This window comes from Chenopodium album, chromosome 4 (assembly GCF_948465745.1).
Source record: "Chenopodium album chromosome 4, dcCheAlbu1.1, whole genome shotgun sequence".
Classification (NCBI taxonomy): domain Eukaryota; kingdom Viridiplantae; phylum Streptophyta; class Magnoliopsida; order Caryophyllales; family Amaranthaceae; genus Chenopodium; species Chenopodium album.
The window spans coordinates 27,015,789-27,087,877 of NC_137837.1; the positions used below are offsets into that span (position 1 = coordinate 27,015,789).

At 34.6% G+C, this 72,089-nt stretch overlaps 1 protein-coding gene and 1 non-coding gene across 5 annotated transcripts; one reads left to right on the plus strand and one right to left on the minus strand.

Annotated features, from left to right (window-relative positions):
• The first annotated feature begins 11,057 nt into the window (after positions 1–11,057).
• Positions 11,058–11,164, plus strand: LOC145629808 (small nucleolar RNA R71). Its single transcript, XR_014111947.1, has one exon. It is a non-coding gene; the product is annotated as a small nucleolar RNA R71 (small nucleolar RNA).
• Positions 11,165–27,750: 16,586 nt separating this feature from the next.
• On the minus strand, positions 27,751–53,703 carry LOC145626885 (putative sodium/metabolite cotransporter BASS4, chloroplastic). 4 transcript variants are annotated; one of them, XM_081679349.1, is made up of 14 exons: positions 53,375–53,703; positions 53,169–53,259; positions 51,603–51,710; positions 51,456–51,523; positions 50,856–50,934; positions 48,919–48,977; positions 48,760–48,828; positions 46,209–46,322; positions 43,742–43,763; positions 42,115–42,182; positions 29,694–29,779; positions 28,524–28,653; positions 28,222–28,323; positions 27,751–28,111 (listed from the first exon to the last, which is right to left on the minus strand). In XM_081679349.1, the coding sequence occupies exons 1-14, from the start codon at positions 53,603–53,605 to the stop codon at positions 28,040–28,042; spliced, it is 1,299 nt and encodes a 432-aa protein (XP_081535475.1). In that variant the 5' UTR covers positions 53,606–53,703; the 3' UTR covers positions 27,751–28,039. The 4 variants fall into 4 exon arrangements, with proteins under 4 accessions (XP_081535475.1, XP_081535476.1, XP_081535478.1 ...); XM_081679350.1 differs by lacking the exons at positions 42,115–42,182; positions 43,742–43,763; XM_081679352.1 differs by lacking the exons at positions 27,751–28,111; positions 28,222–28,323; positions 28,524–28,653 and adding an exon at positions 28,679–28,866.
• Between the last annotated feature and the right edge of the window lie 18,386 nt (positions 53,704–72,089).

Genomic DNA, 72,089 nt, shown 5'->3' on the forward strand with positions numbered 1-72,089 from the left:
ACTCAATTTATTTGCAAACATGCTTTAAAACCAGTTTCAATAATTGACAGGGTAAAGTCGTATCCCCTAATCAAAAGTATTACCTAAGTCCTCTAACTAATGCAGATAGGGAAGAAGGGTCGAATCCACAGGAAAACAAGTCTTTCTACTCCTAATTAATTATTATAATCTAAATTATCAAGGTAACCAATGTTGTTGTAATTAAAGACTATACTACGAAGAATATGATTAGAGAAAATAAAGTAGGGAGAAATTAAATATTAAAAGGCCTAGGGCATAGGTTAACAAATAAGCAATATGTCAGGGAAAATCATAATAAACAATCATCAAGCATTGATTAATCAGATTACAAAGGGCTTTCGCTACGTATTATAATCACAGAGTTAATTTACCGGTATTAAATCTTATCTATCGAATCTCGACTTAACCATTTATAAATTAGTCTGCCTATTGAAACTAAGCCTAAACATCAATTCTCATCTGTCGAATCTCGAATTAATATTGCTAAACTCATACAATTAAATCTGGCCAAACCTAATTGCATAGCATTAAATCAATCAATAGGAAATTAACCAAGCATTGATAATCAACGATCACAAATTTACCCCTTCATATTATTTTAGATCCCCATAAACCCTAGAAATAAAACTACTCAAGCATAATTAAATCTAAACTAATCAAATAAATAAAGCAATACATAATGAAAGAATTAAATAAAAAACTGGAATTAAAAGAGGAGAAATTGTTACCAAAAGAAATTTGGATTAATGAATGTAATTAAGAACAATGTTGAGAGAGAGTTTAAGAGAGAGAAAATATCCTAAGTAGAGAAAGAAAATCTAAAAGATAAGGTAATCAAAAATTACGTACAAAATTTGTACTTAAACATCCCTAAAACAAATCCTTAAATAAAACTAATCAGGTCCTTAGAAAAACACGCGCCCGATCAGGCGAAGGGCTGCCCGATCGGGCCCGCCTTTTTCACTACGCCCTTGCTGTGTGCTGCGCCCGATCAAGCCTACGCTCACCCGATCGGGCGCGACTTCTTCCTCGAGGCTGCTTTGCGCACGCCCGCCCGATCGGGCGTATGCTTTCCGGATCGGGTCCGGCTTCTTCTTCGAGGCTTGGATTTCGATTGGGCTCGATTCCTCAGCCCAATCCGGATTTCCTCATCGGGTCTTGATTACTTGATCCAATTGCCCCGGTATCACATACCGAGCCCTTAATCACCAGCTCTTACCGGTCCTGGGCTTCAAGGATGGTCGTGTCCTCCTAATGCTAGTAGTTGCTTCATGAAAAACCCGGAAAACGCTCCAAGTGTAAAATTTCCTACAAAACTCAAGCAAAACTACAAAAACACTAGAAAACACAAATTAGTAATAAAAGTGGCCCTAAAGTGCCAAAATCACTACTAATTATGACCATGGGACGGGGGTAAAACACTATATAAATTGGACATATCAAACTCCCCCAAGCCAAACCTTTGCTTGTCCCTAAGCAAAGAGCTCATCAATGAACTTATAAAACATGCCTCATCCCAATAAACAAAATCAAGCACAAAATGATTCAAGATAAATCTAATGAACATGCTTCAATGTCAATCAATCTCATTCATTTAATCATCCTTCATCTCCAACAATTGTCAAGTAGAGCAAACTACATCAGCATATAGAACTCAAGACTAGTGCTCACACACTCAACTCTCATTTATATGGCGAGTAAAAGATGTACTCGATCTCTCTCCAACCAACCCCTTTAATGTGAACAATGCCCTCCCAAACTCACAACACTCGTGTGTTTAAAACAATGAACGCTCAACCTACTAGTAGACTCGAAATATGTCAAATCATAACTTGCATTGAGAAACAACACTTTCACATTCATACAACTCTATGCACAAAGGTCGGAAGGTCTTTAAAGCTTGTAATGTAAGGCTAGGGTAAAGGGTAGGATAAGTCTAGGAAAATGTGAGAGTAAAGCCATGCTTAAGGGAGCCATATCCTAATAAAACCCAAGGTCACAACAAGTGATGACCAAAACATCTCCACTCACAACTCAACTCCACAAAAGTTCACCAAACAATCATATACACAACACAATCCAAACACTTACATATTCACTCACAAAATATGATAATATGAAATAGAGCGAATTAAAACAAACTTTGAACTACTTATTCTTTTTTTTTTCTTTTTTTCTTCAAACTTGAACTTTTTTTTTTCTTTTGAATATTTTTTTTTCAAACTTCTTTAGCAACCTTCAAATAGAACATTTGAACATATGAAACAACTTTTTCTTTGCTTTTTTTTTTCTTTTTTTACCTCATATTGGAAATTTTCAACTTTGAAACAAAAAACATCAATATTTTCCAATCATAATATCAAAGAACAATCATTCTTCTTTTATTCCCACATTGTGCAAATGATATGCACACCACAACTCCCTCACCTCACCAACTAATAGCTCCCCCAAGCCAAGTTTGGGACTAGTAACCAATGGGGCTCATATAGGCTTGTAATGTGGCTAAATAAACAATAAAAGGGCACAAGCAACAACATGGGTAACAAGAAGGGAACAAATGTATCTAATATCGTCTGAAGGGTTCCTAAGAGAATAAATGCCTTCGTCCTCTTCAATGTGCATAATATTTAGCTATATAAACATTACTAATAGTTGCAAACCAATACTCAAATTCATTGACATACCAGGAACTATCACACATTCCTTACCAAATAAACTAGTCAGGCACTATATTCACAAATAGTTGGCAAAATTGACGCATGTTTAGGAATCCAAACAATTAAACTTCAAATCATGATCAACAAATTCACAAAGCTCATTATAAAAACAATATTTTCTAAGTATGGGACACAGGGAAGCATGATTTACAATTCATTGGAATGTATATTTGAATTTTTTTGTTTTTTCAAATTTTTTTGTATTTTTTTCATAAAGGAAAGCAATAACAACCACACTAGGAAAGCAATAAATAGAGAAAAGAGAAAGAGAGTTACCATATATACAAGAAAGCTCCCCCCAAGCCAAATCAAGCAATGCCCTCATTGACTTGGGAAGGTAGCTAAGAGAAGCTACTCCTCATCATCATCCATCCTCTCATACCCTCCTCCATAGCTCGAGCTGGCACCACCCTGGCTCGTTCCAGCACCACCATAACCCGAACCTCCTGCAAAGTAGTTAGGGTTCACATTTCCCCCCATACCCCCAAAAGGAGCATCACCCCCATATCCGTGAACTGAAGAGTAGTCCACATAAGTACCAAAAGCTCCGGGGGTGGAATACCCACCTTGGGGGTATTGGAACCAATCGGGAACTAAGGCCTCGGGGGGAATAGCCCCTCGACGTGCATAGTCATCGTACATCGGGTATAAACGCCTCTCGAGGTTCCTATCTATATGACCCACCCGACTATCCAAAGTTCCTAACCTAGAATCTAGGTTTTACACCATGCCCTCTACTCTCCCTTGCCCCATCTCTATACGGTCTAGTTGGCTCCAAAAAGCCGAAAAGTCATAAGGGGCATTAGGTTCGATGTTATAATCGACGGAGGAGGTGGGCATGCTATAAGTAAAGGGGTTGGGGTGGTGGTTGGGGGTAGTGTGGTGAATGGTCTTGGGGTGATTGGTGGGGTTGTGGTGAAAGGTGACCGTTGGTTGTTGTTTCCTCGAACTTTCGCCCCTTTGTTGTCTAGAACGTTTGGAAGCCATTTGTAGATAGAAATTTGGGTATTGAAGCTTTCTCTCTCTAAGGGTTTTAAGAAATTATGAGAGAAAGTGGGAGAAAGTGGGTGGAAAATGTAGAGGAAGGTGTGAGGATTGAGAATCACTACTACAAAAACTAGAATAAGAAACGCAAGATATAGAACGGTTAACTTAGATATGCGATCTCTAGGATTATATAGAACGCCTATCTTAGTTAACCGTTCTATTTGATTTATTTTTTTTATTTTATTAAATTGTGATTTTATTACATAGAACGCATTTCTAAGTTAACCGTTCTATTTGATATATCCAAATTTTACACTTACAATATAGATCGCTCCTCTTAGCTAACCGTTCTATACGTTTTACTTTATTTTTTTTAAAATAAAAATAAAAATAAAAATCTAACATACCATGAGGCCCAAAATTCTATCCCTAATTTTCCTTAAAGAAAACAAAAATCTAACCCTAACTCCTCTAAGAGCCGTCATTCTCAAATAACTTCCCCTCTTCATTTCCTCATCCTCTCACGCACTTCTTGCTTCTTCCCTCCTTTGAAACCCTTACTCCTTTCTCTTCTACCTTCATCCCTCAAAGTCCGATCATCATAAAAACTCCGGCTGACATCCGATTAACCCCTTCTCCGTCGTCTTCTTCCTATATTTACAACTATCCTATTCGTCGCATCGTTTTGTTTTCCAACCCCAACTCCGATGCAGTACGGTGCGCGAAAGCTCAAACCATTGAAACCTCGATTTTTCTCTGTTTATGGTCGCAAGTTGTTGCGGGTTGAATGGGGTTTTACATTATCAAGGATAGGTGGTGGCTAACATTGAATTGATTGGTGGGTCGTGTAAGGTGGTTGGAGGTGTGTAAATTTGGAAGTGCATTTTAATTCTTAATTATTAATTTTATATCTATAACTTTTATCAACTAATTTTTATGTTATAATTTGGATTATAATTTTTTATTTTTCATCTGTGATTTGTGGGTGTTTAGTGCGGCTTCACTATTGTGTGAACTATTGGTGAAGGCGTTGCGGTGGTTGAGGTTGGTGGAGACGTTGCGGTGATCGACGTTGGTGGAGATGCGCAATGGTTGAGGTTGGTCAGGCACTGCTAGGGAGTGGTTCAAGTTGGTGGAAGCACTGTTGTTAGTTCAGGTTGTTGAAGCTCCGCTGTGGTTGAACTGTATCAAAATTAATTCTGTTGGTGGAAGTGGTTTCGAATTTCATGGGCAGTTCAAGTTACACTTCTGAAGTTATTCTTCTGAAGTTATTAGCAGTTTAGCACATTGATAATTATTAAGTTAGGGGTATAGAATTGTATCAAAATGTACTGTAAATGTAATTATTTGAATATAAAGAATACTTAGTAATAAATTAAAGGTTCTTTATAATTTGATATTTGACTTTTACAATTTCAATTCTATTTGATTTGATTTATTAATTGATTTGATAATTATAATTGATTTGATATGAAACCTCTGTGATGCAAAATTAATAATTTTTTTATAAAAAAAAAAATTGACAAAGAGAACGGTTATCTTAGATAACCGTTCTCTTTTATTCATTTTATATAAACATATAAAATAGGAAAGAGAACGGTTATCTCTTGGATATAGAACGCCTCTTGTAACCGTTCTCTTTTCCCTTGAATATAGAACGCCTCTTGCACCCGTTCTGTAAACTTTACACATCGCTTAGCCGAAAAACGCCTCTAAGGCGTTCTATAAGGCCTATTATAACAGTTCTTTAAGGCCTTTTTTATAGTAGTGAATATGTAAAAATTTTAAGGTTTTGACGGATGAATTTGAGAAGATCTTGGAAAGAATGTGAGGTTGAAGGTTTAAAAATGGAGGTTTTAGAGAGAGAAAGTGTGAATAAAGAAGAAGAAGTAAGAAAGAAAGGAAAAAAAGGGGGAAAAGGAGGAATTAATCCTCCGGATTTTAGGCGCGCCCGATCGGGCGAATATAAGTGCCTCTGGAATGTGAAGTGCGTGCCCGATCGGGCGAACTCCGCCCGATCGGGCGCGAACACGAACCTCAAAATCGCCTGATTGCTCGCCTGATATTTCTTTTCGTGGCACTCGATTTCTCCAAATTTCCGCCTGATCGGGCGAAGATTCCCTTGATTTTCTTCCTCACTTGCACGCCCGATCGGGTGTGCTTCGCCCGATTGGGCGATTATATGCTCCGATAAAATCCATATTTCGCGCCCGATCGGGACTCCTTGCCCAATCGGGCAAAATTATGCTCAATTCTGACCCTTAGGTGCGCGCCTGATCGGGCGAGCCTCGCCCGATCGGGCCCGTACCCAATCTGGAGCTTCTCTTTTCTTCGCCTTTTTCTCTTGAAATCTTCGTACTTTGTGATCTAAAACCTGTACAAAACACTCATGAAAGGTAAAATTTCACTCTCCTCACCACTCTAAAAAAATAAAAAATAAAAATAACGAAAAAAATTAGTCTAGAAAGCAAGAAATACGGGTTGCCTCCCGCAAAGCGCTGGTTTATCTAGGTCCCGCACGACCCTCTTACCACATTGAAGCTCAAAGTGAATCGAAACCGCTTAGGTGAAGTAATTCAACTGCACCAATCGTAGCCCCCTCATGATATATCTTGAGTCTTTGGCCATTAACCTTGAACTCATTACCATGTTCATCGTAAACCTCCACAGAACCGAATTTATTGGCCCTTTTTACAATAAAAGGGCCCGACCACCTTGACCTCAACTTTCCTGGGAATAGTTTAAGTCGAGAGTTGAACAACAACACTTTATCACCCTCTTTGAATTCTCTCGGAAGGATCATCTTGTCGTGCCACCTCTTTGTCTTCTTAATGTAGACACGAGCACTATCATAGGCCGTCAACCTAAACTCATCGAGTTGGTTAAGTTGAAGTAACCTCTTTTCTCCCGCTAGTTTGGCATCCAAATTGAGCTCCTTAATAGCCCAATATGCCTTATATTCTAATTTGGCCAGGAGATGACATGCTTTACCGTACATGAGTCTATATGGAGTAGTACCTATAGGGGTCTTGAATGCAGTTCTGTACGCCCAAAGGGTGTCATCCAATTTATCGCTCCAATATTTCCTTGACTTTGCTACCACCTTCTCTAGGATGACCTTGATCTCACGGTTAGAAAATTCAACTTGGCCACTAGTTTAGGGGTGATAGGCTAAACCTGTCCTATGGTAGACACCATACTTTTTGAGGAGGGTGTCCAACTTCCGCTCATGAAAATGAGATCCTCCATCACTGATTATCGCTCTAGGCACGCCAAATCTTGGAAAGATGGTCTTCTTGAAAAGTCTATGGACCACCTTGGCATCATTATTAGGAGTAGCGATGGCCTCAACCCACTTGGATACATAGTCGACGGCGACAAGTATATAGCGGTTCCCTTTTGAAGAAGGGAACGGTCCCATGTAATCAACACCCCAAACATCAAAAATTTCAACTTCTAGAATTCCGGTTTGAGGCATCTCATGCTGCCGCGAGATGTTGCTAGTCCTCTGGCAAGAGTCACAAGCCTGCACAAAAGTGTTAGCATCCTTAAACATTGTAGGCCAATAAAAACCCGACTCATTGATCTTGGCCACCGTTTTAGTGGGGCCATGATGTCCTCCATATGGTGAGGTGTGGCAACTAGTAAGCACACCATGGACTTCCCATTCGGGAACACACCTGCGAAATAATCCATCTACACACTCACGAAACAAAAAAGGATCATCCCAAAAATAATGCTTAACATCATAAAGGAATTTCTTTTTTTGTTGGTAGGACAAGTCAAGAGGTAGAGTACCACCCACTAAATAATTAGCAAAATCGGCATACCATGGGTTTTGCTCTACAACTGCATATAGGTTGTCATCAGGGAAAGAATCATCTATAGGAAGAGAATCCTTACCCTCATTATACCTGATACGTGACAAGTGGTCTGCCACTACGTTCTCTGCTCCCTTTTTATCTTTTATTTCGATGTTGAAATCTTAGAGCAAAAGAACCCATCGGAGTAGCCTTGGCTTTAATTCCGCCTTAGCTATCAAGTACTTCAACGCTACATGGTCAATAAAAACAATGACTTTAGAACCAACAAGATATGATCTAAATTTTTCTAAAGCATATATAACAGCAAGAAACTCCTTCTCCGTAGTGGCATAGTTGACTTGGGCTTCATCCAAAGTTTTGCTTGCATAATAAATAGCATGCAAAACCTTGTTCTTTCTTTGTCCGAGCACGGCTCCTAGTGCAAAGTCACTTGCATCACACATGATCTCGAAAGGAAGATTCCAGTCGGGAGCACATATGATGGGTGCCGATATCAAAGCCTGCTTAATCCTGTTGAAAGCCTCAAGACACTCGTCAGTAAAAATAAAAGGAGCATCCTTGAGCAAAAGCTGAGTCAGTGGTTTAGCAATTTTAGAAAAATCTTTGATAAAGCGACGATAAAACCCCGCATGACCCAAGAAACTTCTAACTCCCTTAACATTAACTAGGGGAGGTAATTGCTCAATCACTGAAATCTTAGCTTTGTCTACTTGTATTCCCTTATCAGATACAATGTGACCTAGAACTACTCCCTCTGTCACCATAAAGTGACATTTCTCCCAGTTTAGAACTAAGTTGCATTCTTCACATCGTTTTAAAATTTTAGCGAGATTAATTAGACATGAAACAAATGAAGAACCATACACGCTAAAATCATCCATAAAGACTTCCATAATAGACTCTATGAAATCAGAAAAGATGCTCATCATACAACGTTGAAAGGTAGTGGGAGCATTAAATAAACCGAAAGGCATTCTACGATATGCAAAAGTGCTATAAGGGCATGTAAAGGTTGTCTTTTCCTGATCTTCAGGGTGAATCGGAATTTGGAAAAATCCCGAATACCCATCCAAATAGCAAAAGAACTTATGGTTAGCTAACCTCTCAAGCATTTGATCTATGAAGGGAAGAGGGAAGTGGTCCTTTTTAGTGGCGATATTCAGTCTACAATAATCAATACACATACGCCATCCTGTTACAGTTCTAGTGGGAATTAATTCATTTTTTTCATTAGTTATCACAATCATCCCACCCTTTTTAGGCACTACCTGCACAAGACTTACCCACTTGGAGTCAGAAATAGGATAGATAATACCTGCATCAAGTAATTTCATAACCTCTTTCTTGACTACTTCCTGCATGTTAGGATTCAATCTTCTTTGGGGTTGAATGCAGGGCTTATAGTTATCCACTATATGTATCCTGTGCATACAAAAATCAGGGCTAATACCCTTGAGATCATCAATACTGTACCCAATAGCTTTCTTATGGGTTTGAAGAACCCCTAGAAGTTGGGAAGTTTGTAGGTCATTAAGTGCAGTACTGATGATCACGGGGTATAGTTCCTGTTCATCCAGAAAAATATATTTTAAATGAGAAGGGAGAGGTTTTAGTTCAGGTTTCTTGACCTCTGCAGGTTTCGATTCCTGAACTAAATTTACTACCTTCATTGTTTCCTTGGGGCCTAACTCTTTTAAGGAAAGAGCTCTTTCATTATTCTGTACCTCATTACCCCAAACGCTTGCATTGTCTGTAGATAAATTCCCACAAAGAATTTCCTCCAGGGGATCCCTTGCAAGAACCTGTGGCAAGCTATCATCAAAAATATCATCCATTATATCAATTTTATCAATAAAAACAACAATTTTCCTCTAGCATAGGCCCTTTCAAAACTTTCCCTAGATTAAAAGTAACATTATCATCACCAACATAAAGGGTTAGTTTGCCATTTTTCACATCAATAATGGCTCCTGCAGTATGGAGAAAAGGCCTACCTAATATAATGGGTATTTGCGTATCCTCTGCCATGTCTAAAACAACAAAATCAACAGGAATAAAAAATTTACCAACTCTGACAGGGACATCCTCTAAAATACCTAAGGGGTATTTTACAGAACGATCTGCCATTTGCAAAGTTATATTAGTAACTTTTAATTCTCCCATATTAAGTTTAGCACAGACATACGATGGCATAACACTGACACTGGCACCCAAATCACACAAAGCTTTATCCATAAAAACATTCCCTATATGACAAGGGATAGAATAACTACCGGGATCCTTTAATTTAGGAGGGGATTTATTTTGCAATAGAGCACTACACTCATCTGTGAAAGCTACAGTTTCTACTTCATTAAAGGCCCTTTTCCTAGTCATAATGTCTTTCATAAATTTAGCATATGCAGGAACCTGAGTGATTATATCAGTGAAAGGAACTGTTACCTGCAGGTTTTTCACAACCTCTAAGAACTTACCAAATTGTTTATCAAACTTACTCTTCAATTTTCTATTAGGGAACGGTAGTTTGATAACCGGGCTCTGCACATCTCCTCCCTTATCCTGAGATTTACCCTGCACAGAAACATTAGAAGGGTTAGTATCTGTTTATAGCCCTGCAGGGTTAGCAGGATTAGCGTTTGGTATAGAGAAATCTAGATCAGGAACTGGTCCATCTTCCTTTGGCATAGGAGGTCCATCATAATGTGAACCACTCCTTAGAGTGATTGCATTGGCATGATCTGTAGGATGGATAGGTTGTGATGGTAGAGCTCCATGCTGACGGGATTGTAGGGTAGATGAAAGTTGTGCAATTTGATTATCCATGATTTTATTGTGGGCTAAAATAGAATCAATTTGCGCATCCCTACTCTCCATATGCTTTTGCATATTAGTAAGTATTGCTCTAATTTCTGTCATGGCAGGGTTGGAAGATGATGAGGGTGATGCTTGGCTTTTCTGGCCAAAATTTGGGTGGTAATATTTTTGCTGTGTTGGGGGTTGCTGTTGTGGTTGTTGTGGAGGTGGAGGGTTTTGTACATTGGTACTCCGGTACGAAAGATATGGATGGTTCCGGTAACCGGCATTATAAGAGTTGGAATATGGGTTATTCTGCCAATAGGTTTGAAAGGCATTTACTTGTTCCATGGAACTCCTACAATCTTGCTCCCAATGCCCTACAATTCCACAATTTTCACAAAAAGCTTCATTGTTAGCAACAGCAGAAACATTAGCTACAGAGTTAGGAGTAGCAGTAAGATTATCTAATTTTTGACAAATAGACGTTAATTAAACTTGCAAAAAGGATACGAAATCGACATTATGTTTTCCTTTATTTGCAAACCCTCTCGGATTTCCGTATTAGGAATTGTGTATTGCCATGTCTTCGATAACCTGTCCTACATCGTCCACATTTAAATTCATGAATCTCCCACTGGCTGCAGAATCTAGAACTGATCTAGAAGAATTTCCAAGTCCATTGTAGAAAGCTTGGACCAATTGCCATTGTGCTAGATTGTGGTGGGGGCATTCTCTTTGTAGATCCTTGAACCGCTCCCAAGCCTCATATAGCATTTCGTCGGCCTCTTGAGCGAATTTCTGAATAGCACTCCTTAGTACCGCTGTTCTCTCTGCAGGGTAATATTTATTATAGAAATTCAAAGCAAGAGTTTCCCAGTCAGTAATACCAAGTGTAGTTCTATTCAAACCATTAAACCATAATTTAGCTTTTCCACATAATGAAAAGGGAAAAAGAATCTCCCTGATTTGGTCCTGCATGTAGGGGTGTTCAAATCCGAGTACCCGGGTTTTCGGGTACCCGAAACAATGGGTACCCGAATCTTTGGGTAGTTTGAAACTTGGCCCATGACCCGACCCGGAAAATCCGGGTACCCGGGTTTCGGCTACCCGATTTTTTCGGGTCGGGTCATAGGGTACTCGGATTTAATAATTAATATGACAACAATTTACCCAATTATGAAAAAATTATAAACAAAAAGCAATGTAGAATCTATTAGTACTATTACTCAAACTTCACACAATTAGGAGATAAGTATAATAACTAAAAATACAATTACATATAAAAAGAATCTTTGCTTTTCCTAAAAAAAAACAAGATCCTTACTGAATTGAACATTTAATTAAAAAAAAGTAGCCCAGATTTTCTTGCGGCAGTCGACGGGATTCAATTGCAACCGCAACATCAATTCCCACCATCACCAATCACCACTCACCACCTTTCTTACTCAAGTCAACAGCACCACAATTCCTTCGATTATAACCCAGAAAAATCAAGAACCCTCACAAAATCAAACCACCCACCTTCTCCATAATTCGCACAAAACTAGACCCATGATGCGAATAAAAGCCACGAGACACAAATTCAAGGAGTAAATATTGTATTATAAGCAAGGTCGAGATAAAGACATTAGAGGATAGATTAGATATTTAGAGGGAACTAGAGAAAAAGAGAGGTATAGATGGAGCAAAATTAGAGGAAAACCATAGAAAGGAAGAGAGAGGAGAGGAAAACGGCTGAGTGAGTAGAGAGGTAAAAACTGAAAAGGTTATATAATGTAAACCCTAACAAGTAAAACTAGCTTTGAAAAAAGAAAAAAAAACTTGGCGGGTTATTCGGGTACCTGTGAGCAACAAAAATCGGCCCATGTCCCGACCCGGAAGCAACAAAGATTTCCCGGGTCGGGTACCCGACCCGAAAAATGACAGTTTTTTGAAAAATTACCCGACAGTTTTTTACCGGGTCATCGGTACAGCGGGTCGGGTCATTCGGGTCGGGTATTTTTTAACACCCCTACCTGCGTGACCCCGGCTTGTCTAATGGTGTTACAATACTGGCAGAAATATGCGATGTGAAGATTAGGATATTCACCCTTAGCTCCACTGAATTGCTTCCTCTCTATCATAGTGATAAATTAGGGCTTGATCTCAAATTGAACTCCATCTAGAGCCGGAGGGGGAGTGAGGTGCGGGAAATCTGTGAGCTTCGGCTGCGAGTAGTCACTGAGTTTCTTTTGGGCCGTCATCTCTGATTTTGAATCTGAAGGAATTTCTGCGTCACTAGAATCAGAGGGAGGGTCTCTTCGACTGTTGTCCAACTTAGAACCCTCCAGAATTTGTCTATAAATTTTCCTTTGCTTATGAAATGAGCGCTCGATCTCAGGATCGAAAGGAATGTAACCTGATCTGGAACACCTGGGCATAAACAAAGAACTAAAAGACAAATATGAGAATTACCTCAAAGAACTAACGTTCTCTGAGACAAAAGGGGATAATTTAGACTACAAAAAAATAATTAGAAAATAAAAATAAAACCGTTTCCCCGGCAACGGCGCCAAATTTTGACAGGGTAAAGTCGTATCCCCTAATCAAAAGTATTACCTAAGTCCTCTAACTAATGCATATAGGGAAGTAGGGTCGAATCTACAGGGAAACAAGTCTTTCTACTCCTAATTAATTATTATAATCTAAATTATCAAGGTAACCAATGTTGTTGTAATTAAAGACTATACTACGAAAAATATGATCAGAGAAAATAAAGTAGGGAGAAATTAAATATTAAAAGGCCTAGGGCATAGGTTCACTAATAAACAATATTTCAAGGAAAATCATAATAAACAATCATCAAGCATTGATTAATCAGATTACAAAGGGCTTTCGCTACGTATTATAATCACAGAGTTAATTTACCGGTATTAAATCTCATCTGTCGAACCTCGACTTAACCATTTATAAATTAGTCTGCCTATTGAAACTAAGCCTAAACATCAATTCTCATCTGTCGAATCTCGAATTGATATTGCTAAACTCATACAATTAAATCTGGCCAAACCTAATTGCATAGCATTAAATCAATCAATAGGAAATTAACCAAGCATTGATAATCAACAATCACAAATTTACCCCTTCATATTATTTATTAGATCCTCATAAACCCTAGAAATAAAACTACTCAAGCATAATTAAATCTAAACTAACCAAATAAATAAAGCAAGACATAATGAAAGAATTAAATAAAATTACTGGAATTAAAAAAGGAGTAATTGTTACCAAAAGAAATCTGGATTAATGAATGTAATTAAGAACAATGTTGAGAGAGAGTTTAAGAGAGAGAAAATATCCTAAGTAGAGAGAGAAAATCTAAAAGATAAGGTAATAAAAAATTACGTACAAAATTCGTACTTAAACATCCCTAAAACAAATCCTTAAACAAAACTAATCAGGTCCTTAGAAAAACACGCGCCCGATCGGGCCCGCCTTTTTCACTACGCCCTTGCTGTGTGCTGCGCCCGATCGAGCCTACGCTCACCCGATCGGGAGCGGCTTCTTCCTCGAGGCTGCTTTGCGTGCGCCCGCCCGATCAGGCGTATGCTTGCCCGATCGGGCCCGGCTTCTTCTTCGAGGCTTGGATTTCGATTGGGCTCGATTCCTCGGCCCAATCCGGATTTCCTCATCGGGTCTTGATTACTTGATCCAATTGCCCCGGTATCACATACCGATCCCTTAATCACCGACTCTCACCGGTCCTGGGCTTCAAGGATGGTCGTGTCCTCCTAACGCTCGTAGTTGCTTCGTGAAAAACCCGGAAAATGCTCCAAGTGTGCAATTTCCTACAAAACTCAAGCAAAACTACAAAAACACTAGAAAACACAAATTAGTAATAAAAGTGGCCCTAAAGAGCCAAAAACACTACTAATTATGACCAAGGGACAGGGGTAAAACACTATATAAATTGGACATATCAATAATTAATCCAATAATTCCAAACTCATGATTCAAAACCAAATTCTCAATATTCCAATCTCAATAATCAATAAAACCAATTCCAATTATTTTAAAACCAATTCCTCATATTATATAAACCAATTCCTCATAATAAACCAATTAAACCTATACCTCTCCCAAGTGTGCACATCCCCCAAGCTAGTCTCCTTATGTTACAAGGCTATTCTTGAGGAAATACCCGGTCATACAAAATCCAAGGCCTTGTCAATAAACCAAATCCGCATAGTGGGATTACTAACATGCTTATAAAGCATCAATAATAATAATAATTCAATGATTCAATAAATCCTCTTTTAAATCTAATAATTCAACCTTTAATGAAAACAATCCAAACTCCTTTTTAATAAATTCAACATGCTTTTAAAATCAATCCCTTTTTAAACATGAATAATAAATTAATTGATCAAAACATGTTACAAAAATCAATACTCCAAATCAATTATTAAAACCAATCTTTTAAACATACTTTTATTTCATAAACCATAATTCAAGTCAATTTAATTCAAGCAACATAAATCATTCAAACATGTTCATTCAAATCGATCACTTTCAAGGTATCTAGCTACCTAACGTACCTTGATCCTTGCTTAGCCAAAAATCACTTCAAAAGAACTCTCAAGTAGCTTGATCAAAAACACCCTATAAATAAATATAACCTTAATTAATATAAGGTTATCAAATAATCACAAACAATTAAATTAAACCCTCCCAACTATATGTACATGAACCTTTTAAATTAATTCCACATAAACATCATTAAAATCTGATTTTATATAATTAAAACTGCTCATAATAATTTTATATTAATCTCCCATAATAATAATAATAATTGAATAAGAGAAAAGGAGAAGAAAGATAAGAAAACAAGGAGAAAGAAGAATTGGATTTGCGTTGGAAAAAGGAGACAGAACTTGCAAAGGCTATAACTCCTTCGTTATAACTCCGAATTGGGTGATTCTTATCCTCAAGGATTTTCGAGAGGAACAATTTTCTATGAAACGTCAATACCCCAAAACTGACCCGAAGTGCCCGAAAATTGGCTTCAAAGATAAACGGGATAATTTGTGTAAAATTGAGGAGAAGAAAAGAAAAGAATTGGTGTGAAGAATGTGAGAGGTATGAAGAGGTATTTATAGGCTAGCTCATTGTAGGCGTCGTTCGAAGTGCGCCTACGTTAGAGCATGTTGTGAATATGCTATGCACTCATAGGAAGTGAGAATTGACATAATACGATTAGGGACAAGGAAAGTAGGGAGCCACAAACAAGTTTTTTAAGGTACTTGTAAACCGTTCACGGATCATAAAACGGCAACCACGAATAAGGGACAACGAAGGCAACAACGATTGACCCGTGAAGGTTACACCCCATTCATAATCCATAATATTACTAACTCCATATGGTTCGGAACCACGAAAGGAGGATCGGGGATGATGGTACGAAGTGAGTCATGGAGTCACATTCGCCCGTATTGGCCTCTACTCGATTCTTATAGTGAAAAGTGATTCCTGCGATCTCAAAGGCATACAAACAAAATATTCAATTTGCTCCAAACTATTATTAAGCTAAATTTGTTGAATATTAATGCAACATATTATTCTAAAATATTGGTGATCACTTGATTTAATAACAAGATTAAAAAGTAACCTAAACCGGTTGTCCAAATTATCTTATTAGGTGTGATTTTAAATTACATATTCCCTTTAAACATGCAATATGGTGATCAAAATAACAATAGAATTACCATTAATATTGGAAGAAATTTAACAATAATAGTGTTAGTCAAATTAAATACAAAACCTAATCATGATTCTAGCAACAAGAATAAAATAAGAGTAATTAAGTGAATAATTACTCACTTTCCGTGTTTCCTTTAAATTGCTACATCATGAATAAACTGTTAGTAACTTCAATAAAAAAAATATAAAGCAAATGAAAATTAAAATAAATAAAGATTAGATTTGATTTGGTCCAAACCCTCAGTCAATTATACCTTTCACGCCTTGGTTTAAGTATAGAACTTTGGGTATTGTATGAACTCCTTGGAGTGCTTAATTGGGGGAAGTATTTTGAGAGAATAGGGTGGCTAGTATTTAGGCTAAAGAGGGAGAAGAGAATTATTTGATGATCAATCTTGTTTGATGATTGGAAAAGGGGTAATATGACCTCTATTTATAGAGAAAAAAGAAGGGTCGAAGAATTAAGATAAGATCCGAATTAAATCGGAATAAAACTCGATAGACAGCAGTTTTTGCGGTTTTTGTTTTTATCATATCCTTTGATCCAGAAATCGTAATAAGATGAATAAGATATCGTTGGAAATAAGCACTCCAAAGATTAAATACTCAACCCGACCAATAATGGCGGTAAAAGGTTGTTCATCATCGGGTTTGGTTTTGGGTAGACATTTTTAGGTGTCTACAGAAGCCCCCACTTTGACTGAGTTTGTAGAAACGTCAGTTTCGAAAACGATAGTCAAAGTAGTCGATAGGGACGGAGAATGATTTAAGACGTTCTGCGATCCTAAATCACTCTGTATACAGAAAAATGTTAGTTCTACAGATAAAAGAGTAAAGGGATAGAATGCTTATCTGACACCAGTGTATCGGTGACAAATGAGTTTGGTATTTTCCTATGCTTGAAGGAATCCACCGGATGACGTTTGTTGAAATGTTTTCCATGCTTGAGGAAAGCCGACAGATGAGTTTGGTAGCTTTCTAAGCCTGAAGAAACCTACCGGATGACACTTTCCATGATTGAGGAAAGTCGACATATGAATTTGGCGTTTTTCTATGCTTGAAGAAATCCACCGATAATGCTTTCCATGCTTGAGGAAAGCCGACAAAGGAATTTGGCAGTTTTCTATGCTTGAAGAAATCCACCGGATAATACTTTCCATGCTTGAGGAAAGTCGACAGATGATGAGATTGCAAGTCTCTGTGTATCGAGAACCTTGCGTCATGAAATGATGGTGGTTTGATTATCCCCGAACGTGGGCTGTAGATGGTCCGCTTGTCCCCGGACGTGGGCTGTAGTTGGTTCTCTTGTCCCCAAACGTGGGTTGTAAATGGTCCGCTTGTCCCCGGACGTGGGCTGTAGATAAGACCTGCAAAATAAAATTTGTCAGGGGACTCGTATAGACTATGATTGACTTGACCAACTGACTTGACCAAGTTTGACTTGACATGACATGACATGACATGACATGTGTATGACTTGTGATTGTGTGTGTCTTGAGTGAGTGTGTGCACTGACACAAGCAATTAAAAATACAAAAGTAAAAGACTTGACCAAGTTTGACTTGACATGACATGACATGTGTATGACTTGTGATTGTGTGTGTCTTGAGTGAGTGTGTGCACTGACACAAGCAACTAAAAATGCGAAAGCAAAAATTTTCCGTCATTTTTGTCATGAGTGGAGGGTACCGACTTTCTCCCGAGAAAGAAAGACGTGAAAAATGAAGTTTTGTTTTTGAACTTCCCCAAAATAAAAGTCATGATAAGAAAAGGGATAAAGTTTTGAACTTCCTTGTTGAGCAAGACGAAATGAATCACATGGATTTTCTTCTTGTCATATTGAACTGCCCGTCTTGAGTATAATGTATGCATGATGTATGTTCTTAGGCTAGGAGGCTAAGGACAATTACATCATGTGACACGATGGATGAATGAACTTAGGTCATGGAGCTAAGCATCATATATGGTGTAAAGAAACGATCTTGAACGTCACTTAGGTCTGGAAGCTAAGCACGTATATAGATGAAGTGATTATTGAGTATTGCAAAATGATGTTGCTTAGGTTAAGGAGCTAAGCACGATATTCTTTGTATGATTAAAAATCATTGATATATAAATGTTGCTCAGCACATTATGCGATGTATGAGACAATGAATATTGCTCAGGTCAGGAAGCTAAGCAAGTATACAATGTTTTCTTGTAATGAATGAAACATGCACAGTGTTGAAGATTCCATGATAAAGGGTTCTTAAAGGGAAGGATGATTGATATGAATATGGATGTGTGAGTGAAGTGTGTGAATGTGATACTAATAAGGCTGGCTGCAAGGGTTATGGTGATGGAAAGAGATGTGAGAAGAGTCAAAGATGATGACTCTTTAGGCTGGGTAGGCTAAATGGTGTGGGTTCAAGCCCCCAAGTCTAGCTCTAAATGGATTGGGGCAAGCATTGGATATTCTTTGACTCGATCATGCATGGATATGAATATGAATGTGCACTAGTAGAAAAAATGCTATTTGTAACGCCCTATTTGTAACCAACAATTTTTTATTAGTTACAAGTACTATATTTGTAACCAACATTAGCTTATGTTGGTTACAAATACATCCTATTTGTAACGGACAACATAATGTTGGTTACAAATACATATTATTTGTAACGGACAACATAATGTTGGTTACAAATACATTCAATTTGTAACGGACAATATATAGTCGGTTACAATTAGCTAGGATATTTTTCTATAACCGTCCAAAGCCCATTATTTTTTCCCTAACCCTAAACACGACTATTCTCTCTCCTCCTCCCTTCTATAGCCGCCACCCCCTCTTCTTTGTGATCTCTATTCTCTCTCCTCCTCCCTTCTCATCTTTCTCTTTCATCTCGATTCTCTCTATCCTCTTCCCCTCTTTCACTCTTCCTTCATTCCTTTTTCCTCTTGAATTTCTCTATCCTCCTTACTCTTTCCTCTTTCTCTAAATGAACCGATCTCTTAGGAATTATTCTTCCACGAGCATCCACGAGAATCATCAAGCACAAACCGCGCACCGCTGATGTATTGTTTCATCAACAACGTAACCAAGCTTCACATATTGTCAACCCACGAACATATATCCACCGTCAACGAACAATCGTGCTCACGACGCTTAACAACCAGCATCAACCTACAACGCAAGCCTCTATTGTCAACCCAAGGTTATTTGTTTTTAGATCTATCTTATTTTCATTTAGATTAGACATTAGATCTAGGTTGTTTAGTTTAAATTTCTAATTGTAATTATTATTTTTGTATGAAATTGCAATTTTAATATATAATTTATTGATAATTGTATAATTTTTATTCCTTTCGAATTTTTGGATTTTTTATGTATAATTTCGATTAATTATTGAATTTTTTGTTCAATTTTTTAGATAATTGTGTATTAATTACTTAATATTTGTGTATAATTTTAATTTTTTGTTATTGTATGATGGTTTGTTGTTTATGTGTGTTTGATGGTGGCGTTTGGTGTTTATTAGTGGTTTTTGTGGCGGTCATGGGAGGGGATCGGAGAAGGGGTACGATTTGTAGTGGGTGGCTGGTGGTGTGGGTCACGACCTCTCGAGGTTGGGGCCTGGTGATGTGGGATAGTGTCGTGGTTGGGGTAGTGTTGGTGGGTTTGGGTCATGGGTAGGGTATTTTCGGATTTGGGTTCAAGTTCAACTAAGACGTCTTAACCTAGCATTTTTGCTAGGTATTTTTTTTTATTTTCGAAAACAAGCATTTGTAACTAACAATTGATATGTCTGTTACAAATAGGTGTCTATTTGTAACGGACATATCAATTTGTCCGTTACAAATAGATGCCTATTTGTAACAGACAATTGATATGTCCGTTACAAATAGGTACATATTTGTAACCAACAATGTCCGTTACAAATGATTGGACTATTTGTAACCCCAGTAGTTGTAACCCCCAATGTTGGTTACAAAAAGCCCGTTTTTGTTAGTTACAAATAGCATTTTTTCTTTTTCTACTAGTGGTGGTCGCACCTCGATGTGAGGTTGCCTACGTATCCGTTAGGAATCAGGCCGAACGTAGCTCTAACCGAACTTTGCACAAGTGTGTGTACACCTCAAAGAGGTCTTTCAAGGGTTTTACTATGGTTAAGTTGATGGTTTAAAGAAGAAAAGGGTACAAGGCTCAAGACCCGAGAGAATCCCCAAGATGTGTAATTTTGAATTTGAAAATTTTGAATTTTGCAAGTTTATTTTCATTTTTTTTTAATCAATGTGGGCAATCTCAGATCATGCGGTCCATCACTCACTTAGCATTCATGTTTCTCAGGCACGGTACCAAGCACTCGATGAGAAACGAAATTTGAGACGTGTTCATATCAAAGACATTGGAACACTTGCCTTTAGACATTGTTTTACTGTTGCTTTGCTGCCTTTTTTTTTTTAAAAAAAAAAAAAAAAAAAAAAAAAAAAAAAAAAAAAACTTGCTTTTTGAATGTTATACAATTACACATCTTCCAATCCCATGGTTGAGTGAATGTGGGTTGAAGAAATGATGGCCAAACGTTAGATGAGGCTCAAAGTGGTTGATGAAGAAATGGAATGTGATTGAACGGTTAACAGGGAATGATAGGGTTGCAAAGGTGCCTCAAATCATTGGCGTACCTTGTGTTTAGTTCGGTAATTGATTTTTTTTTTTTTTTTTTTTTTTTTTTGCTAATCACATGATCGAATGTAAGAAAGAGATGCTCATTTATGAAACATGGCATATAGACATAAGGATAAGGATAAGGAGAACCTATGCTAGACTTATTAGGGGAAAAGGGATGAAACGAAAGAAGAAAAAAAAAATGAAATCTTGTATGGAAACTTGTCTTGTGCTTCGTCTTCATGGTTGCTTATGAATTACTTGTTACCGCTAGGGGGGACAAGAAATTTGTTGTTGTTGATGCTTTGATTAGAAGAAAAGAAGGAAGGAATGACGTTCCCCTTATTCTTCCAACTATTGCCTAGTGATTTGACTCAAGTACTGTGTAAGGATGATTTCACTTAATGCATTCACTCAATACTCGGATTGGAAAGGAAGAGTGTATGATACAATTTTGAAATCTGATGGGAAATACTCCACTCATTCCTATTACGACAGAAAATGACGCATGCATGGTCCTAATATACGATTATAAACAATATAGTGCATTACTCAAAGACAAAGTGTGTGCAATGACTCAAAATGTGTGATTAGGTGAGTATATTAAGACTCGTGGTATGATCGCATGGCTAGACATGAGGACGTTGTGAAAAAAAAAGACCCAATGACCAAATAGCACGGAAGACTAAAAGACAAACTAACTTGATTAATTTTGTCCAATTTTAATGTTTATGCTATTTACTAGGTGAATACGGTCCATGTCAATCGTTAGTCATAAATAATATCAACCACAATCAAAGACAAGAACACATGTTAAGGTTTTCACAAAAAATCACAAGAAACTAGGAAGAGGATTAGAATTCTAGAAGAGTTATGACTCATGGGTATAAAAAAAATAATTAAGTAAAAATAAAAATCTATAATCCTATGTTATATGAGTTGACACGGATTAAAAGACTTGGCTAAGACTAGCTTGACACGATTTTTTTTTTTTTAAATAAAATAAAAAAGGTAACGTTAAAAAGACACCTAAACTGGACAAGATGTAATATATCGGTTATAACTTTTGATCTGTGACTCTGATTAGGACGAAACCAGCTCCAAATGAAAGATAAAACTCGGGGCTACAGATTCATAGGTGGCACGACACGTAACTCTTTCTAGAACTCCGACTATGACCAAAACAAGTTCACTCTTGTGCAGTATACGGGAATTAAAAACCGAGTTGATTCAAATTTTTAAAAAAAATCTATGACTCGACTCTAAAAAAAAAAAAATAAATAAATAAAAAGGGTTTGATAAGAGAAAAAATAATTAAAAAGAAGTCAATAAAAAAAATGCACATATAAGCATATTGTCACGCATGATGCAATGAAGTTCGCAACCTAAAGTCAAGTTCTATGTTCGACTATGGGTCAAGCTTTTGGGTGTCAAAGGGTACCATGGTTAAGAGTTTGGACGCGTTAGCAAGGCAGCCTCCCTTGAGGGTGTATGCCAACGGGCGGCTCCGCGAGTTCGTGATGAAATCGAACTCGACTCCATGGTTTGGGTGGATTTAAAAACTCAGATGAACCCTTATTGCCATGAGCGTTTTCGGGTTGATAGAGCATAAATCCCCCGAGCTAGCCACATACGTAGAACACGTACTATTGTGGCAAAATAGGTAAGCTAAAATGCATATGCATATGTGACAATGCCAATTAAATCACAGGAATATTTTTCAAGAATCTTTCAAGTCTCATCCACTCATCTTAATTAAATACCGATCACTCAAATCGATAAATAATCAAGAATCCTCCCCAGTGGAGTCGCCAAATTGTAGGCGTCGTTCGAAGTGCGCCTACGTTAGAGCATGTTGTGAATATGCTATGCACTCATAGGAAGTGGGCCGGGAATTGACATAATACGATTAGGGACAAGGAAAGTAGGGAGCCGCCAACAAGTTATTTAAGGAACTTGTAAACCGTTCACGGATCATAAAACGGCAACCACGAATAAGGGACAACGAAGGCAACAACGATTGACCCGTGAAGGTTACACCCCATTCATAATCCATAAGATTACTAACTCCATATGGTTCGGAACCACGAAAGGAGGATCGGGGATGATGGTACGAAGTGAGTCATGGAGTCACATTCGCCCGTATTGGCCTCTACTTGATTCTTATAGTGAAAAGTGATTCCTGCGATCTCAAAGGCATACAAACAAAATATTCAATTTGCTCCAAACTATTATTAAGCTAAATTTGTTGAATATTAATGCAACATATTATTCTACAATATTGGTGATCACTTGATTTAATAACAAGATTAAAAAGGAACCTAAACCGGTTGTCCAAATTATCTATTAGGTGTGATTTTCAATTACATATTCCCTTTAAACATGCAATATGGTGATCAAAATAACATTAGAATTACCATTAATATTGGAAGCAATTTAACAATAATAGTGTTAGTCAAATTAAATACAAAACTTAATCATGATTCTAGCAACAAGAATAAAATAAGAGTAATTAAGTGAATAATTACTCACTTTCCGCGTTTCCTTTAAATTGCTACATCATGAATAAACTATTAGTAACTTCAATAAAAAATATAAAGCAAATGAAAATTAAATTAAATAAAGATTAGATTTGATTTGGTCCAAACCCTCAGTCAATTATACCTTTCACTCCTTGGTTTAAGTATAGAACTTTAGGTATTGTATGAACTCCTTGGAGTGCTTAATTAGGGGAAGTATTTTGATAGAATAGGGTGGCTAGTATTTAGGCTAAAGAGGGAGAAGAGAATTATTTGATGATCAAGCTTTTTGATGATTGGAAAAGGGGTGATATGACCTCTATTTATAGAGAAAAAAGAAGGGTTGAAGAATTAAGATAAGATCCGAATTAAATCGGAATAAAACTCGATAGACAGCAGTTTTTGCGGTTTTTGTTTTTATCATATCTTTTGATCCAGAAATCGGAATAAGATGAATAAGATATCGTTGGAAATATATTAAAGTCTACTTTCTAACCCAATTATAATCAGATTAAAATATTTTATGGAATAAAAGATATGGCCTAAATAGTGAGACGGTGTCAGTTTTGGATTGAGTTTGACATTTTATTCATATCTTTTCCGTTATAGCTCGGAATTGATATTATAATATATCATTGGAAAGATAATTTCAAGGGCTATCCAACCATATAAAATTTGGATAAAAACTATGAGGCACGAAAATAATATCTGTCTATCTTTGAACATCTTTCAATTCGGATATAAATAGGATTTTCAAAAAAAGGAGTTTTATTCAATTTCAAGCTATTTAATCTTATCTTTTCAAAAAGGATAATCAAGATCTTTTAGAAATTTATAGAAGCTTCCAATTAATCCTAATTGGTTTAGGAATGGGATTAAATAATTTGGACCCTCCACATGATCATTGGTTCGTAGGCCAGGTGGGTTTAGGTTCGGTTTGGGCTCAGTTTAATATTTTGGCCATAAATTATTCGTTATAACTCGGATTTGGGCTTATAATATATCGTTGGAAAGATCTTTTAAAGACCCATCCAACTATTTAGTCATTGGACCCTGATTAAGGACCAAAATAAAATGGATTAAACGTTTTTATAAAATGGACACGAAATGAATGATTTTAAAGGATACGAAATGAAATATTTTGGGTTTAAAGGCAAGAAAAGAGGAAAATAAGTGAAGGTTTGGGGAGGGATAGGAATTGGGTTGGTTTATGAAATGAAAATATGGATTTGAATATGGATTTAAGCACTCCAAAGATTAAATACTCAACCCGACCAATAATGGCGTTAAAAGGTTGTTCATCATCGGGTTTGGTTTTGGGGAGACATTTTTAGGTGTCTACACTCATACAAGAATTATGGGAGGAAAATGTAGGAAGAACTATGGTAAGTAGGGTTTAAGGAAAGTTTTAATATTGAAGAGATTGTGTATAATTGAATATGGAAGGTATTTATGTCATAAAAAATATTAAGGAAATTGAAATTACTTGGGGAATAATTAAGAAGAATGAATGGAAAGAAAATATAATGATTGGATATTAAAAAGATGGAGAATTAGAATTAAGGAAAATAAGAGATTTTAAGGAGATAATTAAAAATACAAATTACCAAAATATTTTTCCCAAAATCTATATGGGATGGCCGAAATTTTTGAGCTTTCCTAAGCTCATATTTTCGGCCCTCCTATTTAGTATTTAGGAAATTATTTTGCTTGTTTTAAGGAATTAAAATAATTGTGTAAATAATATTTATTATAATAAATATTTAAATAATAAAATACCAAATATTCACCAAATAATTTAACTAATATAATCAGATTTTCACATACAAAAATCCGAAATTTATTAGTCAAATCTAATATATATATATATATATATATATATATATATATATATATATATATATATATAAAGTAGGCATTTTTCGGGAGTATTTGGCGTGCCACATAAGAAAATGTATTATTTTGTCCAATGAAAAATTAGATTAATAATTTATTTTAGAATTAAAAAATTTACTCGCCACCTAAGCAAAAGTGACAAATAATATTTAAGAATTTTGACACATACGTAAAAACAATGAATAGAGAATAATTAAAATTTAAATTATTTTAAAAATCAATAATTATCTTCTCTTAAAAATAAAAAAAAAACAAAAAAAAAAAACTAAGTAATAATTATCTATATGGATGCAAATTTTTTATCGCAAATTTTTTTTATTTTTTTCCTAGAAAATATCATAAAAGTGTGATTTTAATAATGTACTCATCGAGACGAATAAAACTAAATCTCATATGACTAATTTCCCATAATTTTTAATAGTTAAACAATTATAAATGAGACTAACATTTTAAACAGAACGAGTATATTAAATAAACGCATAGGCAAAAGACTAAGACGAATAAAACTAAATCTCATATGACTAATTTCCCATAATTTTTAATAGTTAAACAATTATAAATGAGACTACCATTTTAAACAAAACGAGTATATTAAATAAACACATAGGCAAAATACTTATTTTGATCAATAAAAAAAACTAGATTTGTCATTTATTTTATGAATTAAAAATTTAAATTGTCACATAAGCAAAATTAGTGAACAAGGTTTGAGATTTTAAATTCAAGAGTCACATAAAATTAATAAAACAACAAAGGATAACTTTAGTGTTAAAATTAAAAAATTATCTTATGATATTAGAAATTTTATCCATATATTTAATGAATGATCTTCATAAATATACAAAATTTTAAATTAAATAAAATAATTTATTAGAACCGTGCATCGCACGGGCTTACATCTAGTAAATGGGATTTTCGGACTTATTAAAATAATAATAAAATATAGCTTTGCCTTAATTAAAATATCCAAAATATATAAATAATCCGGTTTTTAAAATAAAATAAATGGATAATAAATCTTATCCAAAATAATAATTTGTTTTTAAAATACTTTTGGCGCCAGAATTCAAATATCATTTTGGCTCCAAGATTTAAATAGTAAGTTGAATTACTAAAATACCCTTTTTAGAAAATAATAATTAATTAATTAGTAAAATACGTATGTTTATGGGGTATTACAGTCTCTTAACTTGTTTTAGATAAATTCAAATAAGTAAAATTTTCAAGTGATATATAACACATCCGTAAGGGGTATTTTATTCTAATCTGTATAGGATCTACAACCTCCAAATTTTAAGAAAATTGTAGTGGGACTAGGGATGTTAATGAGTCGAGCTGCTCGTAAATTGTTCGAGTTTGACTCGAGTCCGGATTCAGCTCGAGACTAAACGAGATGATATAAGAACAATGAAACTCAGCTCGAAAATTTCACAAGAGGCTCGAATTATTTTTTTTAAAACTGTACGAAGTATATGTTTTCTTACATTTAAATAAAATTAATAAGTTAATGAGCACAATAACAACTTACTATTATACTTGGCTAATTTGGGTAAGTTACGTGACATAGATTATGCATTTATGGGACTAAATAGCCTAATTTCAAAATCGAGCTTATTACGAGCCGAGCTCCACTTTTGAGCACTCAAACTTGAGTTGAGCTCAATTTTCAAGGCTTGACGAGCCATGAGCTCGAGCCGAACCTCGAACTTGAACACATGAGCCGAGCCTACTAGTATTCGGGCTCTACTTGGCTCATTAACAGCCCTAATGTAAGACATTTATATGTTTAAGGCAAATACGAGTATATAATAAATCCATCCATAAAAATGCCCAAAATTGACTAGCTTCCTAATCTGTGGGGTATTAACCAACTCATGAAATTAATTAAAATTGATAATCATGATCTCAATTTGTAAGTCTTGACCCAAAGAGCATTTGAACTCGTTATAGATGCACTCATTAACAACTTGAAATTGATTCAACCATAAATTTTAATATAATCCCCTAGGTACTTGTCTAACGTAAAGTCGTAAACTGCTTCACAAAAATTAACTACGAACCCACCTCAAGAAACATTATAATCAATGTTTCATAATATGTACTACCTTCATTACATATTAGTTACAATTTTGATGTATTATTTGTGAGATATAAAATATTCCAAAGTTGCAACTATTATGTAACGGATGTAGTATAAGTATCAAAAGATTTAATTTTATGAAACTTGACACAATGTTTCCTCATTTATTCATATTATCACTTTTTTTTAGGGCTATTAAAATTAGCTCTTTAGTATCATTTATTAATAGATGGTGACATTATGTTTATAGTTTAACTCGTACTATTGTAATATCTTCGACTTAAACGAAATATCTTAACTTCTCAAATATTGATCTGCTTTCAAGAATGATTCAATTCATCATAGTTGAATTAAAGCTCAACAAATTGGCCTCAAGTCCTCAACAAATTGGCCTCAAGTCCTCAACTCAAGTCCAGCACCCTGAACAGACTAGTAGCAGGCACACCACCAACTTCTTGCAACATGCAAGGAATCAAACCTTGTTTGCTGGAATATTTTAACGTTAAAATAGGAGAAAATGCGAGCATAAATTCCTGAAAAGTAGTATAATCATATTTAAACCAAATTCAACCATGGTAAATCCAAGAAATTTTTTAAGCGATACATTGTCCTTAAAGGGGATGAAATAAGTAGATTTTACGAATGTTATTGCTAAGAATGGAAAAGAATGTACACGGGCTCCCCCACACGACCTTCAAGTTTAAAATGTATACAGAAAATGACCATTAGGCCACAACATAAGGGTGGATCTGCCACTGGCTTCAAGTTGCAGCTTCAGGCCTTCAGCTATCTTTTAACAGCGTGGTTCCTGAATACTAGGCTTCTTTTGCAAGAGGAACATCATCTCTTTGAAGCAAAAAATTGACAAGAAACGAATCCAAAATGATCTGCAAGATAACAATATTCCATAAGCTGGGCTAATGTAGAGCTGAAACCAAGATTTATGTGAGTGTTCCCTCAAAAAGAGTAATGTGAGTGAGACGGAACACTAAGCAACCTGATTTAGATGTGCTGCAACACAAGGGAGAATCAACAAACCAGGAGCACCCATTGCACCACCAAGCTGATCTACAACTGCTACCATAACAGGCAGGGTTTTCTGCCAGCAAAAACACAATTACAATATCAAGCTATAAAGAAAGATAACAGCTCAAGAAGATGAAAATTTTTGAGTAATTTTGCCATCAATTTTAAGTCTTAAATGCTTGAACTTTGAATTGAAATTTTAAATAAAATAAATTTTGAAAATCATCTTCAATTCTAAATGAATCTGAATTAGAAAATTAATGAAAAACTTACCTGGCTTGCAACCATAAGCAGCGCAATGGCGTTTTGTTTGCTGTAGAAGACAGATTTACTACCACCAGAGACTGATGATAAAATCTTCAAGGCAAGAGCATTAAAAGCTAACAGAATGATGTGCAAGAGACTGCAACACAAACACGAGTCCTTGTTTCATGATCTAAAGGACAGCGAAAATCTCATGCACATTATATACTCATGTTGTCAATCTTCTCATGCATGACAAGATGGGTCAACCCTAAACCTGTCAATTGGATCACTCATTCCCGCATGTCCAGCTAGGTCAGATCATTTTTGAATGAGGAGTTCTTCTGTTTGGGTTTGGTAGTTTGGAGCAGATCTGTTAGGCTTGGTTTAGTTTCTAGAATTTGATAGTCACACAATCTAACATTGTTCAAGCATGACTGCAAGTGATAAAATAGCTCTTTAACTCATTTTGTATAATAGTAAAGTAATAATTACAATGGAATCTTGATATTGTCAGATTTACCAAAGCACAATATATAAACTACCAACGAATATTCTAATGAGCTTACATTTACCAAAAAAAAAAAAAAAAAAAAAAAAAAAAGAGAAAGTATGCTAATGAGCTTTCATTTTGAGGGAAATCATCATTTTAGGATATATAAATTTATTTCCATGTGGTTAAATTGGTCTAAGAGTATGAGCAGAAGACTGAAGGATGGAACAGCAACCAGGTGACTTTTACAACCTAATGATTTTTAACTGATTACATTGACGAAAAACACAAGGGAAAATTGAAATATTATAGTACATGCCCAGAAGAATATACACTATTATAAATTTTAACATCTGAATGACTCAAAACTTATGGAACAATGAGGTGAACAGGTGACTGGACTACCGCCTATATTTAGTGTATGTTCCGCTTCAATCTTTCAAAGTATCTTGTCCATCAAGTTTATCATTGCAAAAGATATTACACAGATGTTACACTTTGCAAATGATGTATAATTTCTGTAAAACGAAATCACATTACAAATCATAAAGGCACATATGTCATCAACATTTGGCAATTACTATTAGTAATGTCTATCCAGTAAATATTCAACTTAGCCGCAATAGGTTATGTTCATTTCTGTAAGTCAGCAGCAAATAGCAGTGCAAGACTTTATGTAGTAGGTCAAATCAAACTTTGTTACTTACGCTCCAAGGCCTATGGCTAGAAGGAAGCTTGTAGGGTTCACCATCAATAGCAACGACCTAGATTTGCTCACTTGTATCCATGGGACCTGATACAATTGAGGGGGATAATGGCAAGTAATTAGTATTATGGAATGATAAGAGGCAGCCTCTACTTCTAATTTTATTTTCACCAATAGAAGAATGTGAATCTGCAGCAGCAGTTATAATCCAAAAGATACGTAGTATTAAAATGCATTTCATGTTTGATACAAAATATGAAAATACATAATTCTAGTGACAAGAAACATAACTTACTAAAATTAGGGATATAATAGGAATTATAAAAGGAAAAATTGTCAAAAATAATACAAACTTTAAGCGGTCCGCTAAAAACAAGTTAATCTTTTAATTATTTCTAAATAATACAAACTTTGAAGAATATCCGCTTTAAACAAGTTATTTTACCTACAACTTATTTAGCCGATTAATTTTTTTTATTTATCTTATAAAGTTATTTAATAATTTTTAAAAAATAATAAAATGTCACGTGTTCCATATAACTTGTTCATGAGGTAACTAATTGGTTTTAACTTGTTTAAAGCGAATACCCCTCAAAGTTTGTATTATTCAAAAATAATTAAAAGTTTGACTTGTTTTTGGCGGTTTGCTCAAAGTTTGTATAATTTTTGACAATTTTTCCATTATAAAATACAGAATTTATATTGAATTATTTGAATAGGTGTCCCTAAACTTGGCTTTGTTAATTCACCAATGCACTAGTAATAGAATTGAATATGATGCAATTTTTGCACATATTTTTCAAGACGGGTAGAAACATAACCTAAAAAGCGATGTTGTGAAAGTACTGCATCAACAAGAAATTTAAATATTGAGATGTGATTCATGTGCAGGCCAGGAAAAAAAAAATTCAAATCCTGACCACCTACATCTGTCACCACAGTTTTTACTCTTTTCTTTAGGGGAAAATGGCGGATGAAGTCAGTCGCCACCCCTTTTCACGAGTGGGATTCTTCATCCAATGCCCTTTACTCATTATGTAATGGACTAATACGCTAATAACAATAGAATAAAGGAGAAAGCTTGGACACTTTATTAAACAAATTAATAGTTTCCTACAAACGTGGTAGTAGGTTTAGCCTACAAAGCTCATATTAGTGACTTGAGGTCACAACTCTCCAAATAGTGACTTTAGGTCACAACTCTCTCAAGGATTCACTCCAAAATTCTGCCTCCCTTTACCTCTACTCCTCTCTTTATTTATACTAAGGCTAAAGACTCTAACCTAATAATATTAAACTACCAATATTGCCCCCCTTAGGTTAGTCTATTACATTACGAGCCCCCTAAACTTCCACCTTGTCCTCAAGGTGGTTTAAAATCAGTTAGTATCCGGCCTCGAGAATGATGGTCACTATCATCCTTGATGCCTAACTTCCACAACCACCGATTGAGCTCCGCTATGGTAAGTCCTCTTAAAGACTCGTGTGAAGAAACTAGCGTGAGATGATCTTAGGAGCTACTAACTGAGTGGGAGTGAGATTGGAATGATATGGGTGGAGAGACATGCTTGGAAGAAGTGAGTTTATGTGTGAAAGAAGGGATGTGAAAACTGGGTTTGCTAATTGGAGTTCAGAGCTCATGGGTTAAGAAAGGAAGTGGAAAAAAATAAGTGGAAAAAGAAGAAAGAAAATTGTATTTTGAAAATGGGGTGAGAATATTTGGAAAGGGTTGGGTCGTATTAAACAGCGAGCTGAGAAAGGGAGTTAGGTTTTACAATTCAGTTGATGATAACATGGGCTCAGTTTTAAAAAGGCCTAAAGAAGATCTTCACTGAATAATTATTCTACCGTTATTAGCGTGAGTAATATCAGTTCATTAAACATTATAAATAGATTCAACACCATCAAAAATCTCAAATAAGTAGACAAATAATTTGGAACAGATTAAATACAGACGCAGGAATGAATGTTTTAAATATCTTAGGTAGATCATCTAGAAAAAACGGTGACATTGATGACGTGGCCCACAAGATTAAGTTGAGGTGGCTTGAATGAAGAACAACCACGGGAGGGAGTGTTATGTGATTGAAACATACCTTTATAGTTGAAGGAGAAATTCTACAGGATTGCCATAAGAAGTGCTGCTCTATGATACAAAATACTAGGAGTGAAAGTGATATGGATAAAAACCGAAAACCAAACCCAACCAAACCGAATTAACAATTCGGTTCGGTTTTTTTCCTGTTCGATTTGGTTTGGGTTTGAAAGATAAAAAAAATTGGATTTTGGTTTCGATTTTGGTCTTCCAAAAACCGAAAACCGAAATTTGAACCGAAATATTGGCCCACTAGTAATTTTGTACATAAGTCCATACCTTTTATATATAAATACAAAAAAAAAAAAAAAAAAAAAAAAAAAAAAAAAAACCATAAGTTCATTTTCTTTCTCCTTCATCTCTTCTGTGTTCTTCATCTCTCTTTCACGCCCCCTTCTCTTTCCTCTCAAAAAAATTAACTCCTGAGTGAAAAATATTAGGTTTACCATCATCATCATTGATTGATCAAGTGGAGGGGGTCAAAACTTGAAAGGAAAAGTGAGAGTGTTTGTGTTGTTGCATGTTGGTAAGGTGTGAAAACTTGTGAAAAACATGGAGTCCGCTCATCTGTACAACGATAGTTAATCTCTTCCTCTCTCAAAATCATCTCGCCTCCCTCATAGTTTCATATTTCGACCGAATTCATACGAAGTTGTTACAATTGTGAATGACTTATCTGGGTTATAGTACCGAAATCATAGTATTCTTGTAGATTTAAGTGTTGCAATCCATATAATTTATTGATTACCAATTAATCATACTTGTATTACTTCTATTTTTACTAATATGTCTGTAGATCTATAAATTATAAATTTGGTTTTTTTTTTTTTTTAAACATTTTCAACAATTTTTTAAAAAAAACCCCACATAAATTCGGTTTTCGTTTGGAACCAACCGAATAAGATTTTTGATTTTCGGTTTATATTGGTTCGATTTCAAATCTTATTCGGTTCGGATTCGGTTTGGAAAACTCAAAAATGAAATAATACGATTTAGTTTCGGTTTGGGTCAAAATCTAAACCTAATACCAAACTCTCACCCCTACAAAATGCTAGGCTTCTAAGAAGCACATTAAAAAGATGGAGGTTACATAAATGTGCAAGTTAAGATGGATGCGCACGAACACTCTAAGAGATAGAATAAAAAATGAGATTCTTCGCAAGAACGTGAGTGTTGCAGGCATTGTAGACACTAAGGGAAAATGGCCTACGTTAGTTCGGACATGTAAGAAGGGGACCCAAGGGTGCACCGATACGAAGAGTGGAAGACTGGGACCATAAAGGGGTTAAACGAGGGAGAGGGAGACTGAAAATGACTTGGTTAGAAGGAGTTAGGAAGGATATGAAGTATATGGATTTACATAAGAATGAGACATTTGATCATGAGAGATGGAGGAAGATTTATGTATATGACTATATGGAATAATCACTTTTGGTTCATGTAGCTGACCCCACTTATGGAATTAAGGCTTTGATTGATTGATTAAGATTAAATATAAACCCATGAGGGTAATGAAACACACTACAAAACCAATTAGAAATAGTTGTGTAGAAGCGAAAGTCAGAATGACCTATTATTATAGCACAACATACATGGACGATTGGGCAATGGTAGGGAATCCATGGAAGGAAAGGCAAAAATTGTCTTTGGGGAAGAATTAATTGAGATGAAAAGCGGATTAGAAGGCTGCTGAGAGTAATTATATTGAGACAGTTGCATAGTGTTTTGACAAATTTATGAAGTGATCAGCTACTCTCCTAAGATGAAACCCAACGAAGATAACTACGATCAGAGAAGTTAGCCAAAGGAAATCCAAGTACTGACACTTTTATCATGAGATTACAAAGTTCTTTCTTAAAGATTTACAGCCCTAATAAAAGCTAGTCTAAGCCTCCAATGACTTGCCTCAATTATGTGATGGAATCAATCAAACTGTCAACCAAGTGTAATGAAAAAGCAAAGGACAGCAAGGCACTATTGGACTCAATGGAGCTGCCACCTAAGTGTAATGGGAAGCAGAAGACATCAAGGAATTATTGGACAATACTCATCAATAAAGCACTAAGGGGAGGAGTAACAAAAGCCTTTTAAGTTGACTCGGTGGAATTGTGACAAAATTAATATTAGGTTATCTTTGATATCTAGTGTAGCTTGCTTTATTATATAAGGACTAGGACTAGTGGTATGATAGTAGAGAGCATGAGATTTGTATCATGATATGAGAGAGAATGGAAACCTCAAGTTACTATGGAGAGTTATAGCCTAAAGCTATTAAGGAGAGTAGTAGCCCCAAGCTGCTATAAATCGAGTTGATCCACCTCAACAAACCATAAGGCAAGATCAAGGTCAGCAGCTAGGCAGCAACAAGAAGACAAACAAGTTTAATTATCCATTAAGGGGTGTGGTAAAAAAAAAAAAGGGATGCAGTCACTTTGTTACAGAACAGACAAAAGTGATAATGATTAGGACACTGGTGTTAAGGTGTAGAGCTTGGTATAAAAAGAGAGAGCAATGTATCAGTGTTCTCATGTTGTTGGAAGTAATAGAAATTAGTAGTAGAATAGAAGAATAGCCTCCAAGGAAAGTGCTTTAGCTTCCTCCATTGTAGACGTTAGTTTTAAAAATTAAGCTTTTCCCCTATTTCTTATTTATTTGCTTATTATTCCACTTACTGATTATCGTAGTCCATAGCAAGTGGTATCAGAGCACTCGATCATGGTGGCACTGACGCTGACCCAACGTGCCGATGAGACGGATGCAAAACTCGAAGAAGTTGATATGAGGCTGCAGGTCATTGAAAAGAAGATAACAGACAAACAGGCCGCCCTCAGCGGTGAGTCGGGCAATGGAAGGCTACCACCGACCACTTCTCAATGTTGTTCGAGGCGGGGAGAAAGCGGCAAGAGGAAAGGGTGCGGCTTGAAGAAAGGATCGATTGATTTCGATCGGACCATAAGAGGTTAGCGGCGATAGGGATGCGATCCGGTTAGTGTTAGACCGTATTGTTACCTTCAAATTCAAAAAGATGAAATTGAGAAGTTGATCCATGAAATGTTACAAGCCAGAATCATTCGACCTTCTACGAGCTCTTTCTCTAGCCCAGTGATTCTTGTGAAGAAAAAGTATGGAAGTTGGCGGTTTTGTGTGGATTATAGGGCGTTGCATAAGTTCCCCATTCTAGTTATTGACGAGTTGCATGGAGCTAGGTGGTTTTCTAAGTTGGACTTGAATTCCGGGTATCAGCAAATAATGGTGAAATCGGAAAATGTGCACTAAACAGCGTTTCGTACCAGTGTTACAAGGTTCGCGGTACGTAGCCACGAATTGCGAACTGAGTCGCGCGTATCGGAACGCGGAACAAACGCGACTTGGGTCGCTGGGGTTCGCGATCTGGATCGCTGAAGGAGGCGACTTTGGTAGCAGCTAAGCGGTTATTCTTCTTGTGCAGCGTTCAATGGTTTCTTCCCGATACTTCCAATGCATTTTCTCTCTCTTCTGATTTTATTTCTTAGGAGTAGTTTTTTCTCTCTCCTCTCTCCTCTCTCCTCTCTTCTGTTTTACACAGTAGTATATAGGGTGGCGGCTAGGGTTCTATTCCAAATGGGCTCAAGTCTTTGGGCTTTTTATTATAAAAATATAAATTATGTACTCTATTTTCTTAAGCAATTCACTAACCCACATAAATTCAAGCAAGGACTGATACAACTACGTTTTATATTATTTTCCAAATCAAAAACTTATTAATAAAAATCACCCATATATTTTATTAATTTATTTCGTACCCAATCGTATTGGATTCATCATGGGTAGCGTACCGCGTATCCGTTTCCGTACCACGTTTCGTATCGAACTACGTACCTTGTAACATTGTTTCGTACTCACGAGAGACACTACGAGTTTCTTGTAATGCTCTTCAGATTGATGCCCCGGAGACCTTCCAATCTCTAATGAATGAGATTTTTAAATCATACTTGAGGAAATTTGTTTTGGTGTTTTTTGACGATATCCTCGTGTTTAGTAGAGAGGGGGGAGAACATAAGGAGCATGTGAAAGTAGTCTTGGAGACCTTAGCTAAGCATAGCTTGTATGCCAATTGGAAGAAGTGTGAGTTTGGTAGAGAGCAAATGGCTTATTTGGGTCACGTAATTTCAGAAAGAGGGGTAGCTACGGATATGGAGAAAGTAAGGGCCATTGTTGAGTGGGAGGAACCGAAGAACTTGAAGGAGTTAAGGGGATTCTTGGGTCTCACCGGTTATTACCGGAAATTTATGGCGCACTATGCCCAAATTGCTGCCCCTTTGACATCTCAATTAAAGGACAGTTTTGGGTGGAATTTAGAGGCCGCTCAAGCCTTTAAGGAACTCAAGGCTGCCATGACAACAAACCCTATTTTGGCGATGCCGAATTTTGAGCTTGAGTTTGTGATCGAAACAGATGCTTCGGGTTATGGTTTGGGTGCGGTAATGATGCAACAAGGGAGGCCCATTGCGTACTTTAGTAAGCTTCTTGGGCTAGAAATCAAGCGAAGTCCATTTATGAAAAAGAATTAATGGTTATTCGTTTAGCTGTGATGAAATGGAGGCACTACCTCCTTAGTAGACGGTTTATAATTCGCACTAACAGGTTTTTGAAATCAGTGTGAATACAAGGGTTGGATGCGCAAGTTGATGGGTATGGATTTTGAAATCTAGTATAAACCGAGCCCTTCAAACAAAGTTGTTGATGCACAAAGGAGGGGGAGCAGGGCCTTAATTTTATCACAGAGAATAGATTAGGCTGAACTTGAATAAGAAATAGCCCAAGATCCGTGGCTAGGTGAGCTTAGGTTGTGGCTGGAAGGAAATCAGTGTGAATACAAGGGTTTTTCGTAGGTCGGAGGCAAGGTTTTGTACAAAGGTCGAGTAGTGGTGCACAAAAATTTGAAGTTCATTCTGGTATTATTAAAGGAGTATCATGATACTCCTACAGCAAGCTATGATGGAGAGGTAAAAACTTACCTTCGGCTGGCGGCAGACTGATTTTGGCCTGGCATGAGGAAGAGAGTGGGCAAGTATGTGAGTGGTGGTGAGGTGTGCCAAAGAAGCAAAACCTGGTATCAAAAGTAATATGGGACGACCTTTTAATGGATTTCATAGAAGGCCTACCATTCTCAAAGGAAGTGAATGTGATCATGGCGTGGACAGGTTGTCTAAGTACAACCACTTCTTTGGGCTTAAGCATTCCTTCAACACATTTTTATAAGGAAGGTGGTACGCTTACATGGTTTTCCCTCATCAATCATTTCCGATCGTGACAAGGTATTTATAAGTAATTTTTGGAAGGAGTTCTTTATATTGCAGGGCACGCACCTTAAACACAGCACCTCATACCATCCGAAGGCAAAACGAAGGTGGTTAACAAGAAGAAGGCTTAAGGAGCAATTGTCAAAAGAATTTGACATGAAGAACTGCGTCCAGCAAAGAAAATGCAAATTACATAAGATAAGCATAAAGGTACTTTGCAATCATCTCAATTAGAATACATCAAACATGTTTTATAGAGATTTAATATGAGTGATACGAAGCCAGTTAATACACCCTAGGCAAGTCACTTTTGATTATCCAAGGATCAGTCTCGTCAGACGAAAGGAAGATAAAGATTATACGGCTAAGATTCCATATGTCAAATCCAAGAAAAATTCATTGGGAAGCATTGAAGTAGATTTTGAGGTATCTATGAGGTACCACAAAGAAGTATTTGTACATTGGTAAAGGTGAATTATAAGTACAAGGCTATGTCAAAAGCACCATAAGTTATATATTCACAGTCGGAATTACAACGGCTAGATTAGATGTCGCATTACAGAAGATTTTTGCTCTATCTACTACTAAATATGTAGTGGTAACTGAAGCTAGTAAAGAGATGATATGGCTTCAAGGTTTGTGCAAGGAATCAATATTTAGGGGAAGTGCATGTTAGTCATAGCCTATTAGTATTAGCTTGGGGAATAAGTTAGAGTTTGTTATGAGAGTTTTTCTATAAATAGACCTCATTAGGAGGAATAATCATCATGTTGAATATATTTGAAAAGCTTGTTATTGGAGAGCACCTTCCACTCGAAAGAAGGCACTGTATTGTGAAACAATCAGTTTGATAATACAATTTATCCCCCTTAGCTACCCTTTTCCATCCAATCAGCTTGTTACTGTTTTGGGTACTAATGCCTAGCAGTTTGTTAACTAAATTGGGATTCAAGCAAGAGAGCAATGTATTTGTACAGTGATAGCCAAAGTGCAATACACTATGCAAAGAACCTTATTCTAGATTCAAGTAAAAGGGTTCTGGGTACTTTATTACATTTGTTGATGATTATTCTAGATATGCTTAGATATGCCAAAGTGAAATTTTCAATCAGTTCACAAAACTCTAATGCATTAGAATATGCACACTTGGTGGAGGATGATGAGTCGATCACCTTCAACCAAGCTATCAAAGACAAGGATAGTGAGAGTTGGTTGCTATGGAAAAAGGGATGCACTCTCTTCATAAAAATTAGACATGGGAGGTAGTCCCATTACCTATGGGATAGACTGTTGTAGGTTGTTAGTGAGTGTATAAAAGGAAAAAGGATCATTCCAAGTCAAATAAAATAAAGTATAAGGCTAGCTAAAGGACAAGGGATTTGCGCAAAAAGAAGGTATTATTTACAATGAGATATATTCTGTGGTGGTAAAACATAATTCTATTCGAGTGTTGTTAAGTCTTGTAGTTTATAAAGATCTTGAGTAGAAATAGCTAGATGTGATGACATCCTTCTTATGGCTTGTTCACATTTACTAAACTGAACTGATTGGAGCTGAACTGAACTGATTGGAGCTGAACTGAACTGAATTGAGCTGATTGGAGCTGAACTGAACTAAGCTAAAAATGAATATTTTATGAGCGATGGAAATTAAGAGTTGAACTAAACTGAACTGATTGGAGCTAAACTGAACTGATTCTGATTGGAAATTAAGTAAATGTGAACAGACCCTTACACGGTAACTTAGATGAGGATATCTATATGCATATGGGATTTATGGTTGAATGTCAAGAAAATCAAGTATGTCGTTTGAGGAAATCACTTTATGGATTAAAGCAATCTCCTCGACAATGGTACGAGCAATTTGATTCTTTTATGTTGAAACAAAGGCTTTCCACGAGTAATTATTCCCTCCATGTTTTAATATGTGTTACACTTACCAAATACGACCGTGTTTTAAAAAGTGTTACACTTACCAAATACAGCCGTGTTTAAATAAATATAACACTTTCTTTTTTGGCAAAAAACTACATTTAATATAATATCTTTCTCCTTTCATGGTTTTCACCCAAACCCACTATTTTTTATTATTTATATCCTCTCACATTTCATTAATGTTCAATAAACTATAAACCCCACTATCTTTCTTTTACAATTTTTTAATACTCAAACTACTTTACTTACCTCTTTTTATATTTAAGTCATTTTAATTACCTGAAAAAAATATGTGTCAGTTAAAGTGTAACACTTATTAAAAACAAGGTAGGGCGTATGATTGTTGAGTTTGCATTCATAAATTTCGTGGAGGTGATTGTATTCATCTCCTATTGTATATGGATGACATGTTGAATACTTCAAAAACCAAGATGGAGATAAATATTTTAAAAATCCAACTCGCTGAAGAGTTCAAGACCATAGTTGTTCTTAAGCCAAAAAGGCTACATTAAGCGGGTTATTAAAAGGTTTGTAATGAAAGGTGCTAAGTCAATAGTGACACTATTGACTCCACCCGGGGCAGATTCGGAAAAATAAATAGGAATATTATTTTTTATTTAAAAAAAAAAAAAAAAAAAAAAAAAAAAAAAAAAAAAAAACTATATAAATTATATTCAAAACAAATACATACATTGTTAAGTGTGCATGAGTTAGTAATTTTTGGACAGAAGATCCTAGGTTTGAGACTTCAAGCATACGCAATCTAAGTTTTTATTTTTTATTTTTTTCTTTTTAATTTTCTCCTTTTTCCCCTACCTCTCAGTTTCCTGTCTCCTCTCTTTCTTTTCTCAATCACCCTTCTCTGAATCTTTGGCCAACGCAAGTCCATGACCGGACGTCGGACGCGTCACCACCTACTCGGCTACTCCATCCCCTAGGTTACGGCAGTCTGCTTCTCTATCTCTTTTTTAATTTTTCCAATTTCTTAAATATTTTAAAAGGTTTTTTACTTGTTTAAATTGTAGATTGTTGATCTTTTTTTCTTTAAAGTGTTAATTTGTTTATTGTTGTAGTTGTTTTATCAATGAATTGAATTATTGTCAATTGTATTTTGTTTTTCAAGTTTATATTGTTAATCAGATAATGGCTAATTTTATGGGATTTTTAGGGTCATTGTTATATTTCTAGGGTTTTTGAAAAATAAAAATAAATAAAAATAAATAAAATAAATAAAAATAAAAAAAAAATTGGGTTTATGCTATTCATTTCTAGGGTTTTGGTTTACTTGTTTAGTTACTTACTTATTTGCTAATGTTTAGATTATTAGTGTTATATTAGTATTGCATTAGAAAATTGGGGTTTTGTTAAGACCCAGTTCTTTTTTTGTTCAATTTTGGATGAATAGGGATTTTGGTGTTTGAATTTTTTTAATTTTAGTTGTACTCACAAATGATTCGGGTAGCTGATGGTGAGATTGTGTAATATCATTGGGTACAATTGATATCAGTTCAATGTGTGCATGAACTGTTTAATTGAAAAGATTGAAACTTTTTATTGCTATTACATGGAAAGAAAGATACTTTGAGTAGCTTGAATCATTGCTAAAGCTTCTCACCTCATTGATGCGGCGGAATGTAATGTGATAGATAGTTTTGACATGATAGCTTTAAATTAAAGTTATGTATTATTGTATCGGATCATTTTATTTTGCATTTTTGTTGAAATTTGGAATTATTTTGTTGTGTTCTTATGTATTGGTATTTATTTGGACACTCAATTTTATACTTGAATACCCAATTTATATCGTGTATTCAGACATCGAGTGTTTGATGAAGTTCGAACCCCCTAGGTACAATTCCTGGATCCGCCACTGGACTCCACATTTTAGGCTCTCTGGTAAACAATCTCCCACTCCCACTACAACACAACATAGGGTATACATGGATAATGTATTGTATGCTAGTGCAGTTGGCAATTTAATGTACGTCACGAGTGTTGTTAGTAGGTTCATCGCGAACCTAGGTAAACCACATTGGGAAGCAATGAAATGATTTTACGATACTTAAGGTACCCCTAACACAAGTTTATGCTTTTGTGGAGATACATGTCAAATAAGTGACTTTGTTTACTAGTTATGTGTTTAAAATACATGGTGTTGCAATTAGTTGGCGATCAATGTTACAAGCTACACTAACTCTATCTACGATGGAAATTAAGGAAGCGTTGTTGTTAGGGGATTTCTAGATAATTTGGGGTTGAAGCAAAAAATAGTGTGAATTTGAACTGTAATAGCTGAAGTGCTATTCATTTGGCCAAAAACCAAGTTCATACCGAACATAAAGATGTGAAGTACAGTATTATTTTGTACAATACCTTCGAAAGGATGGCTAGTCCAAGATGCTGAGCAGCAAAGTTTGATTTTGGAAAAACACCACCATTATGGGAAAATTGAGCGGAGCGAGAGCAAAGCAAGGTCCAGCGGTGGGTTTACCTTTTTCGATTCCTTCCTAATAAAAAGGATTAGTAGTAGCCCTATTTTTAGTTCTTAGGGGGGTTTAACAGTTTACCTATCTCAATAAAGTCTATGATTGGTTCGAAGAACGTCCCAACAATTCGATTCATTTTCAATTAGGACTTGCTCTAGCCTACTTTTCCTTAGGATTCTCTCAACTAGAAATCGAGAACGAAGTAACCTCTTCTTCAGAAAGCGACGAAGCACTAACAACAAAGAAGAAATTTATAGAGATTTTTTTAGGCCCTTATACTCATTATGCCTAGCATTGAATAGGTTGGGTCGTTTTTGTTACCGCGGGATATATTGGCAGCTGCGGATCATTTGATTGGAATGAAATTTGGAATGGGTACACTTGATGAGAAATCATAGATCGAACGGCCGAATCCGAAAAATTGGGTGCTATCGGGGTGCCATAGAGGAAGGTAGTATTTCTTTTATGAAGGTGCATATAATTGAGTACCAGGCAGCTATGTTAACCAAAGTTGTCAAAGGAAGCAAGGTTCCAACACTATTTTAAGGAAATATAATTTTATTTTTAAGTAGTCTCTAACTATTATAGGGGAATATGAAAAGATAAGGGCAAGTTTCAAACTTACAAAACCAAGAAAAAGTGCATTCATGTTTGACAGAAGCTTGCGGTTATTATCAGCAAACTCCGCTACACCTGACCATCTCGAAATGACGACATAAAACACCATAGTTAATTCACGCGTAAAATAATGAATGAGTATAGTAAAATACGACAATCAAAAATTACAAAGACCTGTTACATAAAATGAAAGGTACAGTATGATAATGAAAATTTGAATAACAAGAGAAACTAGAATACCAACAATATCTGAGTCACATGCTCACACTAAATAGACTGTCCCTAAGGGGGAATATTGTCCCTATACGTAGCTTAGAAGCTTTAAATGGCAACCCTCCTAGGATATAACAAATATACAATGTATACTTCCTCCATTTCTTTTTACGTACAACACTTTGACTTATGTATTATTCACGTACTCTACTTTGATTATCTTTGATGATTTATAAAAGAAAATATAGCCATATGGGAACTTGTCAGATTCGCCTCAATTTATACTTTCAAAATATCAATTTTTGATAATTTTTATTGATAATTAATTACATTAGCAACTGAAAAAATGCATTGGTAAGCATTAAATGAAAAGGCGTTGCAAGTAAAAAAGGAAGTATACTTTTGGAATGTGCTAGAAGTCCTCGAACTTTGTCTTTAAAACGCAAAAGGGATACAGGAAAGCTATACATATAGTATATACTTCCTCTGTTCCCCTAATATTGCAACAACTACCATTTAAGGAAGTTTCACAAATATTGCAACATTACCAATATGCACATGTTTTCTCTCTCTCTCTCTCTCTCTCTCTCTCTCTCTCTCTCTCTCTCTCTCTCTCTCTACCACTTTCTCTCTCCTCATCACATGGGTCCTCATCTTTATTTCTCTCTATATCTCTCCTCAACTTAATTTCCTTGTGTTCCCCCCTTATTACAAAATTAGGGGAACGAAGGAAGTATTAGCTATTTCACTCTTATAAACAAAAAAGATTCAGCACATAATATCCAGCATCAAAGAATTAGCAATAAAGAGTTTAAAAATTAAGTTTGGTAATCTCCACAAATTGATAATGAAGCACAGGCTTACTCAATGTTTTCATTTAAATATTCATAGCAGTTGGCAGTCCAATAAGCTTTTTACCCCACGAAATACTTATAGCTTATTTATGAACATAACTTCTTATTTTCATCTTCTAATTGCAAAATATCTTTGAATTCATACAGCAAAAATTATGATATTTTTTAAAAACATTATGGGATTAAGGCTTTGATTGATTGATAGATTGATTTATATTCAGACGATTGATTTATATTCAGACAATCTAACATGACACCACTTGATCGATATTGTTCTTTTTTTACATATTAAAGTATAAAAATGGTTAGTGTTCAGTCAAATTAGAAGACCACACCAGATCAGATTCCACTCCTTCATAAATTGGACTGTGTTGCTTCATTTTAATCAATTTTTTCAAGGTCTTGATTTTTAATAAGATCTTTATTTATTGCTAACCACAAATGTTTCAACAAGAAATATAATTATCATCTACATTATACTCCCAGGGGGACAGAAAAGAATATTATCTACACAAAAAACACACACATACGAATATCAAATCTTCTAAAAGTGAGTATGGAACTCACCCTTGAACAATTCTCGGACTATCTGCAAAAGATTAATCATACTTCAGCTTTAGAAATAGAGGTTCAGCTACAAATTCAATCACAAACACTTCAGGAAAAGAGATCAGTTACATATGGAGCTGTCCATAACAAAGCATCATCAGTTATATATGGAGTTGTGCATACAAAGCATAGAATTAAGAGCCAAAAGCCAGAAGCAATTACTTAACAACTCCTAATTCTACAAAGAATGCCCTGGCCCTCCTTGGTTTGTGCAAAGGGAGAGGCAAGGACTTCATAGTCCTTCACTTCTTTTTTCATGCAAGTGATCTATATAAGATTCACAGTTTTAACAGTCAATTGCAAACTGCTTTTTTTGTTATGTAAAGGTGTCAGAATGTACATGCTACCCACTTTCCCCATTCTTAACTTTACATGAAATTTGATACTCCGTCATAGGCTCATAGCTATGTAAGATATCTTCCTTGGAGTTAACTTGTTGCACTGGCTGCAGGTAATTCATGATTAACGCTCCCGCATATGTAGTTGTATGTTCACAATTTAAAGCAATGAACATGATTACTTTATTGGACATGTTTAACATTTGGCATCAGAAGCCATGTTTCCCTCTGCCTTGCTGAATTAGAACCTCCATGTTTTTGCATACAGCTATTGACCGATGATGCAACAAACGCAATGATGGTGGAGCGTTAATTTTGATATGCCACTGTTTAATATGCTTTAGTTGTTAGAAGCATTATGTATGACCTCAAACATATGTTGCTGGAGTAATGGGAAGATATCCGAGAGGAAGGCTGCAAAGAAAGTGTTGAGATACCTTCAAGTTACCAAAGACTACATGCTTATGTATAGACAGACCAAAGATCTTGAAGTTGTGGGCTATTCTGACTCCGATTACAGTGGCTGCATTGAATCACGAAGATCCACCACAGGTTATGTGTTTACGCTAGCTAATGGTCGTCTCTTGGAGGAGTGCGAAGCAAACCTTAACTTCTACTTCTAATTCTACTATGGAGGCTAAGAGTTCATATTTTGTTTTGAGGCTACCTCACATGGTGTTTGGCTAAAAAGTTTCATATCTGGGTTAAGATGGGTTAAGAGTTGTTGACGTTATCATTTGCCCAATAAGGATGTATTGTGATAATTCAACTACAGCGTTTATGGCTAAGAATAAAGAGTGGAAGTAAAAGAAAACACATTAACATAAAATTGCAAGCCGTAAACGAACGTGTCAATAAAAGAAAGTGATCATAAAGCATATAAGCATTGAATTGATCCTTGACCAAAGGCATGCCAATTAATGGTTTCAAGGGTCATGTACAAAGGATGGGAGTTTGTTCTATCATGTGAAACATTAGTTTGTTGTATTGAAACATTTTCATTCAGTTAGAAATTTATTGGATTATTTGAATTATTAAAGTACTTTTGGTTATTTGGTTATTTCAACAAGGTCAATTTATTTGGCCTAGAGTGAACATGGGGTTTATTCATTTAGTCATATGAGTGGTGATTGGTGAAAGACCGAATATACGTGATACATGGAAGATTAATTCTTGTTATTAGGGAATTCGACTCTATGATTTATATATGAAATTTCTCTAATTTAAATGGACCAATTGGGAGAATGTTGGATTATTTAGAAAATAGTGATAATTCAACAATATCATCTTTCCAAGAAGCACATGAATTTCCCCAGATTTTACAAGTACAATACAGTACATTTATCAATTGACTAAAACAGATATTTTCAATAATACATTGAATTCACAACAGGATTGATATATAACATACTTCCTCTATTTTTTATTATTTTTTTTTTATTTGTATTATTTGGCATTTTTCCCTATTCACACAACCTCCTTTGACCTTATTTTGTGACAAATCCATAAACAAAAACATAGTCATGTGGGATCTAGTTGGGTTCGTCTCGACATCTACTTTTCAAATATCAATTTTTTACTCCTTCAGTTCCACAATGATGTTCTTGTTTGGAATCTTTGAATTTTTTCAAAAAATAGAGAATCTTCTAAATTTCTCTTAATCTATAAGAACAAATATAGTCATGTGGGATCTAGTTTGATTCGTCTTGGTGAGTAGATTAGTAAAATCTAACTTTTATAAATTTTTGCAAGTAAGAGATTAAAGATATTTGAGGTCAAAGATGGGTAAAAATTTGCATCGATTTACGAAACAGGAACATCGTTTTGAAACGGAGGGAGTATAAGTTTTACTTAAATAAGATTAAAGATATTTATGACAACGAATTGCATTGGTAACCGTGAAATGACAAATGGTGCAATTAAAAAAAACAAACAAACAAAGTATATATATGAACCATGGACATTTGCATTCGAACCTCGCTAATTGTATGATGAATAGCAAAGTTTTACTGAAGATATCCATAAGCCTGCTGTAACCACAATTAACGAACTACTTGTCCAGCAAAAATAGATGAAAAGAAAAGTACCTTTCCCAAGATCAATGGAATCAACAATGTGATAACAAGGCTCCTAAGTAATTGGTTAGTTGGAATGGATATGCCAACACCAGCAGCTACATATTTTGTGATCGTAAACGGAACCTAAAGAGTAAAAACAGGTAGTTTTAGCAGCAAACTGTGAACACTTTTCTGGAAAAAAAAAAGGTTTTTAATATGCATAGATGTATAGATACATGTGTACAAAGTTAAAAAAAAAAAAAAAAAAAAAAAAAAAAAAAAAAAGTGGCACACATGCAAAGACATAGGATTTTGGGTGGCGTGTTTGCAAATGTATAAATTCTTATTGATGATATAATACTTTGCTTACCATTTTTCAGCAAGTGACAAAAAAGCAAAAACTCGAATTGTTGTGGGAGCCTTTTATGCAAAGGACCAGCAAATCATATAACTAATATATAAAGCTAAACTTTTAGCCGGGTCACAAGATAGTGACACTTGGCATTCTAACTTTTCGCCAAGTGTCAAGACACATAAGCGATAATTAATTATTAATATGACACGTAAGATTTATTTTAATATATGTTTTGTTGAAAAGGATAAAGAAATTGGATAAATTTAGTAGGATAAAAAAAGTTATCATAGTGTTTTATTTTCAATAAAATTTGGATAATTTAGTAGGATAAAAATGTTATTTTAGAGCTTTATTTTCAAGAAAAAATTTTGGTGTAGAACTTTATTTTTAATAAAATTACCAATATTTCTATACAAATGACAGATCTAGAGAGGTACAGAAAGGAAAAAAAATTAAAAATTAAAAAATCAAAGAGACGTGTTATTATATATAATTGTTCTCTTAAGCTTTAACATGCAATCAGCCTTTCCTTAGATGTTTAGAGAAAATGAAAAAAGATCACAGCTTTAGCCAACCGTTCTTTATGGTTGTACATTATTACTTCTAATTTTTTTAGATTGTAAAGTGATTATTAATCCCTAAAACACCCATAAACGACAAGTATGATTGTCAAGTGATTATTAAGCCATAAAATATCCATAAACGGACAAATGATTTGTCAAGTGATTAATTAATCCGTGAGTAGAAGATTCAAGTAACATATAGTATATTTTAAATAAAAAGTTTTACTTTAAAATTCAATAAACAACCCAGCATCGCACGGACACAAAGCTAGTCATATGATATATGAAAATGATGTTATCAGTTATCACCCCTAAACTCCTTTTGTTTCCTCTCACTACTAAAATAAAATTGATGGGTTGAGCATGTATAAAAGTATAGAACGTCCCTAAAAAAGATGAAATAAACATGAAGTCCATTACTTGAAAAACATTAGCTGAACTATATACAATGTTCTTACAGTGACTTTCATCCTCCCACTCTTTTTCATTATCTCCCCACCCACTCTCTCCTTGATAAATTATTCACCCGGAATTGGTCCATCTTGATTACAAGAACGCAGATAAACCTGGCAGAGGCATCACCTCCCGTCCTCCCCTCTTTTTCCCATTCTTTCCTCACATACTCTAGGAAGAAAGCCATCTAGATTTACAACCCAGATCATAATCTATCAGAGATAGCTTTGTCAGGATAGACAACAAGAGACCAAAAAATAAACACCAAATGGACATATAGGCCACCATATCAGTTGTTTCACACTCATCACTCTACATTTCTCCACCTTAGAAATGGAAGCAGAACACCTATTTTCTTGCTCACTGGCAGGCCAAACGACCTAGTAGAAAAGACTGAAAGTGATAGTCAATCAATCAAAGCCTTAATCCCATAAGTGGGGTTGGCTACATGAACCAAAAATGATTATTCCGTATAGTCATCCACAAAAATCTTCCTCTTCCATCCCTTACGATCAAATGTCTCATGCTCATGCAAATCCATATACTTCATATCTTTCCTAACTCCTTCCAACCAAGTCATTTTGGGTCTCCCTCTCCCTCATTTAACCCCTTCATGGTCCCACTCTTCCACTCTTCGTACCGGTGCACCCTCGGGTCTCCGTTTTACATTCCCAAACCGACGCAGGCGATTTTCCCTTAGTTTGTGTGCAATGCCTGCCACGCCCACTTTCTTAAAATAACCTCATTTTTTATTCTATCTACAGTTATAAAAATAAAAATAAAAAAGCGTAAAAGATTTCCAAAAGCTCTACGTGGCAGTAGTTTCCCTTGTATGATCAAAACCTTACAAGTAGCTATAGTGTTTGAATAAATTCCATAATTGAATCAAAATGTTCTAAAATCTGCAACCATGTTTGAGTCAACTGCTGAGGATTATTACATGTTTATGATAAGACTCTCTTGATTCTATTCCAATGATTGGAGGTCAGCAATAACCATAAACAACAAACAAGTTGTAAATATTCACAAAAGAAACTACAGTTTATGTGTTGGAGATGCTAATTGAATTACAAAATCAAAATTTTTTATAGTCATTTTTTAAGCTGCTAAGATATAAAATTTTAAGCTAGGCCACAATCTACATCACAAACATATAAAAAACTAACTAATGAGAAATTTCGTGACGATGAAAAAGGTTCACACAACTTACAACTAAGATTCCTAGTAAGTTCGATATCACAGTCATTGCCAAAGCCAATGCAAAATTTCCCCCAGCTAGCTGCACTTGATCCAAACACATGTCATCAAACAAAAACGCAAAAGGGATATAAAAGATTAGATCATATGAACGTCAAAAGTTATACCATACTTGAGTAAGTGAAACTCCACTCGACAATGTGGTTGGCATACAGGCAAAAAGGGCTAATCCTGTACAAAAAAAGTATAGATTAGTATTTTTGAACAAGCCAAAAACAGTTTTCACTGTAACTGGCATGTATACATGTCCACATAAGGAATAATAAGCTCGGCTTTCTTAACAAAAGGCCACAACCAGTCCCACACTGGGAAAAATATTTAACACTACCTACTATATAATCTCTACAGTCTAAACTTGGTCAAAATCCTAAAATTGAGTGCATTCCAAACAATTGTGCTTCATGACAAAGATATAAGAAAATAAATTGCTGCTGCCTGCTGTGTTACATGGACACGGCAAAAATGCTGCCATGGATCATGAAATATGTTCTTGATAAACCAGTTTACACTAGTGTACGACTACCTAATCTATCCAAAAGTCAGCGAATATAACCCTAGCTAAGGGAAAAGTAGTATTAACAAGGAAAAGACACAAGTACATCTATAGGGAACAAGGTTGTTAGAACAGAAAATGTTCTTGAGATCAATTATGTGAGCATATTCCGTATTATCTTGATGATATTGTGCTTCCATAAGGACTCTACTCTCAATGTACTGATATGTTGAAGACAATATAAATCTCCTAACCTACGGAAATTTACACCATCTTACATGGTATTGCAGCCTAAACCTACCTCCCATGTACATTCATTTCCCTTCCGTGCAACACCTTTCTCTACCAAAACTTGCTGTTGCCTCAGCATGGGCAAGGACAATGTCTCTTCTACTACTTCTACTTCTTCATTGCCTACCTTTCATCCTGTCTTCCTTTAACAATCTCAAAATTCACATTCCCCTAACTCCTGTAACTGAAAATTTGAAAAAGTCCAACAATCTTCTTGAACGTAACTATCTTACAAAGGTATCCTCATTCAAAGCTAAAGAAGGAATATTGCATAGTTGCATACCACGAAAGCTGAATTCCGTCCAAACCTCTGCCCCTGAACATTCTATATGTTTCAACACAATGAAGCACAAAAAAGAAAAAGAAATCCAATTTCACACAGACTCCAAACTAGAAGACCTTGTTCTAAGAATATACTAACTAGATGACCTAGAAACAGCAATGCTACTTAAAGGCCATGAAAATTCCTCCCCTTAAGTGCTAAGCGTATACTACATCTGATCTAGACATTTTACAATAAAACTAAAATCTCCCCAAAATAAAAATATAAAATCGGAATTCAGAGCTTTTGAGGTGATGAGATGGGAAAAGGTAATAGAGAATGGCGGAAATATACCCAAAACAAATTAACCTAACCATGAGATAACAAAGATATCTGAGACACCAATTTTCACAGACTAAGTGCCTAATATTATGAGTATATAAGTTTTCCCTTGTCATAGAGAACTTTGTAGTCCTCATCAATCAATGCAGAGGTTTCATTAACGGTAAACACACCAAAAAGGTCGTTAACAAGAATCTTTTTTTTCACCATACTTGATTTCTCTAAAATTCGTGCCACTTTGGCCCACATAAGTTTTTTTAAAGGAATTGTTAAAAGACTCTTAACTATTTAGTTACCTTAATCAATAGACATGCTCTCACACCTCATGAAAACCAAAACGAATCCTTTATACATGCAATTATAAAAAGAGATGCAGGACAAAAGGATTTAAATAAAAGCCTGCCCAGTGGAATTATAGTGTACACCTACTTCAACCATTAGGTCCTCCTGAAGAGAGGTTCTCTGGGAATACACTTCTAAGAGATCATCAAATATGAGACAAAGTCACAGATCAAACACCCAGTAAAGTCTATGTCCCATTGAATTACATACCAGCTCATATTTTAATATTATAGAGCAAATGTGATTCTCATAAAAAACAAATAGATAGTGTACTGAATGTAATACTTCACAAGACCAGCAAAAATTTGGAAGCAAGTACCAGTAACAAATTCTGGAGGCTGAAAATTAAGTTGCAAAATAATCCTTGCAAATGCTGGTGTCAACAGTAAAATAGACGCCTGCATTTACAGACAATGAAATCACTAACACAAGAAACTACTCACAATCCTGCATATTCATTTGATATCCAAATTACAAAAACTTCAGCTAAGTGTCAGCGCATTGCCATGAAGTAAATCGTTTTAATCCATGAAGTTAGACAATTTCTAACAAGCATTTCCTATATATCACTGAACAACATTTAAATAAGCAGATAATAGAGCAAAAAAGGAGATGTAAGGGGGTATTAGATAGAAAGTGTTCCAGAACCAAATCCAACTGTGCTTCAAATTGTATTCAAAAAATAATCCAACTTGTAATTTGTTAAGTTAGCAAAAATCCAGGAATAATAACTTCCTATGAGCTGCTACTAATGAAGCTGATTGCCTAACCCCTCCAATATAAATAATACTCCTTGCAATTTGCAAGTTCTAAGAAAGCATAACCAATCAATTTGATTTTAACACTTAGTGAGATATATAACTCTAAAATCCAATGAGACAACCACCTACACAATATCTTAGTTATTCAAGAGAAATACCAGGCCAAATAACCCAACAGGCCATGCTTTGGTAGCTGCTCCAATTTCTTGACTACGTAATGTTAAGCCTACAAAATCAGAAACAAGAGAACTCCATCAACAAAACAACATGAAGTTTCAGAACAAAAAGTACCAACCCTAACTCACCTGAGATTATGAATATACAAAATGTGCTCACTTTTGACAAGTAGTATCTATCAGCCGCACAGCCAAGGGCAGGATTTGCTAGTCCAAGAATAACACCACCAATAAGAGCTGCAAAGATTGAGAAGAAATTATCAGCTCCCATGCAGCTTAAGACACATGTTAACTAAAAGGAAATAGATATAAAGATATAACTAGCTGACTATGAAATTAATTACAAAGGACATAAACCATGCAGAGATATATGCAGCACTATTGAGCTAAAAAGGGACATAAATTTAATTTTTTTTTTTAACATGTTCAAAGGGTATTTTTCAAGTACTCCCCAGTTTTTGCACTTTCTACTTGGGAGACAAAAGTAATTTGAATTTCAAAGACAACTCTTTGTTGTTATTTCAAAATTATTACAATACTACATTCCCTAAAAAGGCTAAAATCCATTATAGAGAACAGTCATGCTAAAATTTATATATAAAGTAAAAAGAAGCTTTAATTATTATACATTCATTTCCCTTCCCTCATTCACGACTCATGATGTATGGATTTACATGAGGATGAAACATTGGATCATAAGGGATGGAAAAGGAAGATTTATATTGATGACTACATGGAATAATCAAATTTGGTTTATGTTAGCAGACCCCATTTATGGTATTAAGGCTTTGATTGACTGATCAATCGATTGACTGCGCAACTGTCAACCCTCACCCCATTTCCTATCATTTAAACTTCTATCCCTCTCAACATGATGGTGATGGTCCGATTAAGAAGAACCCTAAAATCATTACCTAAGTTGTAAATATGAGGTCAAGTCAGTGTGGAAATATAGATTTAGAGTTCTGTCAACTATCAATTCAAAGTCACTTCTTAGTGGTTTGGTAATCAACAAGGCACACCATTGAGGATAAATTATTTACTCCCCTTTTTCCAACGTTTTGTTCATCAAATATTCTCCAAATTAAACATTTTTTTTACTTCCTACTACCAAATGTCCAAATCTCTCTTAAGAGCCCTTTTTGTCCTATTGGCATTCAAACCTATTTCCAACAACTTTATGAGTTTGCCCAGGTTTATATTCCTTACAAGGAGCAAAATTGTGATATATTCCGTATTTAGGTGAAAAATTGGTAAAGTCGCTAACACCAGTAGCAGAATTACTCTAAAACCGCTACTGATGTTAGCAGTTGTAAGGTAAAATTGATAATGGTGTTAGCAGTTTTGCCCTATGAACACTGCAAAATTATGCCTTTTAATTATGACTTAGCCACTATAAACTTGTATTATCCGCGTCTTTATTATCATCAAACTGAAATCAAAGCAAATAGAATATCGGCCACAACATCAAAACATGTTCTTTTCATCATAATATCATTTTTTTGTGCACAACACATCCAACAAGGTTTAAGTTGTGACAATTATTCAAGGACGATGACGTACAAATTAGAAAATTGTGAAACAGCATAAACAAAATGATAAAATTCCCATATAATCGTAAACTTACCCTTAACAATCAAGACTAATATTACATTTTTACATAAGCAAAAGCATGTGAAGAAAATTTGACACTACCCAATGGCAGAAAATTGTTGCTAGCAAACTCAATCAACGGCCTCGCCCATTTCAACGCATCCCCAGATTGTTTACCTTCGCCATTATCAGCCTTTATTAAATTTAAAACCAAAAAAAAAAAAAAATTAATATCCACCCATTTTAAGCCAAAAAAATATAAGAAATAATTCAACAACAACAACAAATTAGAGTACAAGGATACATACAGAGTCAGAGGATGCAGCAGCAGCACGGATAGACGATAACCGATATCGCGGTTGCAAATGAAGAACCGAAGGAATACGAACGGATTGAAAGGGATTGATGCATAGACTAATCTTGGGAAGTTGAGAATTGAAAAGGGTAAGTTGAGTAGGAATTGAAGGAAGAAGGAGTGAGTGTGAATTTGAGGGAGAAAGTGAGATTTTGTAATGTAAAGCTTTGATTGTTCCCGCCATTTCCTTGTGCTTGAGCTTGAGGTGAAGTGAGAGGAGGAAGGGCTGAAGCCTGAAGGTAGTCGTGCAGGGGGGTTTCAGAATTTAAACGGGTTGCTGGCTTGCTGCTGTCTACTTGACGTGGTTGTACCATATGTCAAGATATTTTAGGGAGTAAAGGAGCTTCCGATCAGTCGGCTTCATGAAGGGCAAAATTGGCATATTTTTAAGATGAAAATGGGTAAAATTGCTACTTGTTTTACCTATGAATAGTATAGTATGAATACAATAAAAATTTAGTCCATTTTATTACAAGATACTAGTTTAGATCCCATGCAAATATGCAATGCATAGATTTAACAAAATTTTATTATGAATCATCAAAAAATATTTCATGTCTCCGGTTTACAATAAATTTATTGTAAATCAGCGGCACACACGTGCGAGCTAGTTCACTTTTTTTTCTTTTTTTTTCTATAGCAAAAACACGCGAAAATCTCATACCCTATACTTAGAAATCGCAGAACAACAATGGAGGAGAGAGAAAATGAGAAAACGCGAAAAGGAGTACATTGAGGCTTTGATTATCAATGGAGAATTTATCAACAAACTTCAATACATCAAAGTGCAGTAATCTAATACACGATTTTCTAAAAAACAGAGGCAAATTGAAACTGCATTGTTAGGTGATTTCGACCTAGAAAGCACAATCATAGAAGATGAAACAGAGAATTTTGTAGATAATACGAAGTAATAAAGAAACTACTCGAATTGATAATGATAACAAAGAAACGGCTCGAATTGATGACGATAACAGAGCAACTGCTCGAATTGATGATGATAACAGCATGTTTGGGGAAAAACAAATTCAAGCGCCATTAATGAACGAGGAGAGAGAAAGTGGAAGAACGGATCAAGTTGTTCCTCAAACATTAGAATGTGGCAACGCAGAATAATTCAATTCAGCTGAAGGTAACCTTATACTTAATAGAAAATTTTATAGAAAATGAAAAAGAGAATTTTGTGGATGAACTTGGACACTTGGTTGAATTGATCATAATGTACCTATTGATAGCATTGAATGTCATGTGCATATTTTGTAGTGATAATGTACCTTTGTATGCACAAATGTTACCCTATTTATGCATAAATGTTACTTTTTTATGCATAAAAGTGACTCAATAGCTGAAGCAAACTTCTTTAAATATCATAACAAGGTGATAATGGCATTAGTGTTGTAGATCACCCGAATTGAAGCAAAATTCTTTAAATATCATAACAAGGTAACAATTACATGGCTACAACCTATAGAAGGTGGAGAAGAACAAAATGTAGGGCACGCATAGTGTTGTAGATCACCTGAATTTCTGCTCAAGGTTAAGAATGGAGAAAATTGAGGTTGGAGATGCTCAAACTTTAATGCACATAAAGGGGTAGCTTCTAAACATATTAAAAAAAAAAAAACACTTACATCAGTTGAAATTTCTTTTATTTCATCATCAGTCATCACACCTTCTGGAAGCTCGAATTGAACAAAGCGACCAATTGTACCACTTGAAGAAGCACCACCATTTTTTAAACCACCCTATTAGATTCCAAAGTAAGAGGTTGCTTAACAACAGTTTTGCTAATAGCAGGCTATGACAGAGGATATGTAGAAGTATCCAATGATCCCTGCCCAAAGCCACCGGCTTTAATCTCTAAATTAATGCGACTCTTAACCTTAGCATCTGTCCAACGTTGAATCAAAGGAATGGTATAACTTTCCTTTTCTCGTTGAAAGTTTAAATGGTGAAAATACAGAATTTGCAAAACCGGCAAAGATCCACTAACACTTTGAATAGTTACATCATTATATTGTCATACTTAACAACAGACTTCTTTAACTTCCTCAAAACATAAGAACACCAATCAAAATTTTTTATTTCATCAACTTCTTCAACAGAGCTTTTAGCAACTTCAAAGAAACAATCCTATTAAGAGTAGGAGCTAAAAAGCTAGACATAGCATGAACCACAAAATACCTCTTAAATTCTACCCCTCCATCAACCAAATCCTTTGTAACACCTCCGATTTACTAATTAATAATAAACAATATTTAAATAAAATAGCGGAAGCATACACCTAAATCAGAGGTATTACCGCCACATCGACAACCTGTCTAGTGTTAAGGCTTACAAAATCTCAACTGTACAACTCAATAAATCTAGGTGAGCTATTTATACAACTTTACAAACTTGTTATAACAAACTAATCGAAATACTTGAGCTCCTTTAGCTACGATCACTTGTTAAACCTGCTTAGAAAATCTTGACTGCTCACCATTAAGGACAAATGATGGGTGACATAAATGGCACCCATTTGATGAGTATATAGGTTATTTTCATCCTCTTTTCATAGCTTTCTTGCTCAATAAATGCTTAGTTTTATGCTTTGTTGCTTAGTTTTACCTTTCCTCTCTTATTTTGTAGTTTTTGTGTATTTCGTTGGTTTTCTAGCCTTTTCTCCTTTATTTTCTCTATTTCCGTGGTTGTAGGTATTGTACGAGGTTTTGGGTCTTGATATTGGTGATCCACTAAGGTGGAGGAAGCTTTTGGAACAAGCTCATGGCATTTGAAAAGCTCAAGATACAAGGAAGTGGAAATTCCAAGTCTTGGCTCATGCGCTCGCATGTCGTGCTACCATTAAGAAGTGGTGTACCAACTAATCAAGAGCATTATCTACTGCCACTCCTAGTGTTCATCACCATCATAAGTCATGCGACCTTAACGAACGCACGAAGCCGCGAGAATCTCGAAGGAACCCAGCTAGGCGCGGGCGCACAACAGGGAGGCGCTGGCGCACCTAGGGGTGGCGCGGGCGCACCCCTTGCGTGCGTGGGCGCACCTCCCCTGCTGCCCGGGCGCGCCTTTGTGGGTATTTTATGCTCGGTTTTTGTGATTTCACGCCTCTATATATATCTTTTTAAACCCGATTTTTGTAACAAGTTTTAGAAGAAGATTTTGATCATATTCTTAACTTAGTGGAGAGCTTCTCTCTCTTGTTTTAGGGTTAGTTTTAGGAGTAGATTTTACAGAGAGAAAGTGAGGAATTTCAATGGTGATTTGAGAGATTGAAGATGCAAGGGTGACAATTGTATTGGAGATCTTCTCTATTATCAATGAGCATTTATAACTCTATCTCATTTATTGTTTTGATTAGTTTATTCATGTTTGTTTGATTTGATTTGATTGGATTTTGATGTTTGATTAGTGTAATTGTTCTTCATATTTTGTTGATTCTTAATTCCTTTAGTTGTTTGTTGATTTGATGATGTTGTTAGAGTAGTTTCCTTGCTAAGGTGATGGTGAAGCTTATATTATGTGATGGATTGATGTAGATTGGGGGGAATTGATGGAGTTGATGATGTGATTAAATTGGTTAATTGATTATGTGCATGTGTGTGTTTGATTTAGGCTTGATCACCCTAGTTATTCACACTAGATTGCATTGTAAGTTCACATTGATACAGACCATTGATTTGTGGCTTGCATTTAACGACTTGTGACGTTCCTAGCTAGAGTTTATCGTAGTTGACGCTAGTTAGACCTCTAGGAAAATAGCTTGATATGCTCTTTTGGTTGCATGATTGGTTTTCCCTCGCATCACTCTACTTAGTCAACTTCCTATCCCAATTTGCTATGTTCATTGCTATTATATGTGAATCCTAATCCCTAGCACTTTATTTGTTCGGTTTCTTCGTTTAAGTAGTTGTTAGTGTCACCTTCTTTCCTTCATCTTCGACCTAACTTAGGCACCCAAATCAAAAGCACTAGACATTACCGTTCCTTTGGGTTCGACCCTTGACTTACCTCTATACTTGTATTTAGGTTAGTTAAGTGTTTATAAATTTTGTTTGGCCTAGGGTAGGGGTTAGTTTCAACGACCTAGTCTCGACCCTCGTCAACAAATTCCAACATATATCGTCGCAGGGCCACCATAAGAAAAGGACAAGACCGCAAACACGAGTAGCATAACAAACAAACACACGTCAACAAAAAGCTGAGTAATCATGATATCACATATCAAAATACAAATAACAAAAAATAATTAATATAATTAACTCACTTAAACAATGTTGTTCGAAACTACATTACACAATGTACTCTGAAAATAACCTTTGTCTAACTCAACCTCGAATAATAATACGAACCACTACTCAACTAACTCAAATAACCCAAAAGTAAGCCATCCTCTTTGTTCCATACCTAGCCTTGGGCATGCATTGGTAATTCGAATAACAAACCAACAAGTATAAAAACTTGAATACTCTCAATAACCAGAAAACACCTGAACCAGACCACATGCGTGCCAAATCGCACTGTAGGGGACCATAGAAAAATATTAATAAAGATAGTACCTCATAAATAACTCATGATTATCATCCTCTTACCAACATGCTAAAGACTAAGGTATATAACATCGAGCCTCAAACCAAGAACAAAATAATATGCTCAACCTTTTGATCTCATATATTGATCAAATAACCATTGACAAATTAATTTGTAATATCTCAATAATGACACATGTTTCCCAATAACATAACAATATGATTCATAAATATCTCAAATCTTAGGGCAATAATACTAACACCCAAAATAATCAAATCTCAACTCAAAAATAATACTCCGCATTAGCAGCCCTAAAACCTCGATGAAACAATACTCCCTATAGAAACAATATTAAAAACCCTAGAAAACTAACACAATAAATCAATGCGATAATTAAATCATATAATACCTCACACTAATCATATACATATAATCTTGATCATACGAATAGCAAAATAAAAATTGCACATGATAATATAGATAAGAGAATCAAATTATAATCAAACAAGTCCAAAAGATTGATAGAGTGATTACCTTCGACAAAGTACAATGGTATAACAATATTTTTGGGCAAAAATTATATCAAGGGACATTGCAATTTACATAGATTTTCTATTCCATGTAGATCATCATCATCATATTATCATCATCATCATCATCATATTAAACATTAGATATGATGATGAGGAAAAAAAAATGAAATCTTGGTTTGGTTGGTTTCACGTACAGCCAAAGGAAAACGACGACTTTTTTTTTTTTTTTTTTTGAAATAAAATATCTTTTGAGAGTTAAGAATATTTTTAGGGTTTAAAAAGTTTATGTACGCTTTACATTGTTTTTAAATAGGGGTTTAAAATTTTTCGGACTCTAAAATAAATTTATGCAATTAAGATAGTTATTTAATGAATAAAAATTAATAAATATATTTCTTATAAAATATATTATATAAAATCATAAAATATTATGGTATTACATCCTTCAATTCATCTAAGACTCCACTTTTGACAAAGGAATAGCTTGCTTATTAGAAAGATCAAAATCAGATCTCCATGCCTTAATAATACAGTTGTCTACACTTGCAACTTTAGCAATTTTCTTCAGTTCCGGAACAGGAATATCACTCATAGGCAAGCAAAACACATCACATACATCATTCCTAGTAACTAATTTTTTTACCACTATCAACGGTAAACATGCAGCTACCGGTAGGGGTGTTTAGAATTACCCGACCTGCTGACCCGGTGTAAATTAACCGGGTATTTTTAACAAAAAAATCAATTTTGCGGGTCGGGTACCCGACCCGAGAAATCTGTACAGCTTTCGGGTCGGGTCATGGGCCGGTCTTTATAACTGGCGGGTACCCGAAGACCCGTCAAGTAATTTTAAAGCTCTTTATTTTTCCGGATTTTTAGTAGCTGTTAGGGACCTTAGGGTTTATTGGCTTTTAACTTTTCCCCTTTTACAGCCGTATTCCCCCCTCTCTCTCCTCTTTCATCTTCTGTTCTCACCTCTCTCTCTTTCTTTGGTTATTTTTTCCTCTAATCTCCATATTCATCTTACATTCTTTCATTTCTTCTCTCGATCTTGCCTACAATTGTAATATCTACTCCTTAAATTCGTGACTCATGGTCGTTCTTATTCATCAATGGATCTCGAGATTCACGTCGTCAACAAATCGATCTATTTCACCATCTTCAGGAACACTTCGAATTCATCGCAAGTTCTTTCTTTATAGCTGCAGTGCATAGATGATGAAGCAAGATCCAATTGAGTAGAGCTACAGTAGTACTACCAATTACCAAAGTACTAATGGTCTTTTGTTATTATTTTTTTTTTTGTTTATTTTGTATGTATTACGAAGTATCAATTTGATACACTCCTCTACTATTTCCTTCTTTATTTTCATTTGTCTACTATTATTATTTTTACAGTAGATCTTTTGTTTTTATGTATGGTTGTTTACTTGTTTAGATACCAATAAATATATATTTTTCTCTATTTTTCACTTCTAATTCTTTGTAAGTTTAAACCTTTTTTTATTTGCATCTTGGTATTGTGTGAAGGATGGGTTGGTAGTAAATTGTGCCTCATTTTTCAAATTTTTGGGCAGAAAATTTTTATGGTAATAAATTCGGGTACCCTATGACCCGTCCCGAGATTTTCGGGTACCCGAAACCCGGGTACCCGGTAATCTCGGGTCGGGTCATGGGTCGCGTTTTGAACTACCCGGAGATCCGGGTACCCGCATTTTTGGGTACCCGAAAACCCGGATTTGAACACCCCTAGCTACCGGCATTAAAGTTTTCAATAAGCCAAGACAGCATTTTACGACCACTGTACAAAGTTGGCCTAATGTAACACCTTGTGGTAACACTTTATAAGTCAAGATATAAATAGATATTTAAGTAACACTTTTGTAACACTTAGATAATAGGTAGCACTTGTATGTAACACATATATAATTTGTAACACTTCAAAGTAACACTTTACATAGAGTAAGACTTTCAGGATTAACACTTTGATTATTGGTAGCACTTAAAAAAAATCGCCTAAATCTCCTTTCACTTTCTACTAGCTCTCTCTCTCTCTCTCTGACTATCTCTATCTCCTCTTTCTTCACTTTTCCCTCGTTTCTCCATCCACCTCTACGATTCACACTTTCTGTCTTCTTCAATGGAGAAGCTCAAAATCTCTCTGAAATTTAACCCCAATCTGTAGATCCTTACTCCTCTTAACATCCTCACCAAACTCTTAACTTCTTAATAAGAACTCAACGACCAAACCCTTACCCTTGCTCCAACTCAATCTAACCATCAAACCACGAGTAGAAGATGACCCCTACGGCTGACAGAGATCAATTCGGCGGCGAAGAAGAGATGACGAACCGTATAAAATGCCGTCTTCATTCGTATGAGATGGAGTTGCTGCTGCAGGAAATTCTTCCATTCCTCCTCAATTTTCGCTCAACAGATTCGTAATTTTCATTCTCACTCTTCAATTTCCACATACTAGCAAAATATAGTGTCTGAACAACATGATTTCTTCTAGTGAGATCAAATCCAACGAATTTTATCGGTTAGATGTCTTTTCCTATTCTAATTGTGTTTGAAATTTGATAATTTTTGAAGGTTTTGATTAATTGTTCTATGATTCACATTTTTGAATTAAACCTGATTTGTAAAGTGTTTGATTATTTCATCGTTAATGTTGTTCTTTGTACTTTGTATTTTGATATTGCATAGCTCAATCGAGCTGGAAATTGTTTATTTTTTTATAGAATTATGAGTGTTGTGGAGGAAATTGCTTAAGAATGTTGAATATTTGAGCATTTGAGTGGATGCATTCTCTATATAATCATAATACTACTTTTAAATGATATGATGAGGCCTTGAAATTTTGATGAATTGGGTTTGGGAAATGCTAAAAGGTGGATTACTTTTTAATATGTTTGTTGTTGTTTGGATATTGTTGTGTTTATGTAGTTGAATTGAGAAGTACTATTACTACTGCTAATACTTATGCCACTATTGGGTTTGAGGAAAGATGACTAGATGAGAAGAAGTTATTTAGTATCATTTGCTTGTTTCTTAAGAGGATCTAAAGCAGCTTGTTGCTCTTCGTGTCCGTTTAATGGACAATTATTCTTCCAGCCAAGAACCAATCATTAAGGTGCTTTTGTTTTGCCCCTTTTATTTCTAAATTTGCTTATTTTTATTTATTTTACTAGTTCAAGACTTTTCACATTTATTTAAGAGCTCAAATTTTTTTTTTCAGAATGTATTAAAGTTGTATGGCTTTTAATGCTACATTAACGTTGTCAATAGTCATGAGCTATCTCTGCCAGATATCTTATGTTAAGTGCTATTTTTCTGATTTATGCATTATGTATTATGGATAATTTATGTATTCTTTTGACTATGTACTATATTGGTAATCAAATTTGCTTGCTTGTAAATAAATGTTCTTAAAAGCACTAGTCACATATTTGTTTGTATCCTTTTGAAGTACTGTAGAGGAGAGTAGTGAAGCACCCTCCTGTTGAGAGTATTAAGGCTCCAACTGATCAAAGCTCTGAAAATCCGACGAGTTAGCAAGGTTGATGAATATTGAAGGTACATAACTCTCCATCAAAATCAATTGTGAAATTTCAGCTTTTGTAGAATTAATAAATCTATTTTAAAATTGATGATTTATGTAATTTAATTAATGATTGTGTGAGCTTGTATGGATTCTATTCAAAAACTAATTTAGGTTAAACAGTTGTTGAATTTCATTTGACTGTGAATTGTATGTCGGTAGCCGGATCGATGCCGAGTTTATCTGGGCTTGGTTTAGGATAAATACTTATTGAATGAGTTTGAATCTATTTGGGTTGGGGGGGGGGATCATAATATAAGCTAAAATTAGTTATACTTTGTAAATGCAGTTATGAGCAAAAATCTAAATATGATTTTAGTGTGTTATTTTAATCTATAAAAATAAATATAGAGAATAATAAGGCCTTGATGATTAGTGTGCTATTGTTACCCTTGCGTTCTTGTTTTTTCTTTTACTTCAGTTTTTTTGTTGTTTTTGGTGAATAGCTCATATTTTTCCAAGAAATAGATTAGATTCCATTTTGATTACTTGAGGTGACCTTCTCATTCCCATACTGATTCATTCTACTCCATGATAGCCTAATATAGTTTCCCTTGTGTTTTTGTTTTTGCTTTTACTTCAATTCTTTTGTTTTTGGTGAATTGCTCATATTTCGCCAGTATTTGTTTCTACTTGAACATGGAATTCATACCTGAGATAGTGAGATGATCATCATTGTTTGGATTGTGAGATTGTGCACATTGAGCGGGTTGCTATTGGATTTAAACTTGTTTCAATTCATCTAATATATATGTTGTTGTTTGGGAATGTAGAAAGCAATTTTTTTACAATTAAACCTTGCATTGTCATGAGCAGTTAAAATCTGAAGCCATATGCCATGGTGATGACCTTTAACTATGTAAATCAATTATTTTGCTTTTGTACTCTGTAGGATCAGGAGGAAGAAAGTGCTAGCTACTGTAAGGAGAGTGATCCCATCGTAAGGGGGTCCTTCCTTAGATGCCCATGGCCATTTAAAAGCCTAGGAATTTACACTTTTTAGGGTGTATTAGGATTTGAATTCCTGACTGTTTGGGAGACCTTGAATTAGTAATGATACTCTCATCACGCTTTTTTGTAAGAAACAAGTAGGAGTCGCCAATGAGTTTTAGGAAAACTCATAGACCTCGTTCATGTCTTTCTCCCGAGTAGAGTTCAAGGGATAATTAGCATGAACCGTAAGTTTACCCATGCCCAAATTGGTCTACATAAACCAAAAATGAGTTCGGGAGCGAGGGTACTAAGATAACGTTCCCTTTAGAGGGGAATCGCTATCTTATCCCTAGTACAGCCTCTACTAGCTCTTCCTTTTTCACAATTTCATTACCAAACAATATATGCAACGTGATACCTAAAGACTAAGTTAGTTGATTTTATTTACAAGCATTAATCACGTAGGAATTACATTGCAAAAGTCATTATTCTTTGTTTAATCAATATTCGTGAAAAGAACAAAATAAACAATATTCGCCTTGTCTTAAGTGATAAAACAACAATTAATTATCAAATTCTATTCTTGATTAACAAAAGAATACTATGTGAATTAATTAATTAAAATTTTGTTTAAAGTGATCAAATAACACTATTTATTCAATTAAAGTTATTTAAACAATAAAGGAAAAGTGATTTATCTAAGTGCTCAGGAAACTAACCGTTCTTCTTTTATGTTAAATCTCCGTTTAATGTGTTTATGGACTTTCTTTCTTCTTCGTACCTTCAAGAGCTTCAATGGATGGATTAGGGTTGAAGATTAGTTGGGAAGAAAAAGGGAAAAGTAGTATGATAGTAAGAGAAGTAGAGAGATTAGGGTTTTGAGAATAATAGGGTTTTAACTCTGATTTTTCCGGTCCCCGTAATGCTAAATGAAGACCCCTATTTATAGGTGTAGGGATCTAGGTTTAGGGTTTTAGAGCCGCGCCATCAGGTGGCGCGCGCAACTCTCTAAGGCGCGCGCAACTGATAGAGTTGCGCTGGTTTGCAGTTTGCCTTATACGAAAGCGCGTTTTTAAAACTTCCATAACTTTTGATTGAGGAGTCAGATTAAGGCGTGTGAGATATCATTGGAAATTTCTGAATGTTTAATTTCCAATGCCGTTAGAATTAGGTTAAAATATGTTATGGATCAAAAGTTATGGCCGTTGGAGTGAAAGGGTGTCGGTTTTAGGGCCCGGTTTAGTGTTTTGATCATAACTTCTTCATTTTGGCTCGGAATTGGGCTTATAATATACCGTTGGAAAGCTCTTTGAAAGGAATATCCATCTTTATAGGACTTGCATGGGAATTTGATGGTTGGTTTACCTGTTTGGCTTGGTTTTTCAACAATGTAGGTTCCAATGGATCCAATCATTGCATTTGATGCATTTGGGTCCGTTATTAATCAAGTTTAAACATGTATGAACACATTTTAGGCTTAATTAGTAATCAAACAAGGCTCTAAGATAAATTGGTCTCAAATATGGGTTTCAACTTACTTCATAATTCTTTTCATAGTCCATAAACACTTCAACTTTGATCTAGCATGAAGAACAAATTTTTGTAACATCATCGCACTTCCTTTCGGGACAAGAGGCCAAAAGTAGGTGTCTACAGCTACAAACACAAAAGAAAAAGAAATTATTCTTGTTGAGTCTAGTTCAGCTATTCAATCCCAGTTCGTGAACACGAAAATGGTGTCCAAACACCAAAAAACAACACTTAGATTAAGGGGTTCTAAGTGTTGCAAGGGAGAGATTCAACATAAAGAAAAATCCAATTGGGAATGGATTTGGATATGATGAAAACAACACAATAGCAGATTGGAACACGTGTCGACCAACATCGAAATAAAATAGTACAATAATATAAGAGGAAGGTACTAGGTAGTCTATTCTATATCCGAAAATTCCCAAGTGAGATTAGGCAAGTTTACTGCATTGAAAAAAAATCATTCCACAATAAGCCAGGGGAGGTTAAGATTGGGAATGGTGTCCATACTAAGATAGGGCAAAGTAAGACAATGTTGTTTTTCTGTTACTGCTATTTTTTGCTTTTACTGCTATCTATTACTGTCTTCAGCTGCTACTATTGTCCGCTACTGCTGCTGTTTTCTACTGCTACTAGTGTCCGCTGCTGCTGCTCCTATCTGGTATTAATGTCTGCTGTTGCTGGAAGCTGTTGTTTTCGCTAGCTAGCTACTGCTATGCGCTATTAATACTGCTGTTTGCTGCAACCACACTAACTGGTTTTTAGAAATTGGAGGTCTAGAAGAGACTGAAGTTTACTTTCTTTTTATTTTGATTATTAATATGTTTAGCTAATAAAAAAATTTGGTGTTTTTAGATGTTTTGTTTTGTAAGAACTATGAAATTAATTATTTCAATTATATTTATTTTCATATATGCCAATCTCTCATTCATTGTTATACATATTAAAATTCTTTTATATAATAATAATAATAATAATAATAATAATAATAATAATAATAATAATAATAATAATAATAATAATAATAATAATAATAATAATAATAATAATAATAATAATAATAATAATAATAATAATAATAATAATAATAATAATAATAATAATAATAATAATAATAATAATAATAATAATAATAATAATAATAATAATAATAATAATAATAATAATAATAATAATAATAATAATAATAATAATAATAATAATAATAATAATAATAATAATAATAATAATAATAATAATAATAATAATAATAATAATAATAATAATAATAATAATAATAATAATAATAATAATAATAATAATAATAATAATAATAATAATAATAATAATAATAATAATAATAATAATAATAATAATAATAATAATAATAATAATAATAATAATAATAATAATAATAATAATAATAATAATAATAATAATAATAATAATAATAATAATAATAATAATAATAATAATAATAATAATAATAATAATAATAATAATAATAATAATAATAATAATAATAATAATAATAATAATAATAATAATAATAATAATAATAATAATAATAATAATAATAATAATAATAATAATAATAATAATAATAATAATAATAATAATAATAATAATAATAATAATAATAATAATAATAATAATAATAATAATAATAATAATAATAATAATAATAATAATAATAATAATAATAATAATAATAATAATAATAATAATAATAATAATAATAATAATAATAATAATAATAATAATAATAATAATAATAATAATAATAATAATAATAATAATAATAATAATAATAATAATAATAATAATAATAATAATAATAATAATAATAATAATAATAATAATAATAATAATAATAATAATAATAATAATAATAATAATAATAATAATAATAATAATAATAATAATAATAATAATAATAATAATAATAATAATAATAATAATAATAATAATAATAATAATAATAATAATAATAATAATAATAATAATAATAATAATAATAATAATAATAATAATAATAATAATAATAATAATAATAATAATAATAATAATAATAATAATAATAATAATAATAATAATAATAATAATAATAATAATAATAATAATAATAATAATAATAATAATAATAATAATAATAATAATAATAATAATAATAATAATAATAATAATAATAATAATAATAATAATAATAATAATAATAATAATAATAATAATAATAATAATAATAATAATAATAATAATAATAATAATAATAATAATAATAATAATAATAATAATAATAATAATAATAATAATAATAATAATAATAATAATAATAATAATAATAATAATAATAATAATAATAATAATAATAATAATAATAATAATAATAATAATAATAATAATAATAATAATAATAATAATAATAATAATAATAATAATAATAATAATAATAATAATAATAATAATAATAATAATAATAAGGTTACCTATTAATTAATAAGGTGTTACATTAGTTTGCAAAAGTGATACTTAATGTTGAATAAAGTGCTACTAAATGTCAAAAGATAAATAAAATATGTTACCTAATAATCAACAAAGTGTTACATTAGTTTGAAAAAGTGATACATAATGTCGAATAAAGTGATACTGTATTAAAAAAAATGTTACTAAAGATAATTAAGTGTTACATAAGAAATAAAAAGTAACACTTTAAAAGTGATACTAATAACATAAAAAATGTTACATAAGAGAGTTACAGTAACACTTTTGACAGTGTTACCATACATTACCCAAAATGTACATAAGACCTTAGGTAACTGATAAGTGACTTTTATGTCACTTTTAGGGTATTTTTATGCTTATTTTCCGGTTTAGTGTCTAATATTTTCCTTAGTTTTATACTTTATTTCGCTTATTTTTTTTTATTTTCCTTATTCGTTCTCTATTTTGATTATTTTTGCATTTTTATTAGTTTTTAGTTTATTTTTGTAGTTTTAGTTAATAATTTCCCTCTTCTCTCGTTTTATTTATTTTCTTTTAGTTTCTAGTTTGTTTTATTTTATTTCATTTAATTTTATTATTTCTTTAGTTTTAGTATTTTATTTTACTTTATTTGTCTTATTTTATTTTATTTTATCTTCCGATTCTCCCTCGTGTTTCGTTGTTTGTGTAGGTGATTGTCCGAGTGAAGGCACGTGTTACAATTTAAAGTCAAGTTTTGAGCTTTGATGTTTGGTCGGATTCAAGAACTAGCACATCAAACTCCTTGCGCAAATGTTGCTGCCCTCTTAACCTTCACTCCACCATCACCTAAACCTACACCACACCCTCTTCACATCACTTCCCCTGCTCACGCAAACCACCTCACACTCCCCTGCTCCACTGCTTTCCACAACACCAACAACACCAACAACAACATCAACAAACACACTCCATCAGCTCACCCATTCTCACAACCTCACCTGCTGCGCCTCCTATTTCACCACCAAACCACTCGCAACTACCTCCAACCAAACTCACTCCAGCCATCAATCACCACCAACCCAAAAACCACCCCCACGCATCCACCACGCCAACAATTTGCAGCCAGCCGCAGCAACCCAAACCACCAGCCGCGCCACCGTTCTCAATCACCGAAACAGCAGCAGCCTCCAATACAGAGCAACCCCCAATACGAAACAGCCCAATTTAGCCCCAATTCGATTGGAGCTACTCGCGGCCGCGCAACACTGTCAGAAGGCGCTCAAATGGAGTTCAAAATCAGAGTTGAGGCAGTAGCATTTGCGCGACCTTTACGCGATGTCTTCGCGGGCGCGCAAATGTGGGTTCAATCACGAGCTTCTCACGTGAGTTTAATGAAAATTGAACGGCCACGATTCCTTCAATTAATCCAAAGGCCGAGAATTTGGTGATGCTAGATGATGATAATGTTGATGAACGGTGATGATGATTGTTTGGATGATGGTTGATGATAAAATGAGAGCAGCCAAGATCGAAAGGGAAGGAGGGGGGTCTGATGGTTTGGGGTTTGGGGGAATTGAGGATTTTTGTTTCTTTTCCTTTTTATTTTTTTTAGTTTTTTTATTTTAGTTATTTTAATTAGTTTTATTTCTTTTATTTTATTTTAAGCCTTGTAATATAAATACCCCCTTTGGGGTTATTCTCTCTTAACTCTTGACATTTTTTTTTAACCTTAGATTAGATTTAGCCTCTTTTATTTTCTCTCTCTTAGGGTTAGATTAGGATTTTCTCTCTCTAGTTTAGGAGTAGTTTTAGAGAGAGAAAGCTTGGATTTCCATGGAGTTTTTGAGGGGTTGAAAAAGCAACTTTGTGGAACTTCTTCTCATCTATTCAATGAGCATTTTCTAACTTTCTCTCATCTTTATTGCTTTGCTTAATTCTTAGTTTTTGCTTTTTGTTTATTGATTTGAGTAGATTAATTAGTTTGTTTGTTTGATCTTGTTTTTATTCTTATTTCACCTTGTTTTCCATGTCTATCTTCATTATGTTAGCTTAGGTCTTGTTCTAGGGAATTGGATGAAGGTTATATTAATGAATTGAATGATTGATTGTGATTAGTATGAAATTGTTTCTTGATTATTGTGTATGGATGATGCTTTTATGGATTAGAATCTTTCTAGCTAATCGATTCTATGCTCTTAATTGTGTTTTCAATCAATTGTGCAAGAGTGAGTCGGTTGAGAGCCCTAAATTCTTCCATACCTTTGCTAGGCTAGTTGCACGAGAGTGAATTAGTTTAGTAGGATAATTAACATGATTAATTGTGCGAGAGTGAGTTAAATGTGTTGATGTTCCTATCATCTAATTGTATAATGTTGTTGAATACATTGTTGTAATTGGATTCCACTTTCCCTAGTTTTAGTTATTTGCTCTTAGTAGTGTTTGTTTTAATCTCTCTCTATCTCACAACCTTTCCTACTAGTCTAATTTGCACAAATTGATACACTTAGTCTTCGTGGTTCGACCCTTTACTTGCCACTAACTAGTTTAGTGTAAGTTTAGGTATTATAAATTTCTAATTTGGTTAGGGTTAGTAGACCAACGACCTACTTTTACCCTCGATCAAATTTTGGCGCCGTTGCCGGGGACTAAGGCGTTCATTAGTTGGTGTTGATTAGATTTGCTAGGTTCTTGTATATTATTTGATTTTTGTTTGCTTTTCTTTGTTCTTTGTATAAAAATGGCATGCTTATCTTTTCCTCAATTTGATGGTGAACCCTTCTATTCTTACTTTGAAAGACTAGATGGTTTCCTTAGTTACCATGGGTGTTCTCTTAGTGATGCTTGTGGTATCGCTTATTGGGGCATGAATGAGTATACTAGGGGAATGGTTGAGGACACGAATAATGGTAGATTTTGTCATTTGTCTATGCATGATGCCTGGAATTTCTTCACATGGCTTGCTAGGAATTCTTATGATAGAGAATCTCATGTTTCTTGTTTTGATTCTCAATGTCAAGATTCTTTTAATTTTTGCATGAATTCTCTTGATACTTCTAATGTGCCTTGTGATGATCCAAATATGCAAGTTGACCCCTTTCCCCCTTATGCTCATTGTGATGAGGTTTGTGCTAATTTTGATGATATGCAATTTGATTTTGATCATGAACCTCAACCCAATAACATTGATGCCCAAATTCTCTCTCAAATGCAATATCTCACCCAACAACTCCAAGAGCTTCAAGAGGAACAAAAATTGAGAGAAGTGAGGCTTGCCCAAGTGATGAGTGCTATGTTTGATTTAGATGGACGTGAGGCACCTCACTTAGAGTGTGAGAGTGTTGTTGAGGATGATGTAGGGCAAGGGTGTGAAGGTGAGGGGAGATTTTCTTGTGATGAGAGGATTTTTGAGGATTTTGATCCTTTTCATTCCCTATTTGAGCTTGAATGCCATCCTTCCCCTTATTCACCCCTTTGAGAGCTTCCCTTGGTGAGGATGTGAGTGAGCCAGGGGCGGACCCACGTGAGGACAAGTGGGGACCATTGTCACCCCACTTTCAATAAAAAAAAAATCAGAGAATTAAAAAAAAAAAAGAAAACAGAAAGGCATCATCACGTGGGTAAGAAAGAAGGAAAGAAAAAAGGGAGGAAAAAAAGGGAGGAAAGAGAAAACTTTGAAAATTAAAAAATCTAAGAGAGTTAGAGAGAGAAACTAGATCTTGCCCACCATTCCACCAAGACCACCGCTGCACCGCACCACCGTCCACCGAGGCCTGCCGGACGCCGCCACTACAGGCCAGCCCTGCCGCTCCGCCAGCCCACACAGCGTCACAGCCACAGGTCATTTTTTTTAAATCTTTATTTCTTAATTTTAATCTTTGATTATAAAAAAAATTAAGTTTATGAGTATTGAGTAATTGTGTTTATGTAATCGTTTTTTTGAATTAATTTGTGATTTAGTTTATTTATTCTTAGTTTGTGAATTGAATTTGTGATTTTGTGAATTATTTGGTGAATATGGTGAATGTAAAATTGAAACTTTGAAAGTAGACAAGTAGTTTGTGAATTTAATTAAGATGTAAATTAGTTTGTAATTTTGTGTATTGAATAAGTTTGTGATTTGGTTTTCTAGATTTTGGATGCTTATTGTTAAAAAAATAATTATTGAATATTGAAGCTTAATTTTTAAATGAATTAGGATATGTCATGTTCTTCAAGCAAGTCTAGGACAATGGGAAAACAAGCGGATCTTCGTCAAATGTTGTTTAAAAAATTGAAATCACAAGATAATTCTTGTTCTTCACCCACACAAAGTGAGACACCTCCTAATCATAGTATGCAAAATGAAACGATTAGTATTGAACCAATTGATGTGGATGAACCAATTGATGTAAATGATGTGGATGAACCAATTAATGTGAATGATGTGGATGAACCAATTGACGTGAATGATTTTGATGAAGAATTTGATCGATTTCAAAAAATGAAGACTCGGAGAATATTTTAGTAGTATGTAACCAAATTGTATTATTCAATAGATTTTGGGATTGTAACTTTTTAGTATTAAACAAGTATGTACCCGAATTATTTATATTTTGTACTCGTTTTTTTAAAAACAGGTTGATGTTAGTTGAATTATCGAAATTGTCCCCCCATTGTCAAATTTTTAGGTCCGCCACTGGAGTGAGCCATCTGCATGTTTAAATGAGGGAGTTCATGAGGATGATGATGGTGAGTTTGAGAAATCAAGAGAGATTGAGAGTCCCTTGAGTGATGGTGAAAGAGTTGTGAATGAAGAAAATGTCGATTTTGAAGATTCCAACCCCCTTCCCCATCTTGATGAGTCTACCTTGCATGTTTGTGACCCTTCTATCCATGAGTCTTTGGACTCATTTGAGGTTATGGCTAGTATGTTCATTGAAGGTGTAACAAATCATTATAGCCTTTTGAGAGAGTTCATTGGCAATGCTTCATGGGAAAGGGATGAGTTTGAGAGAAACCTTTATCCTTTCATGCATGGTTTAGAGACTCTAGGCTTTGAGGATCTTGAGGGAGTTGTTGTTCATCGTTGTGATAGAGAAGAGGATGAGGTTATTTCT

Coding starts and splice junctions, on each gene's coding strand:
- LOC145626885 (XM_081679349.1), bottom strand. CDS start 53,605: ATGGCGGGAACAATCAAAGCTTTACATTACAAAATCTCACTTTCTCCC. Junction 51,524..51,602: donor TTGTATATTCATAATCTCAG/GTGAGTTAGGGT, acceptor CTGATTTTGTAG/GCTTAACATTACGTAGTCAA. Junction 43,764..46,208: donor TTCCATTGATCTTGGGAAAG/GTACTTTTCTTT, acceptor AATCTTTTGCAG/ATAGTCCGAGAATTGTTCAA.